A 65275-nucleotide genomic window follows, 5' to 3' on the forward strand; every position below is an offset into this window, starting at 1 on the left:
TGACCCACCTTTAATAGAAAAGCTCCATTTCTGACCCCCCTACTCACAAGAATGTGGTCTGCAGAACAGAGGTTTCTATTGTCTTTAGAATAATTCTTCTGTTAAATATGTTCCACCATTAAATCTGTAGAGTGTTCTTTTTAGGAGTAAATATTCTCATTTTTATTGCTAAAAATGTGAGGAATCTTTAGAAAAGACAGGAGAGAAAAGGGCTCAGCTCTCTGTGGTTTAAAGCAGAGGCAGGAGAGCTGCAGAGTCCTTCAGCCTGTTTCCCATCTCCTCTGCTCTTTACCTTGTGTTACATTCACTTTGATTTCACACAAACAAATATTGAAAACTACATCCACAATGCAGTGATGAGAGCAGGACAATGTTGTTTCCAAGGGCAACTCTGGGAAGTGTCCCCTCTGCCAGCCCAGAGGTGCAGCTGTGCTGGACAGAGCAGGACAGGAGCCCTCCCACAGGGAAGCCAAGGGCTGGGACAGGAGAGTGCCCACACCCAAGGGAAGGCTCAGCACTGCCCAGGATCCTGTGCTCACCTCTGAGACTGCCTGAAATATTCATCTCTGGGAGTAAAAGAGCTGGAATTTCAGTGCAGCCTCCTGACCTGAGAGAACAATGTCTCTGCTACAATGCCTGAGCAGGAAACACACCTCAGGACTAATTCCTTTCCTGTAGCCCCTGTCTTTTGTGAGCTTTGCAAAAAATTCTCCATTCAATATGGTGAAGTGGTGTGGAACTGTGAGCAGGTGTGACCCTGCAACAGCGAGACATGGAAAAGATCCTCCCTCAGCTGCCCTCCCAGGTTTGCTCCTTGCCCACAGCCCTTGTGCCCCAGCCCTGGCAGCAGCTCCCCGGGTCGGCTGAGAGCTGCCCCTGGCAGGCAGCAGAGTCCCTGCCCAGCACAGCGCCCTGGGCTGCAGGACCCTGCTCTGCCCCACAGCCCTGGGCACCCCTGGCTGCACCCCCGGCTTCACAGCTCTGCCAAAGTGCCCCAAAACAGCCCCTGTACCCCCATCCCATCAGCTGGGGCTGGGCCAGCTTAAGGAAATGCCTCCAGGAGCTGCCCCTGCACTGCCCTGCAGCCCCAGACTCACCATGTGCAGCCCTGCCAAGGTTCCTCCTGCAGGGAGCTCTCAGCCCTCCTGCCAGTGCTGAGCCCCTGGAAGCTCTGTCTGTGCCCTGCTGGTGTCCCTGAGCTGGCCTGGCAGTGCCCTCAGCCCTGCTGGGCTGTGCAGAGGAGCTGCTCACCAGCAGAGCTGTCTCTTTGAAGCTCTTCTTGCTTGCCAGCAACTCCCTGTGTGCCAGGAGCCCGGCCCAGCTCAGCAGCACAGCAACAGCCCCAGGCATTTCATGACCCTCAGGGGGCTTTGATGTTGTTTACATGAGACTCAGTCCCTGAGAGGAAGTTCAAACAACTTTTCAACAAGTCCAAATGAGTTTGAAATACTGAAGTTTCTTGTACTGTTAATGAGTCTCACTGAGGGACACAACTGAGAACGTGTTCCCAGGTTCCAGTTAGAGCAGAAAACTGCAGACAGTGATGACAAGGATGGACAAGCAAGGGAAAGGTGACTCTGATGCTGAAGAAACCTTCACTTGTTTCCTTAATCCAAGGGGCCAAGCCCTGACCCCCAGCCCCTGGGAAGGCAGATCCTGTCCCTGCCTCATTCCTCAGGGCTCTTCCTGGGGCACTGGGATGTGGGATGTGCAATGCCAAGGGTAGGACCATGGGGTGGCACCTGCCAGGCTGCTGAGCAGGGACAAGGAGGCCAGGAGGCCCCAGGACTGCAAGGGGCACTCCCCTCCTCCTGGCCTCAGGGGCGCAGACAGCAGCCCTGGCCAAAGGCCTGCAGAAGGTGGCTGTGTCAGGGCCTTTCAGCTTCTCCCCCTCCCTGTCTCCTCTCCAGCCCAGGCTGTCCTACGGTGTCCATGCCCTGCCCCTTTCCCTGCAGGCTGTCGTCATCCCCCCGACTGCCCCACCTGGCTGGCACCTTCCTGCACTGACATCTCTGCGTCCTCCCTGGCTCTTCCTGCACACACAAAGCCTTGGGCTCATCCAGACTCTTTCTTTGTGACATATTGCAGCACAACAATGACCTTGGAGGGAAATTTCTGACTTCTTGTCACCAGTCTAGGCCACCCCAGCTGCCCTTGGTGGCACTAGTTCTTTCTTAGGCTGTTTTCTGCCAGCAAGAAAAGCTCCACCAGCTCTGACACCCCCCTTCCAGACCTCTCAGGCTACTCCTCTACTGTCCTCCACTGACCCCTGAGTCCTCACCCTCTATATACGGGTCATGGGCTTGAGGCCCCAAATTCCTTCCTTGGAGATCTCTGGGACCCCTCCAAGGTTTTGGAAGGTGACAATGGAGTACTCTTATCCCAGGAAACACAGAGGGACACTTTTTTCCAAGGGTTGTCTTGGCAGAATGAGGCACAATCTCTTTAAACTTTCTGGCACAAGGGAGCTCTGAGCTCTGGGTACGGAGGGAGCTCCAAGTGCCAACCACTGGAGTGGGAGCTACAAATCATCAGGGCTGGTGTTCTTTGGAGGGTCAGACACTGGTGAGAGTGGGGGGTGTGTGCACATGGAAGGTCTTGAAGGGCACAGTGAACTGTCTCAAAACACTGTCAAAGCAGGAAAATCCCATAAGGCACCACAACACATAAGCACTGGTGGCAAACAGGAAGGCATTTAATTCCAAGGCCTAAAGGGAGGTGAAGCTTTGGAAGTAGCACCGAGGACAGAATTGCACTGTGCAGAGTGTGGGAAAGAGCAGACAGCCCCAAGAGGAAGCCAGGGCTGGTAAGGCAGGTCTGGGGAACCCATCCAGACAAAGATTCCCACCTGCAGACTGGAAGCACACCGGGCAAAACTCCCACCGTGGCAAACTGTGGGAAAGGAAGCAAGTCCTTGTGCACGTGCCAGCCCAAACTGTGGGAACAGCATCTACCCCCCTGAATACTCGGGGCTTGGGCTGTATAAAATGATAGCCCAGAAGCACAACTTGGGGACCCTCCACCGAGCAGAGCAGGGTGAAGAAGGACCGGTGGGAGCCTCAGGGATCTACATGGGGTGATACATTTACTTCATCTCTGTCTCTCTCTCACTGGCTTCCCACCACCCCTTCTTCTCTCTCTCTCTTTCTATTTCTTTCTCTCTCTCTCCCTCCTATTTACTGTTAAGTCAAACCTGGACTGCTGACTTTGGCACATGGTCTCCTTTGCAGCGGAATTGGGGCAGAGGCGTCTTCTGATAATGGGAACGTGACAGTATCCATGAGGTTTTACAGTGTGGGAATGGCCACTGGATTCCATGAGGTTCCACAGAGTCACAGGGTCCATTTGGCTTCGTAAGGCTCTGCAGTGTGATAATGGACCCTTGATTCCATGAGTTTGCAAAATGTCTCAGGACTCCTTTGGTTCTAGGAGGTCCCACATATCACAGTGTCCCCTTGGTTCCATGAGATTCCACAGTGTCCCAGGAATCCTTTGGTTCCATGAGGCCCTGCAGTGTCACAATGGCCTCTGAGTCCCCGAGGTTCCTCAGTGTCACAATGGTCTCTTGATTCTGTGAGGTCCTGAAATGTCTCAGGGCTCCCTTGGTTCCATGAGGCCCTTCATGGCACAATGAATCCTTGGTTCCATGAGGTTCCAGAGTGGTTCCATGAGGTTCCACAGGATTCCTTTGATTTCACAAGGCCCTGCAGTGTCACAATGGCCCCTTGATTCCATGAGATTCCCCAGTGTCCCAGGGTTCCTTTGGCTCCAGAAGGCCCTACAGTGTCACAATGGCCCCTTTACTCCAGGAGGTTCCACCATGTCCTTGCTGGAACACACAGGGCTGTAATGTTGTCAGCCCTGCAGAGCTGCCTCCAGCTCTGGGCTCCAGCCCAGGAAGGACATGGACCTGTTGGAGCGAGTGCAGAGGGGAGTAGCAAGGGGATCAGAGGGATGGAGCAGCTCTGCTGTGAGGAAAGGCTGAGAGAATTGGGATTGTTCAGGCTGGAGAAGAGAAGGCCATGGGGTGATCTAATTGTGATCTTCAGAAAGATGGAGAGAGACTATTTACAAGGTCCTGGAGTGACAGGACAGGGGCAATGGCTTCAGACTGACAGAGGGAAGGGTTAGATGGGATATTAGAAAGAAAGTCATTATGGGGAGGGTGGTGAGGCCCTGGCACAGGTTGCTCAGAGAAGTTCTGGCTGCCCCATCCCTGGAAGTGTTCAAGGCCAGGCTGGATGGGTCTCAGAACAACCTGATGTAGAGTCAGGGGGTTGGAACAAGTTGTTCTTTAAGGTCCCTTCCCACCCAAACCATTCCATGATTCTGCAACTGGTGGGGGATGTGGTGGTCAGAACCGTCTTGGGCACAGAGATCCCAAAATGGTGGAGTTTTCCTTTCTGAGTGAAGGAAGGAGGGGCAGCAGAACTGACACCTTGGACTGCTGGTGGCCCGACTTTGGCTCTGCAGAGGGATCTGGACAGGCTGGATCAATAAGGCCAAGTGTCAGCACCTGCACTTGGGTCCCAACAACCCCCTGGAACGCTCCAGGCTGGGGGCAGAGGGGCTGGAGAGCTGCTCAGCAGGAAGGGACTTGGGGGTGCTGCTTGACAGAGACTGGATATGAGGCAGAGTGTGCCCAGGGGGACAAGAAGGCCAAGGGCATCGTGGCCTTTGTGGAGAAGAGTGTGGCCAGCAGGAGCAGAGCACTGATTGCCCCTCTGTGCTGGGCACTGGGGAGGCCCCACCTGGAGTGCTGAGTCCAGTTGTGGTCCCTCAGTGCCAAAAGGCCCTTGAGGGGCTGGAGCGTATCCAGAGAAGGGAACGGAGCTGGGGAAGGCTCTGGAAAACATGTCTGCTGAGGGACGGCTGAGGGAACTGGGCTGGTTGAGTGTGGAGAAGGGGAGGCTGAAGAGGGACCTCATTGCTCTCTGCAATGACCTGAAAGGAGGTTTTAGTGGGGTGGGGGTTGGTCTCTTCTGCAAAGCCTTTAGTGACAGGAAGAGAGGAAATGGCCTTAAATTGCATCGGGTAGGATGTGATGTCACAGGAAGGATGAGATGTCACAGTCAGCTGTGATGTAACAGAGGAGGATGTGATGTAATAGAGGAGCATGTGATGTCATAGGAGACATGCGATGTCACAGAGGAGAATGCGATGTCACAGAGAAGGATGGGATGTCACAGAGGGGGATATGATGTCACAGAGAGGGGTGTGATGTCACAGAGGAGGATGTGATGTCACAGGGAGGATGTGCTGTCAAAGAGGTGGATGCAATCTCACAGAGGAGGATGTGATGTCATAGGAGACATGCGATGTAACAGAGGAGGATGCGAAGTCACAGAGGAGGATGTGATGACACAGGGGAGTTGTGATGTAACAGAGAAGGATGTGATTTCACAGAGAGAATTTGATGTCAAAGAGGAGGATGTGATGTCACAGAGGAGGATGTGATGTCACAGAGGAGGGTGTGATTTCACAGGGGAACTGTGATGTCACAGAGGAGGATGTGATGTCACAGAGCGGGATGTGATGTCACACAGGAGGATGTGATGTCACAGTGAGCTGTTATGTCACAGACGAGGATGTGATGTCACAGGAAGGATTTGATGTCACAGACGAGGATGTGATGTCATAGGAGACCTGCGATGTCACAGAGGAAAATGTGATGTCACAGGAAGGATGTGATGCCACAGGGGAGCTGTGATGTCACAGAGGAGGATGTGATGTCACAGAGGAGGATGTGCTGTCACAGAGAGCTGTGATGTCATTGAGGAGGATCTGATGTCACAGAGGAGGGTGTGATGTCATAGGAGACATGCAATGTCACAGAGGAGGATGTGCAGTCACAAGGGAGGATGTGATGTCACAGAGGAGGATGTGTTGTCACAGGGGAACTCTGATGTCACAGAGGAGGATGTGATGTCACAAGGAGAATGTGATGTCAAAGGGAGCTGTGATGTTATGGTTGACATTTGATGTCACAGAGGGGGATATGATGTCACAGAGGGGGATGTGATGTCACAGCGGAGGGTGTGATATAACAAAGGAGAATGTGATGTCACAGAGGAGGATGTGATTTCACATGGGATGACCTGATGTCACAAATGCCCCTTTGTCACAACAGTGATGCGATGTCACAGGTCAGGTGTGATGTCAGGTCATCCCCTGGGAAATCACATCCTCCTCTGTGACATCACATTCTCCTTTGTTATATCACACCCTCCGCTGTGACATCACATCACATCCCCCTCCTTGAAAGCATGGGCATAATCCCATTTGCCAGTCAGATCCACTCTGGGCTGCTTAAAGCAGCTGTAAAAGCATCTTACCTGGGGCCAAGTGCCCTTTCCACACTTGCTTTACCTGTGGAAAAAAGCAGGGAAAGCTGTTTTTTGTGTGGGCACCCTTCATGTCTCAGTGTTTGTGATCTTGGGAATCCTCAGGAACCTGGAACAATGCCAGATTATCTGTTGTCTTAAGATTTGCACCTGGAGATTTTTTTGATTTGTGTTTAAATCTTCCTTGAAAATACCACTGATAGAAAACAATGTAAAAAAAAGGAAAAAAAAAGAAAAAAAAAAGAGAAAAAGCCAATACGAGGAAAAAAAAGGAGGGAAAAAGAGAAAAAGGAGAAAAAGAGAAAAAAAGACAGAAAAAACAGGAAAAAATGAGACAAATAGAAAAAAAAGAAAGAAAAAAGTAAAAAGGGGAAAAAAGAAAAAAAGAAAAAAGGGGGAAAAAAGAAAGCAGAAAGAAGAAAAAAGAAAAAAGAGAGGGAAAAAAAAAAGACAGAAAAAGAAAAAAAAACCAAATCCTCACTCCGCTCACGTGCAAATGGCCGCTATGATCCGACAAGACTACAACTCCCGTGCTGCCCCGCGCGGCGCGCAGGCGCGTCGGCAGGCGTGCGGAGGCGTGGCCCCGCGCTGATTGGCTGCGGCGGTGTTCTCTAAAGGCGGCGCGCGCGCAGAGCGGGAATCGTTGATGGCGGCGGGGCCTGCCCTTGTCTGTGAGAGCTGGCGGGGGGTGCGGGAGAGCGGGGTCTGGGGATCCCCTCGGGGGCTGCGGGGAGCGCGGCTGTGGGTGGAAAGGCTGGAGGGCTCGGGAGGGTTTAGCGAGGGGTGTTCGCGGGTTCCCGAGGGTCAGAGCGCAGGGCATTGGAACCCTCTCGGGGGCTGCGGGGCCCGGGGGCCTCCCAAGAACCCGGATGTTCGATTCGATTCCGAGAAAGTCCCTCGGAAAAAAAAAATCAAAACCACCCAACGAAAAAAAGAACCCTAAAAAAAGGAAAAGTGAGAAAAAGGTGAAGGAAAAACTGCAAGGGCCAGGATGATTTTATTGCTTTGCTTCAGTTTTTCCTTGGTCTCCTCCTTCTCAGATTTTCTGCTCTCTTCCTTTACAGAAAGCTCTTTTGCTGTTCTGTGGTTTTGGGGTCCCTGGGGGGTCCCTGAGGAGGTTTTGGGGGTCGGGGTGCTCTGAATGAGTTTAGTGTCCTGAGGGGACTTAAGGGAGGGGTTGACAGTCCCTGAGGGAGTTTTGGAGTCTCCGAGGGAATTGGGAGATCCTGGGAGGCCTTTTGGGGGGGTCTTTGAAGCAGTTTTGGGGGTTTCTAATGTGATTTCGGGAGTCCCAGATGGTTTTGAGGGTCCCTGAAGGGGTTTTTGGGGTCCCTAAAAGGGTCTGGGGGCGTCCCAGGTGGGTTTTAGAGGTCACTGAGAGGGTTTAGGGGGTGCTGGGGAGGGATGAGGTCTCTGAGTGGATTTGTGGGGTCCTTGAAGAGGTTTGGATGGGTCCAGAGGTGGATTTCTGAGGGGATTTCGGGGGTTTTGAGGAGATTTTATGGGGTCTCTGTGTCGGCGGACTGACCCCAGGGAAAGGGGATCCCAATGCCTGTCCCGAACCCCAGAGACCCCCAAAACTCAGCACACAGAGACCCCACAGGGAGGGGGGCCCGAGGGTCCCCTAAAGCCCAGCAGTGGGGTTCAGGGGGTCTCTCAGTCTCCAGGGGAGGGGTCCTGTGGGTGCCTCCGAAAATCCAGGAGGAGAGATGTACCACATCTGGGTAAGGGGATCCCAGTGCCCCCAGTGTATCCCAGTGACCCTCAGTATGGCCCAGTAACCCCTTCAGTGACCACTCAGTGTGTCCTAGTGATCTCCAACTGCCCCCCAGTGTGGCCCAGTGATCCTCCAGTGAGCACCCAGTAACCCCCAGTGTTGCCCGTAACGAAAACACAAACCAACAGAGTGCCGGTTTATGGGTGCTTTATTTTAGGGCCCGGGAACCTGAGGACTAGCGTCCCAAGTCAGGATTCCGAAGACCCTCATTTTCAGTTCAGCTTTTATACCTTTACACAAACATGTCTACGTGCAGTTCTTACTTGTAAGCAGTTACACTTAGTTACAAGCACAAACTCATATTTCATACTGATAACAATTGGTAATCATCTACTTTTAATCATAAATCTGTTTAAGTTGTCCTACTCCATAGAAACCCCATAGAAACTGTTCAGCAGACCCTTACTGTATCTAAGGTAACAAATCGTTATATACATACTTGGCTAAATCTTTTGATTATTGTTCCTACCTCTTCAGTACATTCCATTCTCACGAACAAGGCTGCTAACCTACTACTTTGGAGTGCTGCTCTCTAGGCCTACTCTCCTACTAAGCCTTAGCCATTCTACTACTAAATTTGAATCATTCTGCAACATGTCCCCCCTTTTGAGCATTCTTCAGGCTTTTCCTGCAAGGATGCTCAAATATAGCAATCTTCAGGTTGCAGTTTCTTGATGAACAGGAGGTGATCCATCTTGCGGTGAGATTACTTCTTTTCTTGTTATGGCTTTCATGATGCGTCTCGTATGTTGACCTTCTTTTACAATCATTCCTAAAAGACACTTATAAACAATCATGGCTATGACAATAATTATTACAATCAATATTCCGTACTGGATAACAGAAGATATCCATCCTGACACATGAAGACCTAGGGAGCTGAATAATTCTCCTATCCAATTGTGTTCTGCTTCCTTTTGTAATTCATGAACATTTTCGTCAATTTGTTCTAATTGACTAATATCTTTCTCTACTTCCTGAGTGACATTTGGGATGTGCACACAACAATGCTCATCCTTTGCATGCAGGTATCCACAGACTCCGTGTTCCTTTAATAGGATTAAATCTAAAGCCATTCGATTCTGTACTGTCATCCTAGTGGTGGCTTGTAATTGTAAATTTAGATCTTTAAATCCTTTCTTAGTGACCGCTGCTAACCTTTCAGTTTGTCCCATTAATTTAAACAACATCTCTCTGTTTCGGTATGTTGAGATTGGTGCAAACAAAGATTCTAATACCCATCCAAATTTAACTCCTGCTGATGGTTCATGCCAATCTCCCAACCTCAAGTCATCAATGTCCTTACTAATTTCTCTTTTTCCCCGTGGTTGTATTTCTACTGATGTTAACTTATCCTGTTTCCAGAATGGACAGAGAGTAGGTATCCCTAGTGTGACAGGCACAACAGGACCATCTATTGGCATGTGGGTGGTCCACTGGCCATGCCCCATTACCCACACTAAATTTCCTGGACTCCTAACGGTGGTGGTACGACAATCAATGTTTCTCACAGATCCTTTAATAGTATGATTATATCCTCGACATTCACATCCTAACTGCAAGAGTGTTTTGACTGGTATCAAGCCTATTTCATCGTCTGGGGTATCGCATGTGTATATTCGAATACAATTCCAATTCTCCTTTGTACGTGTTTCTGTCCTCCAATTATGATTTCCTCTATTACCTGCAGAATAAGTTTGATTCTTTTTCCCTTTCCAGTGAATACACCACTGTACTTTTCCGATATAACTATAAGTCTCTAGTAGGCTGGGTCCCCAAATCGTTTGCCACTCCTCCATAGTTGTAGAGCTAGTAATATTTTGACATACTTCTTCTTGTTTTTCTCGTTTTATTTGAACTGGAACTTTAGAACAGGGATATGTTACCAAATCTGTAACTAAACAAGATCCCTTTAATTGGCCAATGTCTTCGCCTGTTACCCATGTCCCAACTACTACCCATCGGAAAAATCCGGGCATCTGTTCACATTGTTTTTTGGTCATTTTGTCTTTTAATAAACATGCATCTGTCATTTCATTCCATGTTTTGGTTACAAATCTGCAATTCCATGTAGTATTCTTAAACACTTTAGGAATTTCTGGCACTGGAATTATTCCCCATGGGATTGGGTCTCCTGCAGCATGAGGCATAGGGAGACATGCAGTGATTTTTGTGACATTCTGTACTTTCCCAAAATCACGAATTAGGCCTACAACTAGGTTTTCCTGTTCTACTTCTCTATCTGGAATCTGCAGGTTACTTACTTGCCGGGTTGTTCTTTCAGTCTTTATGTAGACGACAGTAATTCCAGTATCCCACCAGTCATCTCTATTTATCCAGCAAGTATATTGGCCCTCATCTTCTCCTCTTCGTATTTCTTTGATTTTCAAAACTATTGCATCTGCCCTCTTTTCAATCTGATGTCTCTTCCCGACTTTCAAGTTCTGTCCCTTAAACCACCACCCATATTCAGAATACTGTCCTTCTGAAATTTTGCAACTTAAAGTCAGATCGCTTCCTTCCTGGGCCGGGTAAACACTGTATTCTGGTCTAACTCTTACTCCTTGATGTGGTACAGCCACTGCTGTCCTTATCCCGTAATCTTTTCTTTTCCACATGAGACCACACAAAGAAATGTACCCTCTGTTTTTCCTACTCTGGGATCAGAAATATTCAGCCACCCTTTACCTTCCTTACTATTAGACCACCAGCTAACTCCTTGATTTTGTGATTCCCAAGATTGATTTGTCATATTCAATTTCCACCATTTTACTTTAACTGATTTTTGACAATCATCAAATTGGAAGGTACAATTGATTTTTAAGGGAGGACCATCCCACATGTCTGATTGTTTCCTAGTGGGCATAACTCGCACTTTGGTCACCGTTTTCTGAGTTGTGTTTATCGTGCGCAATTCTATATCTCCATAATCAAAACTTTCCCAAATCCAAACTACACACATATATGTCCCTTCCATAGCTTTAGACACCTTGGGTACCTGCAGAACGGTGTAACCCTTTTGTTGTGTAGCATCCCAAACTGTTGTCACTCTTTCTGTCATGATTTGATCTTGATCTCTCCATCTCCATCTGACGTTAACATCTCTTAATTCAGCTCCCTGGTCATCAGAAAATAAACAGGTTAAATTCACATCAGTGTGCTCTGGTACAAATAAATAAGGATCTGGGGTCTCAATTCTCACGGTGGTCTCTACTAAACTCATCAACCCCAGAAATACTACGATCCTCAATGGTTGGCTCGAAATACCATCCTTGTAGGTGAGAGAGGTTCTACCGACCACGAGACTGGAACCTTCTTGATTCGGGTGTAATGGATCCAATTGTCGATTCCCTCGACCTTCACCGCCGTGTAAGTGGTCATTATCACCTGGCGAGGACCGTCCCATGTTTCCTTTAACGGTTCCACCGACCAGTTTTTCACATAGACTTGGTCTCCTGGAGAAATGTCATGAACCGGATTCTCCAGGGGCAGAGGTCGATTCCACTGCAGCGCTCCTCTGAGGGCTGTGAGAGTTTTATTTAAGGATAACACACAGTTAAACACTGCTTGATCCCCCACCACATGAGGATCCCCTTGATAGGTAGCTGCATGATAGGGCTTGCCATACAATATTTCGTATGGACTTACTCCTATTCTTTCCCTGGGTTTAATCCTGATTCTCAGCAAGGCAAGAGGTAGCGCTTGGGGCCACGGGATTTTTGCTTCTTGACAAATTTTCTTTAATTGACCCTTCAATGTCTGATTCATCCTCTCTACTTGTCCACTAGATTGCGGTCTCCATGGTGTATGGAGATTCCATGTTATTCCTAATATAGCAGATATTTCTTGCACTATCCCTGCGGTAAAGTGTGGCCCTCGATCAGATGATAACCCTAGAGGTACCCCAAATCTCGGAATAATTTCTCTCAGAAGAGTCTTAACTACTTCCTTTGCTTGATTAGTCCTGCATGGAAAGGCTTCTGGCCATCCTGAAAAGGTACAAACATATACTAACAAATACTTATAGGATTGGGCCTTAGGCAACTCAGAAAAATCTATTTGCCAATAGTCTCCTGGTAACTGTCCTATCTGTAACTTTCCCATTTGTACCTGTCTTCTGACTGCTATGTTATTTTTGATACACCTGGGACACATTGCATTTACTCTTTTTGCTAGTGTTAACATCTGGTCTGAGAGAACTTCTTTTTCAAAAATTTTACCATTGCTTCTGCACCCCAGTGGCACTTATTATGTTCCGTTTCGAGTACTGCTTTCATTATTCTGACAGGTAAGATTACTTGTCCTGCAGGAGTAATGTACCACCCTTTAACATTTTTCCTTGCTTCTGTTATTTGAGCTAATTTCTCATCTTCTTGTGAATAATATGGTTTTTCTTTCATTTCTGCTATTGCTGGATTATTCCGAACGGGTAAAGGAGCCATCTGAGTCCATACCTCTCTGGCGGCTTGCTTAGCCGCTTGGTCAGCCTGTCGATTACCTTGAAATTCTCGATGTTTAATTGATGTCCCTTGAGAAGTAAGAAGTCCTCTCTCTTTCCAAAGTGCTCCGTGAACATGAACTACTCCAAAGGCATATTTGGAGTCAGTCCATATATTAACTCTCCTTCCTTGACTTAGTATTAAAGCTCTCACCAATGCCCAAATTTCGGCCTTTTGTGCAGACGTACCTGGGGGTAGTGCGTTTGCTTCTATCACTTGTTGTAGAGTGACCACTGCATACCCAGCATACCTGGTGCCATTCTCCACAAAGCTAGATCCGTCAGTATACAACTCCCAGTCAGGATCTGTCAGTGGTTCATCCTTCAGGTCTTTTCTACTCGCGTAGACCTGTTCAATGGTCTCTACACAGTCGTGCTCCAGGACACCTTCTTCCTTTGTAGACCTAAGGAATTCTGCTGGGTTGAGATGGTTAGTGATTTTCAGTTCAACATCATCTTGCTCTCTTAACAGAGCCTGATATTGTAACATACGGCTGGATGAGAGCCAATGCCCCCCTTTTTGTTCCAAAACTGCTATGACCATGTGGGGCACGTACACCACCATGTGTTTCCCCAGAGTCAATTTTCGTGCTTCTTGAATTAGAATAACCGTCACTGCCACGGCTCTGAGGCACCCCGGCCATCCCCCACTTACTGCGTCCAGCTGTTTGGAGAAATACCCCACCGGTCTCTTCCAGGATCCCAACCGCTGAGTGAGTACTCCTAAAGCCGTTCGTTGTCTCTCACAGACATAAAGCTGGAATTCTTTGGTTAGGTCTGGTAGTCCCAGGGCAGGTGCTTCCTGGAGGGCTCTTTTCAGTTCCTGGAATGCTTTCTCCTGCTTCGTCCCCCAGGTCAGCTTGGGCTCTTTTACTGCTTCATATAATGGTCTGGCAGTCAGCCCAAAGTTGGGAATCCACAGCCTGCACCATCCGACCATTCCTAGAAAAGATCTTAATTCTTGATTATTTCGGGGTACTGGGATAGCACATATTGCTTGTATACGATTTGCACCCAAACGCCGAACTCCTTGTGAAATTTCACATCCCAGATAAATAACTTTCTGCTTTACTAGTTGAACCTTTTCTTTTGAAACCCGGTAGCCTGCTTGCCCCAGCATGTTTAACAGTTCAATGGGTAGACAGAGTCCTTGTTCTGTAGCCCCCAAAAAGGTGCTATCTACATTTTGTGGTATTATATGTGAAAAAGGAGATTCTTTTACCTGAGCAGTCTTCCATTCTTCAAGTTCTTTTGCTAACTGATTACCAAATATCGTAGGTGAATATTTGAATCCTTGCGGTAACTGAGTCCAAGTAAGCTGTCGCTTCCGTCCAGTTTCTGGGTTTTCCCATTCAAAGGCAAAAATCTTCCAACTTTCTTGTGCCAGTGGTATGCAGAAGAAGGCATCTTTCAAGTCAATCACTGTAAACCACTGAAATCTCTCAGAAACAGATGTTAACAAAGTATAGGGATTTGCTACTACTGGGTGGATATCTTTTGTAATGAGGTTTACTGCTCTCAAGTCTTGTACTAACCTATACTTACCATTAGGCTTTCTTACTGGAAAAATGGGAGTATTAAACTCTGACTCACATTCTTTTAATATCCCTAAAACTAGAAACTGTGAGATCATTGGGGCTATTCCTTTCCTAGCTTCTAAACTAATTGGGTATTGTCGCACTCTAACGGGTTGTGCTCCTTCTTTTAATTCTATTCTAACTGGAGTAGCAGCTTTGGATTTTCCAGGGACCCCTGTTTCCCATACCCAAGGCACTACAGCCTGTTCTATTTCCTGCGGTATCTCTTCCTTTTCTACCTCTTTTACAACAAAAATTTTTGCTAAGTTCTCTTCCGGAATTTCTATCTTGACCCTTCCTTTTTCAAATATAATTTTAGCTTGCAAGGCTGAGAGCAGATCTCTTCCTAGTAAGCAGTCAGGACTGTTGGGCATGTACAAAAATTGATGATCTAATTCTTTTCCTCTAAATTTGATATCTAGGGGTTTTAGAAACGTCTTCTCCTCTATTTGTTCTGAAACTCCTACCACCCATGCAGTTGAATCACTTAATGGCCCCATCAATTTATTCATTGCCGAAAAACTAGCTCCAATATCTATTCTAAATTCTGTCAACTCTCCCTCTACTAATAATTCCTGGTAAATTCTTAACCTTTTATAATCTCCAGACACATTCCGATCCCACTCGGGATCTTCCTGCAGCACGAAATCATTTACTGTTCCCCGCGCTGCCCGGGGCAGAGTTCGAATTCTTTCTTTCGCTCTTTCTACCATCACCCTTAATACCATTTCTTTCTCTGTTGAATCCAGAATTGTATCTAACAATACCACAGCTTTTCCCCCCTCCGCTCCAACTGCTTCCCGCAAAGGGGCCATCAATCTAGGGGGTGAGGGCGAAACGTCTGTCTCCCTTCCCCCTCCCCGTCTCTTTTCTCTACTCCTTCCCCTTTCTCTTCGCCCCCTCCGAGTCCGTTCTGCTAGCGGAGTTCTATCAAAACCACATTCTCGCCCTCTCGTTACTTCCTTATCCGAGGACGATTCTAACGGGGGCATGGTGGGTGATCGTGCCCTCCCACGTGAAGAGAAACTATCTCCCGGGGGCGCACTTGGAGTTATGCTGGGGGAGACTAACAAAAACACATCTTCCTCTGGTTCTTGACATCCTATACATTTATCATCTAATTCTTTTAACACCAACATACCACATTCCTTTTGCCATTCAGTCTTACGTTCCAAATAATAAAACAAATCTAAATACGGTATTTCATTCCACCTCTCATTCTCTCGTAAATTTTGCATCAAGGGGGTTATAATTTCCGAAGTTAATGTACCATTCCTAGGCCACTGCATTCCTTCTGTTTCATATTGAGGCCATACATTATTACAATAATCAATCAATTGTCTCTTACTTAACTCTTGTCCAAAATTTCCTTCCTTCCAATGTTTTAACAAGCAACCAAGCGGAGAATCACTAGGGATATCATTTTCTGCACAAGATAGTGCCTTAAAGGTTTTAAAAGGCATCATAGTCACACACACTGTACAATCACACAATAAACAGTACAATACGAACAGCAAACAGTACAATACAAATAGTAAACAGTTCGATACGAACAGTATAAACCAATACCTTCCTACACCAACTTGTCAAGTCTCACTATGAGTGACAAGTGCTGGTTCAGCGCGGCTTTCGCCCCGTCTTACGACCAGCGCCTAGGCTTCCCAATAAAACCTTTGCCCAACCCAGCGGGTAAACTCACAGTCCCGTCTTACGGGCAGGCTCCCAACCAACAAACCTGAAAGAATAAAGCACCTCCGGGCTTACCTGGATGGTTGTCCGGCGGGCGCGGGGTCGGGCACGGGTCGATGTCTCCCCAGAAATCACCTGGTTGCCGGCATGGAGTGGATCAGCTCGTGAGCTGCCCCAGCTACCCCCGGAGTGCCACCTGGGTCGCCAGAAAACTGTTGCCCGTAACGAAAACACAAACCAACAGAGTGCCGGTTTATGGGTGCTTTATTTTAGGGCCCGGGAACCTGAGGACTAGCGTCCCAAGTCAGGATTCTGAAGACCCTCATTTTCAGTTCAGCTTTTATACCTTTACACAAACATGTCTACGTGCAGTTCTTACTTGTAAGCAGTTACACTTAGTTACAAGCACAAACTCATATTTCATACTGATAACAATTGGTAATCATCTACTTTTAATCATAAATCTGTTTAAGTTGTCCTACTCCATAGAAACCCCATAGAAACTGTTCAGCAGACCCTTACTGTATCTAAGGTAACAAATCGTTATATACATGCTTGGCTAAATCTTTTGATTATTGTTCCTACCTCTTCAGTACATTCCATTCTCACGAACAAGGCTGCTAACCTACTACTTTGGAGTGCTGCTCTCTAGGCCTACTCTCCTACTAAGCCTTAGCCATTCTACTACTAAATTTGAATCATTCTGCAACACCAGTATGGCCCAGTAACCTCCCAGTGTCCCCACGTGTGTCCTGGTAATCCCCTAGTAAGCCCCCAGTGCCCCCTGGTTCCCCCCAGTGTGTCCCAGTATCCTCCAGTAATCACCCAGTGCCCCTCAAAGCCCCCCAACTGTCCCCAGTGTGTCCCCAGATGCCCTTGGCCTTTCTGTGAGTGTGGGGGAGGGGACGTTTTTGTGGTCAGAGGGTCCAGGGGGGGCTCCTGGGGTGAGATGGAGGGTTGGGGACATCAGGGATGGGGTTTGGGGACAGTAGGGAGGGGTTTGTGGACAGTGGAATTGGGGGTGTCAAGGGGGGAATTGGAAACACCAAGAGGGTCCTGGGGACACGAGGGGGGTCTCAGGACTGACCTGCTTGTAGGGAAGCCCCTCCTCTCCCCCTCTAGGCCCCATTAATTCCCTCAAATGTCCCCCAACTCCCCTTTTTTTCCTTTAATCCCCTCCCCCCAGATACCTTTGACCCCCCAGTGCCCACAAGACTCTTTTAATTCCCCCAAATGCACCCAAGGCCCCCAAAACCCCCCAAATCCCCATCCAAACCCTCCAGATCCCCCCAAATCTCTCCCAACTCCTCCTAAAATCCCTCCCAATCCCCCTCAAAAAGGGATCACCCGGCACCCTGGGACAGGAACACAGTGGGCTGTACTGGGGGCACTGGGCTGTACTGGGAGGGCACTGGGGGGGGCTCAGGTGTCCCAGGACAACGTGGCCCAGCTCCAGGAGAGATCTGGGGAGCAGTGAGGAGGTACTGGTCTGTACTGGTCTGTCCTGGTTTGTACCCCCAATCCCCAAAGCCCCTCCCCAGCTCCCCCAGGACCCTCCCGCACCCCAAAGCCCCCCAGGCCCCCCCAGGTCCCTGACTTGGTCCTGCTACCCCTTGAGCATCTGCAGCTCCTGCAGAACCAGGCATTTCATCAGCAAATGTGCAGCTGCCACCAAGCTGGGGGTGTGTTGATGTGCTGGAAGGCAGGAGGGCTCTGGAGCACAAGTGGTGTGAGGAGAGGCTGAGGGAGCTGGGGGTGTTGGGGCTGGAGAAGAGGAGGCTCAGGGGAGACCTCCTGACTGTCTGCAAGTCCCTGCCAGAAGGGTGTAGCCAAGTGGGGGTGGGGCTCTTGTGCCAGGAAGCAGCAGTAGGACAAGAGGGCTGGGTCTTGAGCTGTGCCAGGGGAGGTTTAGGTTGGATATTGGGAAGGAATTTTTTCCCAAGAGAGTAATCAGGCCTTGGAATGGGCTGGGCAGGGAGGGGGTGGAGTCACCATCCCTGGAGGTGTTGAAGGTGAGAGTGGATGTGGCCTCAGTGCCATGGTCTGGGAAGCACGGCGGGGTTGGATCAAGGGTTGGACTTGATGATCTTGGAGGTCTTTTCCAACCCAGCTGATTCTGTGATTCTCTGATTCCCATTCCTATGGCAGCACATGCTTGAGGCTCCATCCCCAGGGTGATAGAGATGTCTGTCCATATCTATCTCCAAATGTAAATGTGTGGTGTTAGAAAAGCAGGCTAAGTTGTGGGCTGGTTGTAGAAGGAAAAAGAAGCCCAGAGGCCAGTGCAAGCAGGGAACCCTCAGCTTGCACCTCATGTCCCCTCCCTGCAGGTTCCTGTCCTTGAGCCCAGGCCCTGAGGTGAGGCTGAGAAGTGGCGCGGAGGTGAGCCCAGAGCTGTCCCTGAGGTGAGGCTGAGAATAAGTGCAAGGCAGAGGTGCTGCTGAGGAAGGAGAGCCCCGTGGTGGGGAAGAGACAAAGCTGTGAGTGCCCATCCCCAAGAAGGTGCTGTGTCCATCCCCTGTGTGCCAGGTGAGCTGGGGCTTTGCTGCAGAGCTGCGGGCGCTGATTTGAGCGGCTGCAAGTGCTGAGACGGTGGGCACCCAGGAACACAAACTGTGCCTGGCCACGGAGCCTGCAAGGAGGAGCAGAGACAGCCCTGGCAGTGTGGGGGGCCAGGTTGTCCCTGTGCCTTCCCCTGCAGGCCCTGTCTGTCCCTGCTGGGCCCCTGTCCATCCCCATCAGGTCCCTGCCCGTCCCCCCCAGGCTGAGCTCCCCCCAGGAAGTGCCGTGGAGCTGAAGCTGCTGCCATCCCCCCCTGCAGCCGCTGCCCCAGCCAAGGGAGCAGCAAAGGCAGGGCCAGGAGCAGGGGCAGCATCAGGGGAGCCCTGGGGGGGCCGGGAAGCTCTTGTGTGGGTCAGGAAAGAGGCGCTGGGCACGAGGCCGGGGCTGTGCTGAGCAGACCCAGCCCTCACATCCCCCCAGCCAACGCCAGCTGCCCGGAGGGCTTGGGAGGGACCCCCAGCCCATGTGCCCCACACTGAGCTGGCAGAGAGAGAGCCAAGGGACAGGGATGTGGGCAGGGCCACGAGTGAGGGACAAGCAGGGCCATTGCAGGGCCACGGTGAGGGCACAGCCTGTGGCAGCAGAGCTGCCCAGGGCCGGGGGCAGCCGGGGGTGTTGGTGCCAGCCCCACCCTGGTGGGGTGACACTGTCCCCTCCCTACAGGACACTCCCCCAGAAATCTTCGAGGGGGCCTTTTGTGTCTGTTGCTGGTTGCTGATTCCTGCTGGGGACCTGAGGGCCCCTCTGCAATCCCATGCATGGGGCACAATCTCCTCTCCAGAGCTTGACTCAGTGCAGACTTCGCAAGGAAATCTGTGCTGGCAGCCCGAGTATGTCCCGACCCCTCGTGCTTCCCCCAGGATATTTGGGTGGAGTTCCCCCTTCCCAGGCATGCGCTGGATGAGGGGGGAGGCGCTTGTTTTCCTGCTGTTGCTGTTGCTGCTCCACCCCTCTCCCTGCCCTACCTGCCACTGTTGGGTGAGCAGAACGGCCACGATGGAAAAAGGGCGAGAGAAGCGACCCAGGAGCCTGAAATGGGGGAAGTGGATGAGGGGAAACCTGGACAGTGGGGACCCCTGGGATCCCTGGGACAACTGAGTGGAGAACCTGGAGAGGGGGAATGTCTGGGAATGCGGCACCCTTAAGGCGAGAGTCAGAGGAGAAGGGACCCTTTGGACCCCCAACATTGCGAGCATCCATAAGTAGGACCCCCAGCATCTCAGACAGGGGAGACCCTCTGAACCCCAGAGGGGAGAGATCAAAGAGGAGGAACTTCCGGGAGAGATTTTTTTGGCTAATCTTCATATTCTGGAGTATTTTTAGCTGAATTTCAGCTTTTTGTACTTTGGGGCCTTAGGGTCTTCTTTCTATTTCTGAGGGTTTTTTGCCTGATGTTAGTGGTTTGGGTTTTTCTGGCCTGAATCTTGGTGTTTTGGTGGTTTTTATGGACACAGGATGCCCAGTGAGTTCTAGAGATGGACTTGGGCAGGAGGAACCCCCAAGCCAATGCACTCAGCCCTTGTTTTCCCCCCCGTCAGGATTTCTCCTTCCCAAAGCTTGGCCAGATGAAGGAGGCTGCAAGAAAGAGGAAGATGCCTTGGGCCCCCCAGGCAGGTGAGGAGGAAGTCAGTGGCTCTTTGGGCCGGTGTTGTGCTGGCTCTGTCAGCCGAGCATGGCCCCGGCTGCAGGACAACCCCGCTGCCGCCGCCGTCCTGCCGGGGCCGGAGTTGGGGGGATGTCCTTGGCCTTCCCTGTGGGCCGGAGGCAAATCCCCTCCCTGTCCTTCTTGCTTCCTGCCCCAGGCCCCGAGGTGAGGACGGAGAGCCCAGAGGACAAATCCCCCCTTGAGACCCTGGTGGGAGAGGCCGTTTTGAAGGGCTCCACGGTGCAGGAAGGCAGCGGGGAGGAAAAGGGCCAGAGATCCCCCCACAGGAGGAGCTCCAAAGCCAGCCCAGGGTGCTCTGAGGAGGAAAAAGCCAGCCTGTGCCAGGAAGGCGGCCGGAGCTTGAGGCAGAGCTCTGACCTGGTGGTCCCTGAGCAGCCTCCCAGCAGAGAGAAGCCCTTCAGGTGCTTGGAATGTGGGAAGAGCTTCAGGAAGAGCTCCCACCTCCTCACCCACCAGCACATCCACACTGGGGAACGGCCCTACACCTGTGGGGAATGTGGGAAGAGCTTCAGGATGAGCTCCAACCTCCTCAAACACCAGCACATCCACACTGGGGAATGGCCCTACACCTGTGGGGAATGTGGGAAGAGCTTCAGGATGAGCTCTAACCTGATCCGACACCAGATGATCCACACTGGGGAGCGGCCCTACACGTGTGGGGAATGTGGGAAGAGCTTCAGGGAGAACTTCATCCTGATCCGACACCAGCGCATCCACACTGGAGAACAACCCTACATGTGTCGGAAATGTGGGAAGAGCTTCAACTGCAGGTCCAGCCTCGTCACCCACCAGCGCATCCACACTGGGGAACAGCCCTACAAATGCTTGGAATGTGGGAAGAGCTTCAGGCATAACTCTCACCTGATCCGCCACCATCACATCCACACCGGGGAACAGCCCTACAAATGTTTGGAATGTGGGAAGAGGTTTCCAACCAGCTCACATCTCCTCAGGCATGAGCAGACACACACGGATGAGAGGCCCTTCCGCTGCACCGACTGCGGGAAGGGCTTTAAGGAGAACTCCAACCTCATCATCCACCGGTGCATCCACACCGGGGAGAGGCCCTACAAGTGTGGGGAGTGTGGGAAGAGCTTCACCCAGAGCGGTAACTTGACCTCACACCAACGGACCCACCAGTAAGGGCCCCCTACGAGTGCCCCGACTGCGGGAAGAACTTCGACCACTGCTTCCACCCTGAATACACCCCCTGATGGGGAGGCAACCCCTGGAGTCCAGTGACTGTCAGTCCATCCCTTTCAACCACAAAGGGCCAGTCCCCTTTCCCTGGGGGAGCTTCTTCCAACAGAACCCTTCTTGCAGGGTGTGTGGAGATTCCTGCCTTGGCTGGGGACCCCCCAAGGTCACTCCTGGAGGTTGAGAGCAGAGATCTTCCCACGAGCGTTGGTTTGGGGGAGTTCCATCCCTCTCTAATTAAGAATTATTGCTTTTGTGCCAGCTTTAGTAGAATTGCTTCAACAATTGTTTTACTGTAGAGCACTGTCCTATCTTATCCTGTACTCCTGGTAGTTTTAGTGTTTCTATTGTACAGGAAATAATTCTGATGAAGATCTTTTGTCTGATCATTTGTATCCCTAAATAATTCATTTCTACCAATAGATTTTATTTGCCATCATTAAAACCTGGGGGACAAAAGTGGTTCAGTCACACCTCTGTAATTCCTCCAAACTGAAACTGTTGGCATAATCCAAGGCTGGGATTGGATCCAGCAGCCCCCAGCACCCCAGAGGAAGTTGGGAGCTCAGGGGGGCCACCCCCTTTACGAACCTCCCTGTGCCCAAAGACCCCCATGGGACTGTCAGACCTGCCAGACCCACCCCCCCTTTTCCACCCTTCTCCCTGTTCCTCCCACTTTTCCATGGTCCCTCAATCCCCAGCCTGCCCAGGATCTGCCCCACTCTTCTGACCTCTCCCATCCTATTCCCATCAGCCCCCAAACTACAGTGCCCTGCCCCCTTCCACTTTTAGGGGTCCCACTCCCCTCCCACTCAGTTTGGGGTCCCACCACCCCTTTTCTCCACTCTGACCCCCCTTTTCCCACCAACCGCCCCCTTCCCACCCCCCACTCACCCAAGAGCTTCTCCCCCACAGCCAGGGGGGCTCCCAGCACCACCAGTGCCCAGCGAAGTCCCCAAAAAAAGGGATTTGGTGGGGACCCTGGGTGGGCTTTGAGTGTGTTTGGGTGTCCTTGAGGGGCTGTGGGGAGGTTTTGGAGGTTTCCCAGCACCTTTTGGTGTGCACTGGGTGCCCATTGAGGGGCAGGTGCCCTCTCAAAGCCCCTCCAGGGTGGGTTGACATTGGGGGAACACAGGGGGGTCCCAATTCCTCATCGATCGCAGGGCTGGTTCTGCCCCCCCAAACTTGGTTCCATCCCTTGGGATTCCCCCATTGCCCCCGAATAACCAAGACTGGGGAGAACTGAGCAGCTTTCCTGGGGTCACTGGGAGCAGCCGGGCAGAGGCAGAGTGACAGCAGGGGAGGGGGGGACACACGACCCCCCCCAAAATCCTCGTGGGGACGGGCGGGTCCAGGCTGGGCCCGAGGCCCTGGGGAGGGGCTGCGGCCGCCGGCGGCTCAGGAGCTCTGTGGGGAGAGAAAAGGGGGTGACACTGGGGTGGGGGATCCCCGGGGGGGCACAGACGCTCTGGGGGGACACACGACCCCTGGGACCCCCCTCACCTTCTGGCACAGGTAGAAGCCGAGCCCCAGCGCCAGGGAGACGAAGCCCAAGAGGAAGCCCCCGGCCCCTCCTTTGGAGCAATTCCTCAGGCTGATGGAGCCCAGCAGGGCCGGGGCCGCCGGCGGTGTCCGATCCCGGCAGGAAGCGGGGAGGGCCCCGGGGAGCGGCGGCGGCGGGCGGGGCCCTGGGGGAGCCGCCCCGGGACGGGCCCTGGTGGGGGTCGCCAGAGAGGGGGGGCGAGCTCGGAACAGAATCGACTCCGGAGAATATACCAAGGAAAACCAAAGGGCCGCGCCGGGGGAGTGTCTGCTGCCCGGAGCTAAAAGAGCTGCCCCGCGAGGGGGGCTCCCCAGAGCAGCCCTCCCATCCCCATCCCAGGGACAGAGGCTGCCCAGCCTGTAATTCTCCCAGTCCTCATTTTGCCCTTCTTGAATATGGGTTTGACATCAGCCCTGAGCGAGGAGTGGCGGCGGTGAAACAGTCGCCCGGGGTGTGGCGAGGGAGGCGGGAATGGAATAAAAGAGAGAGAATTGAGAGAGAAATCGCTTTGTCTTTCTCCCCCTCCCCTTACCCCAACTCCCTTTTGTATACAGATAAAACCAGAGATCAACATGTGCCTCCCTTCCCCCTTTTCCCCTCAGGGGAACAAAAAACAGAAAAAGAAAACCATAGAAAAGAGGGGGAGAAGCCAACTCTGGAAAACTATCTTGTCTAAGTTGTGCTGCCAAAGGAAATGCTGACTCCAGAGGTGCCCAAGCTTTGGCAGAGCCGGCAGGGGTGGGGGGGAGGCAGCAGGTCTGCTTGATTCCATGGAGTTCTGGGGAGTCACAGTGGCCCCATGGCTCCATGAGATTCCACAGTGTCCTCACAGTCCTTTGATCCCATGAGGCCTGGCAGTGTCACAGTGGCCCCTTGACTCAAGGAGATTGCCCTGAGTCACAATGGCCCATTAAATTCAGGAGGCTCTGCAGTTTCCCAGGGTTTCTTTGTTTCCATGAGACCCTGCAGTGGCACGATGGCCCCTTGGTTCCACGAGGTTCCAAAATGATTCAGCATTCAGCATTTCTGAGGCCCTTTATTGTCACAGGGCCCTTTTCATCCCATGAGCTTCCAAAATGTCTCAGGGTTCTTTCTGTTCCATGAGGCCCCAGATGCCACAGTGGCCCTGTGGTTCCAGGAGATTCCACAGTGTCCCTGTGTTCCTTTGAATCCAGAAGTCCTTAGAGTGACACAATGGCCCCTTGGTTCCAGGAAGTTCCAGAGCATCAGATGGCCCTTGTTTCCATGTGGTTCTCCAGTGTCACAATGGTCCCTGGATTTCCTGAGGCTCCACTGAGTCCCAGGTTCCCTTGGTCCCCGTATCCCAACAGATTCCTTTGATTCCAGGAGGTTGCAGAGTGTCTGCAGATCCCTCCAGCTCCAGAACACCTGGCAGTGTCAGAGTGGTCCCTGGAGTCCCTGGGGTTGCTCAGGGTCAGAATGGTGCCTTGACTGCACCAAGTTGCCCAGGGTCCTCCTCTCAGGGCCCCTGAGAGTGACTCTCAGCTGGGGCAGCTCTCAGGGCTGTGCACAGACAGTTCCCCTGACTCTTGGTGCCCGAGGCTGCTGCTGCCTGGCAGGGCTGGCACAGAGGTGACCTGCCAACCCCTTGCCAGCTCTGGGCCTTTTTGGCATCCTGAGACACAGCTGACTCCTGCCAGCATTGCCACCCCTCTGCTCCTTGTGTGCCACAGGCTGAGCAGATCCAGGTCACCTCCCATTCCTCTGCCAACCCCCTGGGCCTGCTCTGGGCCCTCCAGGTCCTTGCCCTGCTCCCAAGGGCTGTGGGGATGCTGAATGGTCAGGGCTTGGGGTTTAGAGCTCAGGGTGGGGATTAGGCAGAAGCTTAGGGGGGTTTGTTGTTCTGCTGGCAGTGTCTGGTTCATGATTAGGGGAAGAGCTTTTTGGGCTGGGTCAGGATTAAAGCTTGGCTTTTCACACTGACAATGCAGGTCTGGGCTGGGCACTGGAGTACAAAGAGTCTGGATTTCTGGGTTTGGGCTTTGCCTTCAAGGTCAGGTTGAGGCTGGGAGTAGAGCAGTGGATTCCTTCCAATGGGAGGGGCAGCACTTTTATATAGTGTTGGGGCTTGAGGGTACAAAGAGGGGAAAGGCATATCAGGAGTGTTTGCACAGGCAGTGCTGCAGCACCCTCAGCATTAACTGAACCTGGTTTTACCTCATCAAAATCTTTGATCTCTGTTGACCAAGCCCCTCTTCCCTCCCCCAAATATCCTATTCCCTATGTCCCAGTTCCTCCTGACCTCCCCAAGTCTTTCATCTGGATGGGCTCAGCTCTGTGATGACCCTCAGGACCCCTGAGAATCTGCCTGCCCTCCTTGGCCAGTCAGTTGCTGGGAACAGCCCTGGCAGCCCAGCCCCCGAGGGCACATGATGTCCTGCTGGGCTGGAGAGGACCCTCCTCAGCCTGGGCAGCAGGGCTGGAGGGGGGGATTCCCTGCCCCTCCCCAGCTGGGCCCTTCCTGCCCACCAGCTCCTGCTCCAAAGGGCTCCCACACACCCTGGGGTACTTGTCCCACTTGGGCACTTGAGCTGCCCCAGGGCATCTCTGGGCAGTGGCCAGCTCTGGGACTGCTCTGGCAAGTCATGGCCTGAAGCCACAAGTGTGGAATTTCAGAGACACTTGAAACCTCTGCAGAACAGAAGTCTTGGGAATTGCTGAGGGCTTCCTGGCCAGCATTGCCAGACCTTTTATTTTTTTTTTAATTTCAACAGTTTTTCTCCATTTGTTTTCATTGACAACACCTTCTATATATTATATTAAGCTGATTCTTTCATTGTCTACGTGAATAGTTTTGTGCAGCTACTTATCAGAGTAAATATCTCACCAGTGATTCAATTATGGAAACATGGCTCAGAGGAAGCTCCTGATTTTTGAGGCACCTTTCGTATCTCTAATTTTGCCTCTTTTGTTCTTCCTCTCCCTATTTTTGTCTTGAAAAAGCTCTCCAGGATGTGTGTGCCTGGGAGTGTTTTCACACTCTGAGCTGTGCCCTGTGCCATGGGACAGGGGACAAATGCATTTTCTAGAGAATTCTGTCAGTCTTGCTCACAGAAGCCCTCTGTGTGCAGAGGTGAGATGGTGCCCAGGCTGCTTTGCTGGTGTGGAATGAAAGGACCAGGCCAGAAAGGCAGAGGAGGGTGATGGAGGAGACAGGGCCATTTGCAGGGGATGTGTGTGAGGCTGGGGAGATGAATGTCCCTGGGCCAGGGAAGGCTGTTCCTGGAGTCACCCCCAGAAGTGTCAGGGCTCTGACAGGGCTCCAGAGCTGAGCTGGGCTCCTGCCCTGCTCACACCCCCAGGGCTGTGCAGAGACAGGAGTCCTTCCCTTGTACACACACCCCCAGTTCCTGGCAGCAGGGGCAGTGTCTGCCTGGCTCCTGCTGCCACTGCCAGGGGCTGGAGGCCCCTCAGCCCTGCAGAGCCCCCACCCTGCCCACTCACACACTTCAGCTCAACATTGGGGTTTTCCCCTCCCTGGCACTGCCCAGTCCAGCCCCTCCCTGGTCCCCCCATCTCCCTGCCCCTGCCCCAGCCCAGCAGAGCAGCACACTCAGGGCTGGCCCTGCAGCAGGACATGGAGGCCATGGAGCTCAGGGACAGGCCCTCTGGGGCTGCAATGCTCAGCACATCATCAGCTCAGGCAGCTCCTGCAGCCCCAGGGCCAACCCCACTCCCCAGCACAGCAGCAGAGAATTGGCCCCGGGCTCCTCAGGCCCCATTTGCCATCTCCAGGGGCACTGGCCACCACCAGCACCAGCTGGAGCAGCCTCAGCCCCTCAGCCCCCACAGTGGGACCCTGAGGGCAGCACACGGACTCCAGGGAGAAACCAGCAAGGCAAGGACCCTCTGGAGAGTCTGGTCCTTGGCCTTGTTCTTGAGAGCCCTGGAGAAGAAGAACTGAGGCTTCAGGCTGTGCCCGGAGCAAATGGAGCCCCTTGTGTGGTGGAAAGAGCGCAGTGGAGCCCAGCTCATGGCAGCAGTGCCATGGCCACAGGACTGACCCAGCCCAGCCCAGGGACCAAGGCCCAGAGCACTGAGGCCTCACCCGAGGCCCAGAAGGGGAGGGGGGCAGGAGAAAAAGAGCAGCTCTCAACAGGCCAAATGCTGCTGCTCCCTGGCACTGCTGCTGTGCTGGGACTCTGTTTCCCTGCCCCTCTGCACACAGGCACTGCCCTGCCAGACTCATCAGAGGTCTCAGAAGATTGAACTCACAAAACAAGTCACTGAAGGATCCTTGACTTTGTTTCAATGCATTCCTCATTTACACAGGCTCTGGGTCAAATTCAAGACGTAGACAGTGAACCAGACATGGGATGAATAATCAATATTCACTGGACACAACTTTATCCCAGGAGAAAAACCCCATGAAAACCCTAACCCAGCACCACAAAAACCTGAGCAGGCAGGAGTCCCATTCTGAATGCTATGGAAGAGAAAACAGGCAGTTTGTGCCTTCAGAAAAGCATCCAGTCATCATTTTCCTCAGGGCATCCCTGAAGCAAAAGATTTCCTAAGACAGATGCCAGAGCTTGGCAGCAGGCTGTCCTCAGCTTGGAAAATCTCTGCTAACTTACCTAACAATGGTACAAACCCCCACATTAATGTTGTCAAACAGCTGCAGCTGCAGGATTCATGTTCCAGCCTTACCTAATGCACAATTATCACACCTCTTTTTAAAATTAAAGGGGAGGAAAAAAAAAAAAAGCAGGGGTGGGGGGAGACTCCCCCCCCCCCAGTCATCCATCAAGTGTTCATCCTGGCCACTGCTCCCAAGAAATTTAATATATGCTAAAAAGATATAAAAAGACATAAAGAGCTTTCAGAAATAAAAGTGCTTCAGAAGCTAGATTTTAATATTGCCAAGTGGGTTTTTGCCAGATTATAAAGTTGACTGAAATGCCAGGATACTGCATTTTGGAAGCGGCAGCAGCTCGCATATTGCCTTGTATTAGTGGCTGAAGTGTGTTGCTGATTCCAAAGCTGGGCTATCATCATCTGTGGGGGAGAGTAGATAAATAAATAAATAAAAATTGGCATTCCCTACCAACCCTGCTGCCTTGAAGCACTCTTTTCAAGTGCGGCCTCCACAGAAAAAAAAGTGAAGACCACTTTATTTTGATTATAGTTCTTTCCCCAGGCAGGAATTTTTATTGACATCTTCATAGAAGAATGAAACCTTTGAGCAACAGCTCTAAAGCATGAAGGTTGCCTGCAGGAAATACTTAAATCATTTTACATCCAAATGGAGCCTGTTGTTTTTAGCTAAAATTTAACAAATCTTAAATCAATGACCTTTCTTTTACTGAAAGCCTGCACTTTGGAAAACTAACTTTCCCAAGAAACATATTTTGGTGAATAAATGCCAAACAAAGGGCTATTTAAATCTAAACATTTTCTCCATTTATAGCTTGTGAACATTTAGTTCCTAAATTCCCAACTGCTACCTAATGTACAGAACAGTTGTGCCTTGGTTGAATCACATATCATTGATTTCAGAGTGTCACAGGGATCTCACTGACAGGAATCAAGTAGAATCCAAAATCAATCAAATATGTTTGTGCACTACCATTCATCAAATTTGAACATCCCAGAATTAATTGTAAGCATGTGAAAGAACCTAGAAATAAATTTTGAAAAGGTACAAAAATAAAAATCAGTAAACTTTGAGAAGATAATAGTGCATCTGAGCATGTTTCATGCCTGCTGGGGTAAGTTAATGGTGAATCACACCTTCCCTTCCCAGCACAGGCTGAGATATATTCTTTTTGGAACATGAAAATACCCAGTGACTGAAGGCAGAGGACACACCAGTCAATGATCCAGCATTATTTGATGAACAGCCTGTTACACACCCAATATCAAACATGCTGCCAGGATATTACAAAATGCACAAGTATGTGACACTCTGAAAAACTGCACATTGTAAGTGAGCCACTGCACTTCAGGGAGAAAGAAAGGAGAGAATCACTGAATCTCTACCAAAAGCAGGAATAGATGTGGCCACTTATCCAAAGAGCTGTTCTTGTTGCTGAGGACTCCTCTCTGAACACATTCACCTGTAATTCTGCCAAGGTAATAAACCCTTCCACTCCTTACAGCACACTCAAAAGCACCCTGCTATTTAATGTCAATGGAAAAATGGCCCAAAGTGTCTAAAACATTTCCTTTTGCTCATGTAAAAGTGCTGGCATTTTACTTCCTTCCTGATAAGCCACTGCCAATGGACCTGATTATTCTTTTCTTATTCAAAGCATATCAGTAGATCCAAAGCACCCTCAATCTTATCAGGTATCTGAACAGCACAGCTACTGAAAACAGTTTGTCCTGCTCCTCTCTCCTTCTGCCAGGCTATCAGATGAACCCAATTAACTCTCTGTATTTACACACAATCAAACATAAGTTGTGTCTTCAACCCACTGTAGCCTGTTTCTGGCATGTTACAGGTTTGCTGCTTGACATTAGTTGTACCCAAAACAGCAGCAGTGAATTAGCTTAGAACAAAACTGTAGTCACTCCATAGCAGGTAACACAAAAGGGACACGGGATAGGAAAAAAAAAAAGAGAAATACTTTGTGAAGTAAGAATGATCACTCTCATCTCAGCAGTTCATAGGTATTTATCTGGTGCTACTTGAAAAAGAGCCTGGAAGCAGTAGGATTCAAATGCATTCAAAACAGACCTGACACAGGCCTCAAGAGTAGAAAAATAATTTTTTTGTTTATTTTATTCTCCTGTCCTGTAGGAACTGTCTCTGATTTGCAAGGGGTGAGAAAGTGAAAAAAAGGAAAATGGTTACAGTGTCTGAAAGTGTTTAAATGCCTTTACAGTTTTTGTCTGTAACAAGACTGATTTTCATGATCCAACCTTCATCTGGCACTAAAAGACCCCCACAAAAACAAACCAAAAAAACACTCTCCCCCAAACAAGCCTCTCAGCAACTCTCCTTTTCATTCAGTGTCTCGGATACAGAATTTTCAGTGCTGACTACTGAGGAATAACTCCTTCAGAAGGGCCACGGCTTTGAAGGTTTTGCTTCCTGCCCAGCCACAGGGAACAGGTACAGCATCTCCCTTCCTTCTTCTCAGGATGACAGGATATCCTCAGGATGAGGGCAGTGTTGGAAGAGTTAAACATTAACCTGGCTGTGCCCTGGGCACTCTCAGCTTGCTAAATGAAAAGTTCTGGAAGGCCAAGAGAAATCCTGAGTTGCAGCTCTTTGATTAAGTACAGCCTTCTTCAGAAGCTGAAGCTCCAGCCCCTGAGTGGAGGCTCCTTCCCACCACCCCCTCCCACTGACAGCCCATCCCTGAGTCCTTCTGATGGAGGAGCAAAGGGCAGGCACCTGCCCCCACCTGAGCCCATCCTGTGCTCCTGCCTGGGCTCCCGGCACAGAACCAGCCACCCTCTGGATCTGCAGGAGAACAAGGAGCCCAACTGAGCCGAGTGTGCAGCGCCAGGTAATTCAGCCCATGGTTGTTTCTCCCCCTGTGACCCCACGGCCTGGGGACTGAGGGGACAGGTGTCATTCAGACCAATGTCAGCCACTGACAGCGGCTGCTCCGCCCTGTAAACATCACCCAGCACCACCTGGGCCCGAGCAGGTCCTGGAGAAGAGCAATGGGGTGTCCCTGGATGTCACTCAGCAATGGGGTGTCCCTGGATGTCACTCAGCAATGGGGTGTCCCTGGATGTCACTCGGCTCCTGGGAATCTGATTCTCACCCCTTTAACGCTCAAGGGAACAGTTGGTTGAAGACGTGGCACTTCATGGCACTTCAAACCATCTCATCTGTCCCCCCACGTTAACGGCTGCGACGAGAACATTGCTGAGGAATTCTTCTGCTGACGGAAAAGTGCACATAATTCAGTAGAGGAAATCTTGCATTCACGGAGCATTAAACTACCACAGTGGGAGAAAAAAATATCCACTTTTTGCTGGAAGAATTTGACCATTCTCCAGAGATAATTTTACTAGCAATGCTGTGCACTTGCTTTTGGAAACACGCTCTGAATCTGTTTTAGACAACACACGAGTTTTAGCCTTTTTTTTCTTCACTAGATGCTTTTTTTTGTTTTTTTCCTTAAAAGTGAAAAATAATTGTGCAGAAGAAACCTCATAGACTTTCTGAAATTAATTCCTCTGAAAACTATTTTAGCATTAACACTTGCTAATTGAGTATATCACAGTACCCCTAAGCAATAAAATATCAGCTTAAACATTAAAGGACAGTGGCATTCATCCTCCACAAAGACAGGACCAAATCCTGCAGCCAATTTGACGATTAAAAAAAAATTAAAAGTAAATAAAGAATACATAGAAAATTGCTTGATCCTTTGTTACATTTCCAGTATATGGAGAACTATACAAACTGCCAGTAGCAGAGTGCTCAGAGTACATAAAGGAGTGTGATTTCACCATCTTGTTAAATATTGGTTTCACTAGATTTTTGTGTCTTGTATTTCTTTAAAAATATTCACATGTGAGATTGAAAAAAGTGTTTCTTTCAAAAACAGCTCTAGAAACCAACCCAGAAATAGGGGGAGAGTGGTGAAAGAGCAGCAATCACATGTACAAGAATGGTCTGAATAAATCAAGTCACCTCCTGCCCACCCATCCTGGCACCTGATGGGAAGGAACTCTGGAAATGCTTAGGAACAAGCTAGCACTACATTTTAGATATGACTTTTTCATCTCTACATCTACAGGACTTTAAACTGTTTCATGTCTAGCTGGCTTGGAGGGGGGAGCACACACACACACACACACACACAACTGGCTTATAATTTTTTAATTACCTTTACTTTTTTTTTAATTTTTATTTCCTTTTTGTTTGTTTGTTTGGGGTTTTATTTCTGAGGACATTCAAAACAAGAGACAGCAACTCCATCTTCTCATTCTGCCTTGCCAAAGCCCTCAGTCTCTGATCACACCCATTAGAGTCTCACTGGAGCCAACAGGACATTTTGCGACAGCTCGACCAGTTGTTTAAGGAAAGAGAGTGTGATGGAGCAAAGCTAAATCCACACACCTGGGATACTTCTGACACTCCTCAGCAGGGCTAATATTGATTTGTTTTCTTTGCCTAGGTAAGTGCTGCCAAAACACATTACCTGTGGTATGTAGTTCCAATCCAAATGATGAAAAGGAGATGTACAGGGTTTTTTTCCACTTACAGCAACATGAAAAGACACAGAGGAGGAAGACACATCCACACTAAGCTACAGAGTAATAACCTCAAAAACCTCAAATCACTTTATCTTAAAGTTTGGTTTCAGAACAAAACTCTTGAAGAGAATCTTACGCCCTCCCATATAAAGACAGCAGCTCAAAGCTGCAAAGAGTTTTACTCAGGGAAAGGGAATATAATCTTCAATATATGATAAAAGGATCTATTTGGACTATTCTCACATGCATAGGGGTAGCTAATTATATTTCAGCAGGTTATCATAGAAATAAATGTGCCCAATTCTGTACAAGGACACTCTAAATGGCTCGATTAGACTGAGAACAAGGAACTTCTATTTCATAAACCCTGATATACCAAATTACCACAGCACATGGCCATGCTTCTCCAATTTCAGATTTAAGGGTCTGTGTCAGTGTCACAAAGAGTAAGAATTTTTTGTTTTGTTTTGCCTCATAAATTATTTTGATCTAAATCCGTAAATTTCATCAAGATTTCATACAAATTCAGAATGGTGACCCACAGTAAAAATCAGATATTCAGTGGTACAGAAAAACAGCACATGCTTATCTTACACTGTGTGAAAGTACCTATATTGCTCTAATTTTCATTAGATATATTAATAGGTATTTCTTCTAGAAAATAGAGGAAGCTGAAGTGAAAAAATTAATTTTATTTCAATTTTAAAAGAATTAGGAAACGATGTTCTGATTAAAAAGCTACATTACTTAAAACAGGAAAATAACTGGAAATTAGACAAGAGTCCCTTTAGTGCAAACCTGCTCTATTAAGGAATAGCAAAGAGAAAAAACCCTTTTTGTTTGAAGGGAATAAGAATTAGTCGAAAAAACATTACAAATGTTCTGTAAACAAACCCAAGGAATTTAGAGCTTCTGTAACACAGCAAATCCATAAATTGTTTCAGAAGACACACATGTCAAAAGGCAGCGATCTACCATTCTAGAAAAGTTACACTCCAAAGTGCTACTGAAAAGGCAATACCAAGTCATTTAAAATATAATGAAGGAATACTATCTAAAATAGCAGTATACAATTCAGTCTCATATTTTTCTTTAATGTTTCACAGGATTTTTACTTCTCGACAAACAAACCATAACAAAATCAAAAAACCAAAATCCCCACAACTACAGGACTTTTGGAGAGGACTAAGGACCATTAAAATTGAATGTGTATTTTATATTTTTGCCTGGGGACATCATGATACACATTAAAAACCATATGTAGGAGTCACCCCTCCCTAAAATAATTATATTCTTTAGGTGTAAATGCAGCCAAGAACACACGTAGCTGAAAATACAGTTCTCCATTTGACAGCCCAAACTTACAGGAATATGAATAAATATTATTTTCATTTCCTTAGAATGAGAAAATCTTCAAAAAAATACACCACATACCTGTAACACACACACAGGCACAGATAGAAACGTACTGGAACACAAAACTCGCTGTGCACAGACAGAGGATTGCACAGAAAATGCAAATATAGAAAACAAACCCACACCCAGACGTGCTGCTCCAGATCTGACTGTGCACGTGTGACTGCCGACCTCGAGCCTGAGACGACCCACAAAGAACAGGTAAGGAGTTGAATGTCAAGCTGCAGCCACTGTTGGTGTCACCCCTGCACAAGGAAACACATAAGTGTGACTGGAGACAGAGAGGGGAAATATTTCCCTGTCAGTGCACGTCGAGAAATACAATTCGTTTCTCTCTCATGGGCTTTGGGACAATGACAATTGAATACAAGGCCAGTGGATGTAAAAGAGATAAAAACCGAACAAACTGGCCCGGCACGATCACAGATCTCCTCTCGAGAGCTCGGCAGCGTGAGGCTCCTGTGCACTCGGAACGGATCCACATTTTATTGTTTCTTCCCTCCAGGAATTTCCTGTCCGAGACGCCCGGCGTGTTTTGGGGCAGGCGGCGTGCGGCGCTGGGCTGGGGGCGGGGAGCGGTCCCTGCTCTTCCTGGCGGTGCAGGGAGAGCGGCTCCGGCGGGCAGAGTTCTCCCCAGTCCGTGTGCGCCCGGCGACAAACCCTCCGTGCGCCCCGCGGGGAACAGCAAAGTTCCCGGGGCCGACCCCGCGCACTCGGCACGGGCGGGGAACAAAGGTTGGCCGGGCCCTGATCGAGGGCTCAAAGCCCCGCCCCGAGCTCATGAATATGCAGCAGGGCGGGACATTTGCATCCCCCGGGAGAGCCCATTGGTGGGGCGGCGGCCAATCAGGCGCCGGGGGCAGAGGGTGGGGGCGGGGCAGCGGCCTGAGGCGGCGGTGGCGGCGGCAGCCGGGGCAGAGCCCGGGCCGTGCCCGCGCCGCCGGACGGGGCTGTGGGGGCTGCCCGCGCTCCCTCCCTCCCTGTCCCTCCCTGCTCGCCTTCCCGCCCGGCCCCAACCTCGGCGGGTCCCTGGGCAGGCTCCCGGGGAAGGATTGCCCGCCAAGGTGGAGGATCGAAGTTTGCGCCGCCGCCGCCGGTCGCGGAGTTTGGCCGGGGCGGCAGCCGGGCTCGGCTCCGGCGCGCTGTCCTGGCCGCCACTTCCCTCACCTTTGGAACTGCTCGGCGCCGGGGGAAACACAATAATAACGCCAAGCGCAGCCTGCCGAAGCCTCCGGGTAACTCAGCTTTTCATTGTCGTGCGAGTTGCTTTGGGGGGAAAGGGAAGGGGGCGGGCGGGCCAGAATTTGATTATGTATATCTAATATGATATATAAAACCATAAAAATTATATAATTAACTATTCAAAATTTTAAAGCCTTCTTTTCTACTTAGCTAAAAAAAAAAAAAAGACATTCCTTAACAAAACAAGCCCTCAAATCTATTCCTTAACATCATGGATGAAACTGGGAGCAAATACAGCTGCGTGTGTTCCTATACAGACTAGAGCTGCATCGTAACATATGTTATATATACACCCTGTGCGAATATTTGGATGTTTAGGTGGGTGTATTTAGATATAAGAAAGAGAAATAAAAGCTCCAGAACTGATCCATTCCCTCTGTAAGAGTGCAGGGATTAGAGTGGACTAACTCAGCCTCATTTAGAGCCAGCTCAGAGTTGTTCTTCTCTGTCATATGAAAGGTCCCTGATTAAACTTGTTCCAGCACAATGACCATGCTCAACTTTAGAGACACTGTTTGCACTGAAACGCACTCACAGAACTCCGTGTTGAAATTACCAGTAATTAATTAGGAATGCATTTTTTCTCTCAAAAGCTACTACCTTTACTTAAAATTACAACTAAGATACCATACTTAATTTCCAGGTTCAAAGTGTTTCTGCCCCTACCAGCAAAAGCAGATGCAGGCTTTTTCTGGCCAGAAAAAAAACCAAACAAACAACAAAACCCACAGTGGAAAGACAATTTCTTAGAATGCAGCTCAACTCTTATAAAATCTTTTGTGACTGGAGCCCTAACATGATGCAAATGGCAGTCTTTTAGATCAAAACAAATCAGTGCACACCCTCAAAATGCAGTAATGCCATTCACAAATGGAAGCACAAATGCCCTCTCCAGATCTGTTCCACAGCATTTTACCCAGTAAATACAGCAACAGAACCAAATTCCAAAATATACAGGTTCAATAGACATGTTTGTGTCTGTTAACAGCAGAGAGATTCCAGTGTTATGTATTTAACCTTATGTGAAGACTGGGCCTGCTTCCTACAACCGTGGTATAACTACAGTTAAGTTTAGGAATGTGAACCACCATAGCAAAACTACAGCTCAGACTACTGTATAAAAGCAGGTAGTAAAAGCTTCATTACCAGTAGCATTATGCTGTCTGTATTGTTAAATGGGGATTCGGTAATCAAGATGTAGATTGGCTTGTGAGCACTGGATTAAAAAGCTCTGAAATGCAGAGTAAAATTTAAGTACTCTGTAGAAACATCAGGGACAAAATAAAATCTGCTTTTTACAAATTTTAAAATGAGAGGTATTAAGACAGTGCTGTATTAGAACATCTTCTTTAAGTAACAGTTTGATAAACAGAGATTTTGGGATCAAATCAGAACTTCAATATGATGTCTTTATGTATAGTTATCTGTATGACTGTATGAACTCAAAATACAGGTCCTACAAACTGATTTACATGTGCACAGGAGCAAAACGTGAAAATGCAAATATATTGTTTGTTCTGAGTATCTCTCCAAGTGTCTATTTATAGATTTATACCCAAAATGTCTCTTTTTCAATAGTTTTTATTCCAAAATGCTTTCAAATCTTTGCATGTGTACGTGTTCTCTTATATAAAAATCACCCAAAATGAATCCCTATCCATGTGTCATTTGATGTGGTCACTTTTCTGTGTTAAGTTCCCTGGAATACACCCTCCTCAAAATATGACAGCTGATCCATTTGGAAACTCACCCAAGGACAGGTGAGCTTCGTTTCTACTTTCCCTCATTATCTCCTAAGATTTGATGTTCAGGGGCTGAAACATGAGGGTCTCTCCTTCTGTCCTGATCTGTCTCCTCTAAACTCTCCTTTTCCTGTTCCCGTGGCTTCCGCTACCTTGTTAGCTCGTCCCCCCCCCCCCTTTATACCCCCAAATAACATGTTTTTCCTCTCCCCCTGTGAACCATCACTACTTTTCTATCAACCCTCTTCCATCCAAGCCAGCAGCTCTTCCCTGCCAGTGCTGCTGCTTGGAGAACCAGAAATCCTGTGCTGTCCTTTGCCTGTTGACAAACAAAGCAGTGGCTTCTTCCCCCGGGGACTGAAAGTGTCACCTCCCCCAGACTGGGGCCTGGAATTCCAACCACATTCCTGACCTTGGGTTCCACAGTTACCCATCAGTTTGGGGGAGGGGAAAAGAAAAAAGGTGAAGAGATTACAGCAGCAAGTGAACTGGGGCTAAGTGTACCTTCATTTTCTCAAGCTGTTCTGGAGAAATAAATAAAAGTAGTACTATGGGAGTGAAAAAGCTCAAGCCAGGTATCAGTTTACTGAATTTTATCCAGGAATACAGAAGAAGAACATGCCTGCAAACACACATCTGCACTAATTTATCCAACTGTACAGTGCAAAATCTGACCCCAAGGAGTCTGTACAAAACAGTGGGAATGGAATCAGAGAGGGGGAGGAAAAAATTGTCAGCAGTGCCTGTGCCAGTCAAGGGGCATTACTGAGCAACACCTACATTTCCATGGCTCTCTGGGCAGGGAATTTTTCCTGTGTGCCAAACAGCACATCTTGAAGCTTTTTCCCATTGAAATACTGTAGACATTTCAGGGCATATGAACAGCCAGATTCTTAAAGCACAACCACCTCAAGGCAAGGGAAGAAGTGAGATTCAGTGGCACTTGGCAGAAGCTGCCCAGTGCATTGTGTCAAATGTGTATTTACCCAAAGGAGCAACAAGCTCAAGCCATCAGGGAAAGAGTGAGATGATGAAAGAGTGTTAGCTGCTGAGAATTTCTTTGGGAAGAAGTAGACTGTTAACTTGAGACAGAAATTTGCAATATACCGTGGAACCTTATTCAAAGTCCAGATGGAAAATACCTGATTGCTAAGAGTGTGAAATAAATCCTAAAGTGTCATCAACTATGTGATTTTCTCTTTATTCCCAATCACTAATTAAAGAAACATAACGCAGATGTGGTCTCACTCTGTGCTCCAGTGTGATTAACATTAGAACAATATTGTCACTGTCTACTGGTCTCTTGTGCTCCTCACTGGCAGGCGCTTGGTGCACCCCTGGATATCCTGCCAATGAGTGAAAAAACTAACGCTTCTAAAGTTCCAGATTTTCCACACCTGTTTGGACACAGTTGGACAAACTGGACCAAGTTATTCCTTGAAAGCCATCTGCTGGATTTAGCATTAATTACTCCTTGTTTTGATCGTAGAGGAAAAAAGCTCACACAACACAATCTCTGTGGACCCAACACAGAAAACATCCCCAGGGTCTTGTTAGAGCACAAACCTGCAAACAGGGATGACAGGTCAGAGAATCACAGAATCATCAACATTGGAAAAGACCTTCCAGATCTTCTAGTCCAACTGTCAACCCAGCACCACCAGAATCACCCCTAAACCCCATCCCAAAGTGCTACATCCAGATGCCACCTGAATGCTTCCAGAGACTGCACCACCTCCCTGGGCTACTTGTTCCAATGCCTGAACACTCTCTCAGTGGAAAAAGGGTTTTTGAATATTTAATATGAACCTTGCCCGATGCAATTTAAGGCCGTTTCCTCTCTTCCTGTCACTAAAGGCTTTGCAGAAGAGACCAACCCCCACCCCACTAAAACCTCCTTTCAGGTCATTGTAGAGAGCAATGAGGTCCCCCCTGAGCCTCCCCTTCTCCAGACTCAACCAGCCCAGTTCCCTCAGCCGTCCCTCAGCAGACATGTTTTCCAGAGCCTTCCCCAGCTCCGTTCCCTTCTCTGGACACGCTCCAGCCCCTCAAGGGCCTTTTGGCACTGAGGGGCCACAACTGGACACAGCACTCCAGGTGGGGCCTCCCCAGTGCCCAGTACAGAGGGGCAATCAGTTCTCTGCTCCTGCTGGTCACACTCTTCTCCACAAAGGCCACGATGCCCTTGGTCTTCTTGCCCCCCTGGCCACACTCTGGCTCATATCCAGTCTCTGTCAAGCAGCACCCACAAGTCCCTTCCTGCTGAGCAGCTCTCCAGCCCCTCTGCCCCCAGCCTGGAGCGTTCCAGGGGGTTGTTGGGACCCCAGGGCAGGCCCTGCCACTTGGCCTTATTGATCCAGCCTGTCCAGATCCCTCTGCAGAGCCTTCCTGCCCTCCAGCACATCCACACTCACACCCAGCTCAGTCAGTCTCCCAAACAGGACAAAGTCTGACCACCAGCAGTCCAGGGTGTCAGTTCTGCTGCCCCCTCCTTCCTTCACTCAGAATGAAAAACTCCATCATTTTGGGGTCTCTGTGCCCGTCGGCTCTGACCACCACATCCCCCACCAGTCACAGAATCATGGAATGGTTTGGGTGGGAAGGGACCTTAAAGAGCATCTCAGTCCAACCCCCTGCCATGGGCAGGGGCACCTTCCACTAGACTCAGAGCTCAGAGCCCCATGCAGCCTGGCCTTGAACCCTTCCAGGGATGGGGCAGCCAGAACTACTCTGAGCAACCTGTGCCAGGATCTCACTACCCTCACAGTTCAGAAATTCTTCCTAATATCCCATCTAACCCTTCCCTCTCTCCGTGTGAAGCCACTGCCCCTTGTCCTGTCACTCCAGGCCCTTGTAAATAGTCTCTCTCCATCTTTCTGGTTGGCTCCCTTCAGGCACTGGAAGACCAAAATTAGATCACCCCAAAGCCTTTTCTTCTCCAGCCTGAACAATCCCAATTCTCTCAGCCTTTCCTTACAGCAGAGCTGCTCCAGCCCTCTGATCCCCTTGGTGGTCCCCTCTGGACTCGCTCCAGCAGGTCCATGTCCTTCCTGTGCTGCAGCCCAGAGTTGGAGGCAGCTCTGCAGGGCTGACAACATTACAGCCCTGTGTGTTCCAACAAGGACACTGTGGAACCTCCTGGAGTAAAGGGGCCATTGTGACACTGCAGGGCCTTGTGAAATCAAAGGAATCCTGTGGAACCTCATGGAACCACTCTGGAACCTCATGGAACCAAGGATTCATTGTGCCATGAAGGGCCTCATGGAACCAAGGGAGCCCTGAGACATTTCGGGACCTCACACAATCAAGGGACCATTGTGACACTGAGGAACCTCGGGGACTCAAAGGCCACTGTGACACTGCAGAGCCTCATGGAACCAAAGGATTCCTGGGACACTGGGGAATCTCATGGAACCAAGGGGCCACTGGGATATGTGGGGCCTCCTAGAACCAAAGGAGTCCTGAGACATTTTGCAAACTCATGGAATCAAGGGTCCATTATCACACTGCAGAGCCTTTCGAAGCAAAATGGACCCTGTGACTCTGTGGAACCTCATGGAATCCAGTGGCCATTCCCACACTGTAAAACCTCAGGGATACTGTCAGGTTCCCATTATTAAAAGACACCTCTGCCTAAATTCAGCTGCAAAGGAGACCATGTGCCAAAGTCAGCAGTCCAGGTTTGATTTAACAGTAAATAGGAGGGAGAGACAGAGAAAGAAATAGAGAGAGAAGAAGGGTGGTGGGAAGACAGTGAGAGAGAGAGAGATGAAGTAAATGTATCACCCCATGTAGATCCCTGAGGCTCCCACCGGTCCTTCTTCCCCCCGCTCTGCTCAGTGGAGGGTCCCCAAGTTGTGCTTCTGGGCTATCACTTTTATACAGCCCAAGCCCTGGGTATTCAGGGGGGTAGATGCTGTTCCCACAGCTTGGGCTGGCACGTGCACAAGGACTTGCTTCCTTTCCCACAGTTTGCCACGGTGGGAGTTTTGCCCGGTGTGCTTCCAGTCTGCAGGTGGGAATCTTTGTCTGGATGGGTTCCCCAGACCTGCCTTACCAGCCCTGGCTTCCTCTTGGGGCTGTCTGCTCTTTCCCACACTCTGCACAGTGCAATTCTGTCCTGGGGGCTACTTGCAAAGCTTCACCTCCCTTTAGGCCTTGGAATTAAAGGCCTTCCTGTTTGCCACCAGTGCTTATGTGCTGTGGTGCCTTATGGGATTTTCCTGCTTTGACAGTGTTTTGAGACAGTTCATTGTGCCCTTCAAGTCCTTCCATGTGCACACACCCCCCACTCTCACCAGTGTCTGGCCCTCCAAAGAACACCAGCCCTGATGATTTGTAGCTCCCACTCCAGTGGTTGGCATTTGGAGCTCCCTCCATACCCAGAGCTCAGAGCTCCCTTGTGCCAGAAAGTTTAAAGAGATTGTGCCTCATTCTGCCAAGACAACCCTTGGAAAAAAGTGTCCCTCTGTGTTTCCTGGGATAAGAGCACTCTATTGTCATCTTCCAAAACCTTGGAGAGGTCCCAGAGATGTCCCAGGAAGGAATTTGGGGTCTCAAGTACATGATCCATATATAGAGGCTGAGGACTCAGGGGTCAGTGGAGGACAGTAGAGAAGTAGCCTGAGAGGTCTGGAAGGGGGGTGTCAGAGCTGGTGGAGCTTTTCTTGCTGGCAGAAAACAGCCTAAGAAAGAACTAGTGCCACCAAGGGCAGCTGGGGTGGCCTAGACTGGTGACAAGAAGTCAGAAATTTCCCTCCAAGGTCAGTGTTGTGGTGCAATATGTCACCCAGAAGGAGTCTGGATGAGCCCAAGGCTTTGTGTGTGCAGGAAGAGCCAGGGAGGACGCAGAGATGTCAGTGCAGGAAGGTGCCAGCCAGGTGGGGCAGCCGGGGGGATGACGACAGCCTGCAGGGAAAGGGGCAGGGCATGGACACCGTAGGACAGCCTGGGCTGGAGAGGAGACAGGGAGGGGGAGAAGCTGAAAGGCCCTGACACAGCCACCTTCTGCAGGCCTTTGGCCAGGGCTGCTGTGTGTGCCCCTGAGGCCAGGAGGAGGGGAGTGCCCCTTGCAGCCCTGGGGCCTCCTGGCCTCCTTGTCCCTGCTCAGCAGCCTGGCAGGTGCCACCCCATGGTCCTGCCCTTGGCATTGCACATCCCACATCCCAGTACCCCAGGAAGAGCCCTGAGGAATGAGGCAGGAACAGGATCTACCTTCCTAGGGGATGGGGGGCAGGGCTTGACCCGTTGGATTAAGGAAACAAGTGAAGGTTTCTTCAGCATCAGAGCCACCTTTCCCTTGCTTGTCCATCCTTGGCATCACTGTCTGCAGTTTTCTGCTCTAACTGGAACCTGGGGACACGTTCTCAGTTGTGTCCCTCAGTGAGACTCATTAGCACTACAAGAAACTTTAGTGTTTCACTTTGACTTCTTGAGAAGTTGTTTGAACTTCCTCTCAGAGACTGAGTCTCATGTAAACAACGCCAAACCCCCTCGAGGGTCATGAAATGCCTGGGGCTGTTGCTGTGCTGCTGAGCTGGGCCGGGCTCCTGGCACACAGGGAGCTCCTGGCAAGCAAGAAGAGCTTCAAAGAGACAGCTCTGCTGGTGAGCACCTCCTCTGCACAGCCCAGCAGGGCTGAGGGCACTGCCTGCAGTACCCAGGGCACAGCAGAGAAGGCAGAGAGAGGAGAGGCAGCCTGGGCTGGGAGGGGACTGAACTCTCACCACACGAGAAACCTTCCCAGGATTTGAAGGAAGAATTTTCTGGCTGGAGGAAAGTTCAACTTGCCTTCCTGGAGGCATCTCCTAAAGCTGACACATCCCACAGCTTCCAGGATCTTTCAGCAGGACTCTCCCAGTTGCTGCAGTGCAGGGGAAGTGGCCAGATGGCAGAGCAGGGCAGGAGCTGCAGGCAGCAAGGGCAGAGAGGAGAAGGGAGCAGGAGGTTCAAGGGATCCTGGGCTGGGAGGACAGGGCAGAGCTGCTCAGGGCAGGAACCTTGCCAGCCCTTTGCCAGGGTCAGGCTGTGGCTGCAGAGCAGTGCAGGGGAGTTGCTGCAAGTGCCTCTGCCAGCTGCCAAATGGCAGCAGTGGCAGGAGCTGTCAGGATGGCTCTGCTGGATTTGCTGGGGTGCAGCAGGAGAAGCTGCTGCAGAGCAGGACTTGCTGCTGCCCCCTCAGAGGCCCAGGGCCAGAAGGTTCCCTGTGGCAGGGCTGGCTGTGGGGTGGGAAGGTGGGGGTGCAGCCAGGGGTGCCCAGGGCTGTGGTGCAGAGCAGGGTCCTGCCCCCAGGGCTCTGTGTGCTGGGGCAGGGACTCTGCTGCCTGCCAGGCTCAGCTCTCAGCCCGGCCAAGGAGCTGCCACGGGGCTGGGGGAGAAGGGCTGTGGGTGGAAGGAGTGACCCCTCAGGGCAGGGCAGAGACGGGCAAGGCAGGGATGGGAAGGGCCCTTCAGCTGCAGGGTCAGGGCTCCTCACAGCTTCAGCTCCACCTCCTCCATTTCCAGGGACCCTTCTCAGGAAGCACATCCCCCCAGAACACCTCCCCCTTCCCAGCCACCGCAGGGGGTCTGGGATCTGCTCTGCAGCCCCTGCCCAGGCAGAGCTGCCCCTGGGCACTGGGCTGGGGATGGCTCTGGCAGCACTGGCAGGGAGCTGAGCTGGGCACAGGGAGGGGCTGCTGGCAGGAACAGCTGCTCACCCAGAGATAGGCAGGCAGGGAGAGGCAGCTGCTGCCACAAGGGATGGGCAGGGGGATGTGGGCCCCTCCCTGCTGTCCCTGTGGCACAGACCCCTTCCCTGAGCAGCTCCTGCCTGGGCTCCTTTCCCAGCCGAAGCAGAGCCTGTGCCCTCAGGCCCACGGGGGCTGGGCTGTGCATTGCCCTGCAGCAGCCAGAGCCCAGGCAAGGACAAGGCCCTGATTTCCAGCTGTCTCTCTGTGTCCCTCCTCCCTTGGCAGCAGCACTGTGGCATTTCACTGCCATCCCCTGCTGCCTGGGCTCTCCTTGTTCTCACCAGTGGGTTTTCTGAGCCACTGTGGGGTTTGGGGAGAGCAGATTCCTGTGCAGACACAAACCCTTTGGGTGATGCTGTGGGGATGTGTCTGTGGGAGCCAAGTGCCCAAGTGCCCTCCAGGCACCTTCAGGGGATTCAGCTGTTTGCCTGGGTGTCCTGCAGGGCTGCAGGTGCCCTCCAGAAGGGCACAGCTCTGCCATAGGATCTCTGTGCTGCACAGGATCCCCATGGAGAAAACTCCTCAGTGCTAAATCCATGCAAATGCCCTGGGCAGCTGTACTTGGGAGCTGCAATGATCCCTCTGTGTGGCAGTCTGGGAGGAGAAAGATGAGATCCTAATCAGGCATCCTGAGGAAAGGCAAGGATTCTGTCAATCTGCTCTTTGGACCAGGATTCCTCTGCTCCCAGAATTTCCTTGTTTCTTTTTGCAGGGAAATCCTAAGGGTGATCTCCCTTCAGCTCCAAGATGCCAGACAGGGGCAGCAGTGAAAAGCAGAGATGGCCAGCTCTTGTCTCTGCACCAAGAGACCATTCCTTTGCCTCTCAGGATTCACAAGATTGCGCTTGGAGCACATTAGAAATGTCAGAGATTTCAAGCATCCAAACTCTCTCCTGGCAAGAGGAACTGGAACAAAATCAAGTCCCCCAAATCCCTTCTCTGTGTTCTGCCCTTGGGCAAACTGTGACCAGCAGTTCTGGAAACACTTTGATACATCACAAGTGCATGTAATTGGAGGTCACCCTGTGCTCCAAGTTGCCTCTCACTGCACAGCAAGAAGGATTCCTCGGGAGCCCATTCCAGGCTCCCTGCTCTCAGTGCCCCCTTCAGCCAGCAAAACCCAGAGCTCAGGGAGAGGGATGCAGAGAGATCTTCCTGAAAAGAGGCCCTGAATGTTGAATTGCTATGAGACATGCAAGAAATTTTGCTGATTGAGTCTGGCCTAATTCAGTTCTGCCTTTTTCTCCTAAACAGAAAGCAATAACCTGAGGCAGCAAATGTTCAACAGCAGCTCCATGGCCCAGTTCCTCCTCCTGGCATTGGCAGACAGGCAGGAGCTGCAGCTCCTACACTTCTGGCTCTTCCTGGCCATCTCCCTGGCTGCCCTCCTGGCCAACGGCCTCATCCTCAGCGCCGTAGCCTGCGACCACCACCTGCACACCCCCATGGGCTTCTTCCTGCTCAACCTCTCCCTCACAGACCTGGGCTGCATCTGCACCACTGTCCCCAAAGCCATGCACAATTCCCTCCAGAACACCACAACCATCTCCTACATGGGATGTGTTGCACAGGCCTTTTTCTTTCTGTTCTTCATCTCAGCAGAGTATTTCCTCCTCACCATCATGTGCTACGACCGCTACGTTGCCATCTGCAAACCCCTGCACTACGGGACCCTCCTGGGCAGCAGAGCTTGTGCCCACATGGCAGCAGCTGCCTGGGCCACTGGCTTTCTCTATTCTCTGCTGCACACAGCCAATACATTTTCACTGCCCCTGTGCCAGGGTAATGCCCTGGGCCAGTTCTTCTGTGAAATCCCACACATCCTCAAGCTCTCCTGCTCACACTCAGGCTACCTCAGGGAGCTTATGGTTCTTATGTTTAGTGCCTGTTTAGGGTTTGGTTGTTTCATTTTCGTTGTTTTCTCCTATGTACAGATCTTCAGGGTTGTGCTGAGGATCCCCTCTGAGCAGGGACGGCACAAAGCCTTTTCCACGTGCCTCCCTCACCTTGCTGTGGTCTCCATGTTCCTCAGCACTTCCATATTTGCCTACCTCAAGCCCCCCTCCATCTCCTCCCCATCCCTTGACCTGGTGGTGTCAGTTCTGTACTCGGTGGTTCCTCCAGCACTGAACCCCCTCATCTACAGCCTCAGGAACCAGGAGCTCAAGGATGCCCTGAGGAAACTGGTAACTGGATGTTTTCTGCAAACATGGACCACCTGCTTCCTGTGCAATGACTTCCAGGGTACATCATGACAGGACAAGTCTGCTTTTGCTTTATTATCTTTTTTTTCCTTTTATCCACTTTCTATGATTGTTTCAATAAACATAATTATTTCTCCCCTTAAGTATCCACCCATCGTGTGTGACCCATAGACTTGGTATAAATGGGAAACCATTTCCTTTAAGAAAAATTAATGAACCTTCAGCCACTTCTTCATCTAAGATTCATCCTCAGCACAGCAGGAGTGAATGGGAGGGAAAAGCACCTTTCTGGCTGTACCAGCTTGGGGTTGGTTCCTTTGTCTCTAGGGAATAGCAGGTGCAGGGCTAGTGCTGGCACAAAGGGGCTGCAGAGCTCTCAGGATACTCTATGTAGGGACCACAGGGTGCCATGGACCTCCTTTTCCTTCTGCCCACCCATCTCTGGGCTGACTCCTCTCTGCCCATAGGAGCTGCTGTGCCCTTCAGAGGGGCTGGGGCTGGGGGGGTTGTGCCCAGAGCTCTGCAACCCCCTGGGCTGGGCACTGCTGTGGGGCCAGACCAGACTGGACTGGGATGGAGACCTTGCAGGGGAGTGGGGAGGGCTTGGAGGGAGTTGTGCTGAGCTGGAACATTCCTGGAAGAGAAAAATATCAGTGTGTATTTCCCAGTGTGTGACTGTGTTGTGTGAGGGCTCATATCAGGGGGGTTGTGGTGCAGAGCCAGGGCTCCTCGATGGGAGGTGAGACAGGCAGGTGAAGGACAGAGGAGGCCAGACTGTGCCCTTGGTGTTACAGTCAGACTGGGAAGGTGTGTGGTGGTGCATCCCCCCGCCCATCCTCAGGCCTGATCCCAGGAGCTCCTGATAAGCCCTGACTGAAGGGCTGAGCAGTGAAATGTCCCTTGACCATCCCAGTGGAGCCACGAGGCACTGCCTGGTATGAACCAGGAGCTCTTGCATGGCAGAGGTGGGGACAATCAGAATCATCAGTTGCCCAACCAAGGATGTGCAATTACCATTTGTAGCCTTGGTAAAACATTCCCCTGAATCATAGCCCAGTGGAGCAGCACCATTGGAAATTGTAGCCCCAGCGGACCAGTACAACTGTTACTGAACTTTGGGAACATAGTCCAGTAGTTTCTGAATTGGGTTATGTCCAGAACAAAAACTTAGTGGTGGCCAAAGTCAACCATCTTGCAACCCTATAAAGAGCAGTCCTGAGTGAGGCCCTTTGAGCTCTTCTGGGCCACAGTGGCTGTTCCAGCACCTTCCTCTTTGTGGGACAACTCTTGAAGCCTCCAGGAGCTTGGAAACCCTCAAATTTGGGATATTCAGCAGACTGTTGCTGACGATGAGGACTGGGATGATACCCAACAACAGACACAGACACTCCTCGAGATGCCACCCTTGTCTGTTGGGAAACACAAAGGGATTTGACAGGAGTATTTCACTGACAACAAGGGAAATTTGTGATAGGTACCTTTACACACACAGATGTTCACAACTCTACCTCTGTGTATGTGTGTTCATTGACTATGGTGTGAATGTTGTTATAGTGAATCAATAATTGTCACTGTTATGATTGCAGCAAATCCTATTGAATCCCTTTATAAGGATTGAATTGGTCAATGATTAAGTACTACAAATCCCTTTTGCCTCCTTATCTTTTACACCTTTACACCTTGAGCCTTTTGCATCTTTGATCTCTGTGTAAATTATTCTAAATTGACTCTAATCTGATTTTCCTATGTTTGCTTCATCTATGTAGTAAGAGATAGAGTGGATCTTGTCACCCAACTCTACTTGGTCACACTTTCACACATTTATATTAAAACCTGATTTTTGCCAATTCCTTTGACAATGATTCTTTCAACCACCCAAACCACTCATTCAGGAGTGCACTGCACTCAAGGGACGTGGTGCAGTGCCCATCACTGTAGGTTTCAAGGAACACTTGGAGATGGTGCTGGATGATCTCCTGCAGGCTCCCTGTCCCACAACAGGTTCTGCAGATGACCCCTTGTATGTGATTGTGCAAATCTCTCCTGGTCAGGTGAGCTCGGCTGTCCTGGCTCTGTCCCAACACACCCCTCTCCCCCCACAGCTTCTTGTCCACACCCAGAAACTCACTGGGAGGAAGAAGAGTGGGAAGCAGAGCAGACCTCGATGGTGTGCAATCCCTGCTCCACAGTAACCACAAGGGCTGCTACAATGGAAGAGAACCCCCTCCCAGCCAGGCCCAGCACACCTGAACCAAGGGCCCCAAAAGGACAAAACAGAGTACAGGAGGTCTAAGGGGTGATGAGCAGGGACACACTGGCTTCCCTCACTCCTTTGGTGAGGATCCTGTTCAAACCCTGCAGGACACTGCTGGCTGCCTTTGCCACCAGGTCCCACTGGCCTGCATGGATCACTGCTGGGTCATGGTTTGCTTCCTGCCCACCAGCAGGACCATTTCCACAGTTCCTCTCCCCAGTCAGGCAGTCCCTGCCCCTGCAGGGTGTCCCTCTGTCCCAGGTGCACTCCCTGGCCTTTGTCCTTCTCTCTCATGAAGTTCCTGACAGGATGGTCCTGGTGCCAGCCAGGGTTCTGCTGAACGGCTTCCCTGAGGTCCAGCAATGGTCCTCCCAGTTCAGTGCCATCCACAAACAGGGCAGAGCTGCCTGCTCTGGGGAATGGTACAGGTGTTAAAGTGCCCAGGTCCCAGGAGAGTCACTTGTCCTGCCCCACAGTGCCCCAGTATGTCCCAGTGCCCTGCAGGGAGGGTGAGAGCCCTTCCCTCTGCTCTCTCAGCCTCATCATCCCGCTGGGGCTTTGCCCCTCTCTTTGTCTGCCCACCCAGGCTGTGGTGGCCTCACTTGGCCATAAGAGCAGTGAGGGAAACCAGGCCAGAAGTTGAGCTGAAGTGGAGGTAAAACACATCCACTGCCCTCCCCTGGGCACCAATGGAGTTACTTCATCATGAAGGCGACCAGGCTGGTGGGGCCTGATTTATCCTTGGACAGTCCATGTTCCTGCTCTTCTCTTTCAGGTGCCAGACACGTCACCCACTGGAGCCATTCAGTGTCTCACTCTTCACCAAAGGGATCTTGTGCAGCCTGTACTTCCCTGGGCTGCACTTTTGACCCCTGTCACAGATGGTGAACATTAGTTTGTCTTCACTCCCAGGAGACCTCTACCAATTCCACAACCTTTTCAAAGGGACATTCCAAAGAAGTATTGCTTTTCCCCTGGAGCTTCAGTGCCACTGTTCTGCCTGTTAGATGGTGTACTGAGTTTCCCTAATCCCTCATATCCTTACACCTGTCTTGGCACACGGACCATCTCTACGCTCATCTTCTCACACAGACCCTTCTTCTTGAGACAAAGGCCCTTCCCAGTTTTCTCCTCTCCTCCCTCTTTCTCCATTCACATCCCTCTCACCTGTGCGTGTGCTAAGGGAAGTAAAAGCTTGTTTGTCTTCAGGAGTCTGATTGCCTCCTTAGCAAGCTCCTGAATTGTGTTTCTGTCAATCCTTTTGTATCGACCTGTGAAAAACCTTTCTGATAACGTCCCTGATAGAGAGGTGCCATCATTAGGGAGAGCTTGTACTGAGCATGTGCTTACAGGCGTTTTGATTACTAGGGAAGTTGTTCATGCTTTACATTTATTTTATAAGAAATAGGAAAACTTTTTCTGGGCCTGTGTGCAAGCAGAGCTCTAAGAGGAGCAGGTGGGAGATGGTGCCATGGGGCTGGAACATCCATCTGCAGAGCTCACAGGTAAAGTCTAAGGCAAGAAGGGTGATCTCAGTCCAAGATGGGCCATGTTAGAACAGGTGAGGTTGGGGGCTGAGGAGCAAGGTTGATCACACAGGGTCAGTGTGGATCTCCTGAGGAGACACTCAGCATCAAGATCACTTGCAGAACACCTCTATCACCTCTTCTCTGAACTTAAAAATATCCATCATTGAATAAAAAAGTACAGACTTTGAAGACTTGTTTTGAAATTGCCTTGAAGACAATTAAAGGAAGACAAAGAGATCCTGAGGGATTTCTGCATTTTAATGAGCCCCACGATGTGTTTGCAGCCCAGCCCATGATGCTGAGGTACTGAGAGAAGATTGAAGCAGCTGCTGAAGAAGTCAGAAGCCAAACTGCAAGTGCCTTGAAGCATTGCTGGGCCCCACTGAGGGCAGGCACTGCCAAAGCCTCCCCAGGGCCTCCTTGGAGCAGCTCCTTGGAGGCCAGGAGTGCAGGCAGACAAAGGCTCTGGGCAGGCCCCTGCAATGCTGAGCAAAGCCTGCCTTGGTTTTGTGGAGCACAAAGGCCAAGGCCTGAGCCCCAGGCCCTGGCCCAGCAGATCCTGTCCCTCCCGGCTGGCTCAGGGCTGTTTGGGGGGCACTGGGATGGGAGGGGGAGGAACAACAAAGGCCCCAAACTGGGCAACCCCTGCCAGGCTGCTGAGGGAGGGGCGAGGCAGAACCCAAGTGTCGGGGTTGACAGAGAATCTGTCAGCAACCTGGCAATTAGTGATGAGGAATTTAAACAACTTTTAGGAAATATTTACTGTAATGGTGGACAGAACAAACATAATGCAGCCCAGACCAAAGGTCACCAATCAAAATGTGTATAATGTCACCAATAGCATGTCACAGCATGCACAGTGTCTTCAGTGTCACCATTAAGAGTGTGTGCAGTGTCTTATGCTTGAGACTTTTGACCAATTGTGTTGTGACACGATAGTGTAAAAAGAGTATAAGAGAAACACTTGAGAGTAATAAACAGCTTCCTGACCACCTTGCACCTGGACTATGTCTGACTCTGATATCTGTGTCGCATTGGCCGTTCCGACATTATCAGTGACATATGGAGGCGCCGACGTGATTACAGCGTTGAAGAAGGATTTATCTCCAACTCCGAGAAATAGTTTGGAGGGATTCCTCTCCGAGAGAGAGGGGCTGCCGTGACTTCCCTCCTAGAGGGGGAAAGAGCAGAGGATTTTCTCTCCTAGACAGAGATTGGACCTGTGGGGCGAGGCACAGGGGGAACGGAGCCCGGTGAAGCTTGAGAGCGGGTGAGTTCCCGCCAAATGGTCCGGACCTGAACTTTTCGAACCCTCATTAGGTAAGCTAACGGGGGTGCCACCGGGGACTATATTTTAACGACGGGTCAGCATATAACGAAGGAGGAAAGTGTAGTTCTATCTACGTGGAAATCCCTCCTTAATTGAAAGAATGTCAAGGTTGCTGAATTTAGTTTACGACGTGTGCTGTTATAGTACTGAAAATAAGGCTTTGAAGCTACTACGTTAAGTTGCATTTCGTGTGTTTGCCTGATACTTGCTCCGTGAGACTCTGAAAGATTTAGAAGCGTACGGGAGGCAACAATTTATGCAATAATTCATATAAGAACTAAAACTCTGAAACACAGTTGCCCAGAAAGATAAGCAGGTTGCCGATGTAACAAATTGTCCTTGAACTACACCTCCAAGCAAAAAAATGCAGAAAAATTTAATAATTCACTCCCGGAGACAGAAAAGAAGTAAGGACCCCCCCTCTCCATTGCCACCGCTGCAGAAAAAGCAGTTTTTCCACCAGATAACTCCACTGAGAAAACAACTAAGAAAAGAAATTCAAGTCAAGATATTTAAGCGAATGGAGAGGGACAGAGATAAATTAGAACAGTGGGGGCTGGGCAGAAAACAAGACAACAAGGCCCATCCCTGTATAAGCCTTTGAACTTCTTCGCAGCCTGAGTTACTTATTTTTTGTTCATGTACTAATTGGCTGTTTCAGTCTCACAATGTGTGTAAGATAAAACACAGAAAAATATGCAACAAATCAAGTTTGGTGTCATGGAAGCCTGAAGACGACGATCCCTACCGGGGGGGGGGGGGGGGAAGAAAAGGGGGGCAAAAAACTGCCTTCTGATATTTCTGTTAATTCTTGTGTTAACTGTAGTGTCTGTTGAATGTTTTTGTGAGCTCACAATATTATTGTTACTGTGTGTGTGTATGTGAAGAAACAAAGTTCTTTGCCAGGACAAAAAGGGAAAAAGAAAAGTAAAAAGCCCTCCCTTGAAAAGATTCAGCCTTGCCAGGGAAAAAAACAGTGTGTATTTCTCATGATAGAGACGGTCTGTTGCTTGGTAACTAAGCAGGAGTGAAACTCTCCTACTTTGTAAAAATTGCAACTTTGTAACCTTCTGATTGGAGAAAGAAATTGTCTTACAATTTCATAACATAGTCTTACTAACTGTTTTCTGAAGTTGTTCATTAAAATAACCAAAATTGTTTTAAAATACATACATAAATGTAATGGAGAAATAGACTTTTTAAAGTAACTGCTGAGAACTGCCTGTGATAAGAAAATTCCAAAGCGTGTGGGGGGAACGATTCTCAGGCAGAGCTGCTGGGCACAGCTGCTCTACCTTCCCTCTCCCCCCCCTGCTCAAACAGCTCTGTAAACATTATTTTGTTGCTTCTGTATTTTACAGATAGGTTTTTTGAGATTGTTGAGGAAGCTTTAAGGTAGACTTATTTGGTGGAACACCTAGCTCAAAAATATCTTATTTGACAGGGGTAGTTTTTGCCAGAGAAAAAAGAGAAAAATAAATAAACTGTTTCTAGCTGGAAGTTTCCACCTGTGTGGAAAGAGAGATGAAATCTAAAGACATAATACAGGAAACTGCCTAACAACAGACAGCGTTTCAAGTTTAAACTGCATCTGTCCTAGTCTCTGTGCTAAGCAGCAGAGGTGTGTTCCTGTTATCAGGTGACAAACCAGAACTGTTGTTGCTTTGCAGGTGTGCATTCTGGATCCCCTGGTATACTCTTATGAGCAAAACCCTAGTTTAAAGCAGCCTGAGTGAGTTTTACTGTGGCTTTATGTAAATTGCTAAAGTTGAAAGCTACTTTACAAGTGTTAACTTCTTAAATACATTGATGTAAGTTAAACTGTTACATCTATTTTGTTTAAATAAGATGTTTAAAGTTTTCATGCATAACCCAGAAGAATATATAAATATCAGGAAAAATTCAGAATTGGCTGCTTATAAATCCTAGCTGATCATATAGTTTCAGAGGCTGGGTGAGACTGCTTAAGTTGTAAAAGGATGTGACTGTTCTCCAGTTTCATTTTTTACATTCGGAGAGGCAGGAATCTGCCCTATGAATTTGTGAATCCTGTTCAAATCCCAAGCTATGTGTGGCTTGATAAAAGAAAAGGAAAAGATACAAAACTATATTTAATCCAATTATGCAACTAAAACACTTATCAAAATCAGTAATCCCATCCTCTGAAAGATTTCCATATGCTGGGATTTTGAACAGTCAATTGTTTCTTCATAATGAAAGCTGCTATTTGCTTTTATTGAAGTTACAGTGACCTTCCTGAAATTCAGTGTGTTTTACTTTACAATAGGAGAGAATTTTTCTGCAGTACAACATGATAAAATGCTGCTCAAAATGATAAAAGCAAAGTAAAAGGAAATACAGAAGTTGGAGACCTAAAAAGATGAGTTAAAATTAAATGTGATTGTTCTAACCAATGTCATTTGAGAAGCAGGATTGAAGAATGTTCAAGGAAAAATTCCAAGAACCAAGCCATGGAACCTATCTCCAACGGAGAGAATTACACTGCAAAGAATCATCACTAGGCCTTCAGCTTCAAAGAAAAACTGCAAAATTACCCACAATACCCACTTAAAACTAACTGAACTATTAATAACAAATTTGTGAGTTCTGTATTAAAGGTGAAGAACAACTAAAAGAAGCAGATGAACAAGAGCCGAGAGTTAATTACATCCCAGACATCGGAGACAACTTGGACTGACTTCTCACAGAAGACACTGAATTTCAAGCTGTATTAGCAGACTGTAATAGTGATTTATCTATTCATTTTTCTAGGTACTGACTATAGACAGAAATCATGTGTTGCTGCCAATCACACATTACTCACGTAACTCAGACATTGGTTTAACTTCTCCACAATTTAGGAAGTTTTGAAAAACTGTAAGGACAAGTAATGTTGTAATGTTCTGGTTTTCCAAAGCTAAAACAATTCTTACAGGTTGGAGTGTATGTCATGCTGCAAACATCCAGCATAAATCTCTAAAAGTTACAACATTATACTCAGTGTGAGGGGACATGAACCTCTTTAACAGAATTATTTGCAATGTGCTGCATGAATTCTAATACCTGTTTTATTTTCCTTTAGTGACTACTGCTGTGAAGCTTCTCTTAGTATACCTAATGTAAACATTCAGAAATTCTTTTTCAGTATTAACACTGTTGAGTAGATGATCCCATGATAACGTATTGCACAGGTTAATTTAATCCATATTTGATACAATATTCCTTCAGTTCAATCAAGATGCAAATTATGAGTAACTAAATTCAAGAAGTAAAATACCATTTGTATTAATTTACAGCTCCTACAGCATGTTGCTAAAGGATGAACAAAAATGTAGAATTAGATGATGTGCTAATAGAATAACATAACCCTGAATTTTGCCCATCAAATGAACATTTTAAAATATAAAAAGGGGGGAAAGAGACTATGCAGGCACATAAACAGATGCTAAATCAGAATAGATCTCATTTAAATTTGTTAGGCCTTATATTCCTTGTATGTATTCCTTTGCAAGCCAGGTACAGTTGTTAGATGTGACTGCCAAAGATGACAAACTGAGAAGTACACAGCCAATAACTACTTAAAAAGTAAACTGTGTAATTAAAATGTAAAAGTATAATAGAAATTCCAGCTATGTGTGAGTGAAGAGTGACTGAGGTGGCCACCAATGAATGACTGAAGAGAGATTGTGTGAGAGAGAGAGACTGTGTAGATATATATGTGTGACAATATCTGTGTGTGCAAACTTAACAATGCTTTTGCATTGGAGTGTTGAGATTTAGGAGTAATGTATTACACGGATCTCTCGGACTGTAGTGAATCCTTGTTTTGAATAGTGGATGAGCTCTCTGGATTCTTTCTTGGTGAGATGTTGCTGTGTTTCTTTTTAGCTTTGGATCGGGGGTTGCCAATGCTGATGCCTTGCTTGATCAGCCTGTTGCAAAGGGCCCTGCAACAGACTGTCAAAGCCATCTTTGCGGCATAAAATAAAAAAAAAAAAAGAGGGGGAATTGTCGGGGTTGACAGAGAATCTGTCAGCAGCCTGGCAATTAGTGATGAGGAATTTAAACAACTTTTAGGAAATATTTACTGTAATGGTGGACAGAACAAACATAATGCAGCCCAGACCAAAGGTCACCAATCAAAATGTGTATAGTGTCACCAATAGCATGTCACAGCATGCACAGTGTCTTCAGTGTCACCAATAAGAGTGTGTGCAGTGTCTTATGCTTGAGACTTTTGACCAATTGTGTTGTGACACGATAGTGTAAAAAGAGTATAAGAGAAACACTTAAGAGTAATAAACAGCTTCCTGATCACCTTGCACCTGGACTATGTCTGACTCTGATATCTGTGTCGCATTGGCCGTTCCGACATTATCAGCGACACCCAAGTGCAGAACCTGCAAGGCAAGTTGGTTGTGGTGGCCTGAGTGGCAGAGGCAGCTGCCAGAGGCAAGGGGCCAAAGGCCTGGGTGCCTTTGGGCCTTGCAGCCCTGCCGGAGCCCTTGGCCATCTCTCCTGCAGGCTGTCCTGCCCTGGCCCTGCTGCTGCTCTGGCCTTGCAGGCTGCACACACCCCTCCTGCTTTCCCACCCTCTCCCAGCAGCATTTCTAGATCCTCCCTGATGTCTCTGCACCAGCTCTGGCTGTTCCCTGGAACATAAAGCCATGGGCTGATCCTGGCTCCCTCTGGGTGACCTCTTGCACCACAAGGGTCCCCATTGAGTGACATTTCTTTATCTTCACCTTCAGTCTGAACTTTCAATGACACTCTTTGTGGAGATTTCATTCTATTTCCAATATGGAGAAAAGCTCCATCCTGTCAGATCTCCTCTAGACCCTCTCCAGTTCTTCCTCCTTCCTCCAGAATGGGGAACCTCACAGACAGACAGACCAGTCCAGATGTGGGGACACCAGGGTTGAGTCCAGGGGGGTGACAACTCCCTTGTCTGGGTGCCCACACTCCCCCTAAGGCAGCCCCATGTGCAGTTGGCCTTAAATGAAGGGGCCATTCTGATTCTTTGCAATGTCATGGAATCAAGTGGCCCTGTGACACTGCAGGGCCTCATGGAACCAAAGCAATGCAGGGACACTGTGGAATCTCATGGAACCAAGGGACCACTGTGACATGCAGGGTCTCTTTGGAACAAAAGGACCCCTGAGACATCTCAGAACCTCATGGAACCAAGGGGCCACTGTGCCTCCCCAGAACTCCATGGAATCAAGCAGAGCCGCTGCCTCCCCCCCTGCACCGCACGGACCGGAGTCGCCGGCTCTGCCCCGCTTGGACACCTCTGGAGTCAGCGTGTTCTTGGGCAGCACAACTGATCTCAGAACAGAGAGTTTCCCACATTTTGCTTTTCCCCCTCTTTCATGTGGCTTTGTTTTTTGTTCTTTGTTGAGGGGGAAAAGGGGAAGGGAGGCAGGTGTTGATCCCTGTTTTTATCTGTTTACAAAAGCAAATTTGGGTATAGTGGGAGAGAGGAGGCAATTTCTCTCTCTGCTGATGTGTTGAACTGTTCATTGGCATTGCTGGTTTTGCTGCTATATTCTTGTCAGTAAAACTCTTAATTTTTTACTTATACCTCCTTGCATTTTGTCTCCCTGTGGTGGGGAATAAAAGGGGAGTGAATTAGTTTCATTGGAGTTCCCACCCCAATATGTGTCTTTAAACCAGGACAGGTTGCTCAAGGGCTCCCTGAAATTTGGCATCATCCACAAAGGACTTGAAAATACATTTTGTCCCATTGTGCAGAGAGATAATAAAGATTTTCTACAGTGGCGTTCAAGGGCTGGTCACTGAGGGATTTCACCAGGAAGTTGTTGCCAAGAGGACTTTGTACCATGGATTTTATTTGACACTCTTCATTCAGCCAACTTCCCACTCACCACATCTTCCACTTCTTCAGTCCAGCTCTCACCAGTCTGGCCATAAGGAGACCACAGGAGACCATGTCAGGGGCCTTGATAAAGTCTGGGCACACAACATCCTCTTCTATTCCCTCCCACAGGGGGTCTGCAATCCCTGCCTTGCCATTCCAGTGCCTGAGAATGGCTGCAGGAGAACTTGCCCTATCCCCTTCCCTGCTGAGCCTGAGCAGTCTGGAACTCTGCCAACTCTCCTTGCTGCCCTCTTCGCAGACTGGTTCCATGTCTGCCTTTGCCAAGGCCCCAGGAATGGCTCTGGCCTTTCCAAGGGTTTGGGAGAGGTCTCCCAGTGACACTGCCCAGCCTTCTCAATATCCCTGACACCAAACCCTTTTCCATAGCCCACACTTCCAGAGGAGTGCCCAGGACACAACACAGGTTGTCCTGGTGGTTCTGAAGAATGAGAAGGGATTTCTTCCTCCAGGCCAACCCCTCCAACTGGATTTGAGTGCAGTTGAAAGGTTCCCTCAGCATTTTCCCCAGTGCCTCCCTGCCCTGAAGGTTTGTGGCCATCAGGCTGGAGCTGAGGGGGTTGGGCAGGTGCCTGAGGAGGGGGTAGAACAAGGGTTGTGTCCAACTGTGCCAGGAGGGCTGTGCTGGGCAAGGAGGAGGAGGCTGCAGAAAACAGTGGCACTGGGGAGGGGAGAGGAGCAGCTGGAGAGACCTTGTGCCTGCCCACGCTGGGCAGGAGCTGCCCCAGGATGGCAGCTCTGAAGCACTCCCAGGATGTCCCTGGGAACAGGAGGGGAAGAGTGGATCTGAAAATGGAACGTGGAAAGCAGAGAGCAGGAGTGTCCTGGTGACACTGCAGGAGAGTTGCAGCCCTGGAGCAAGGTGACAGAAGAAGTGACCCAGTCCATGCAGTGGCCTCAGAAGATCCCACAGCATCCTGGAGATGCTGGAAGGGAGCCCAGCTCTGCTTCACAAGTTCCCAGGGCCTGTCCCTGCCTGTGCTCCAAGGGCTTCCAGCCCCCAGGACTGTGCTCAGAGAGCACTCAGGCCTTACAGCGAGAAAGGGGCTCAGGAGGATGGTGTGGAAGTGGCAAGAGAGCAGCTCTGGACAGACCAAGCACTGCTGCTCCCTGGCACTGCTGCTGGGCTGGGATTATTGTCCCCTTCCTGTTTGCAAATACACCCTGTCCTGTACTGTGCTGTCCTTTAGGAACATCTGAGAAGAAGGGTCTTGGACAAAGAAGGCACTGCAGGGTCCTTTATTTTGTTTAAATCTCAGAGAGCACAATTCATTATTTATACATCTCTGAGTAAAAATCAAAAGGTGGACACTAATTTAGAAAGCAGATTCATAACAATAATTTATTGCACAGAAAATTATTGCAAGAACCTGATGACCTCCACGAAAAACCTGATCAGGAAGGCTGGGTCATGAAGAAGTCCCATTCTGAATGCTACATAGCAGAAAACAGGCACTTTGTTGCTCCTGAAAAGCATCCAGTCTTCATTTTTCTCAGAGCATCCTTGAGCTCCTGGTTCCTGAGGCTGTAGATGAGGGGGTTCAGTGCTGGAGAAACCACCGAGTACAAAACTGATAGTGCCAGATCCAGGGATGGGGAGGAGATGGAGGGAGGCTTCAGGTAGGCAAACGTGCCAGTGCTGACAAAGAGGGAGACACGGCCAGGTGAGGGAGGCACGTGGAAAAGGCTTTGTGCCGTCCCTGCTCAGAGGGATCCTCAGCACAGCCCTGAAGATCTGCACATAGGAGAAAACAATGAAAACGAAACAACCACAACACTAAACAGGCAGTAACCAGTAAAAGACCAATTTCCCTGAGGTAGATTTGGAGCATGAGAGCTTGAGAATCTGAGGAACCTCACAGAAGAACTGGCCCAGGGCATTGCCCTGGCACAGGGAGGGAAAAATGTATTGGCTGTGTCAACAGAGCATTGAGAAAGCCAGTGGCCCGGCAGCTGCTGCCATGTGGTCACAAGCTCTGCTGCCCAGGAGGGTCCGTAGTGCAGGGGTTTGCAGATGGCAAACGTAGCGGTCGTAGCACATGATGGTGAGAAGGGAAACCTTACTGTAATGAGAACAAAAGGAAAAGAGCTGTGCAGCACATCCCGTGTAGGAGATGGTTGTGGTGTCCCAGAGGGAATTGTGCATGGCTTTGGGGACAGTGTTGCAGATGCAGCCCAGGTCTGTGAGGGAGAGGTTGAGCAGGAAGAAGCCCATGGGGTGTGCAGGTGGTGGTCGCAGGCTACGGCGCTGAGGATGAGCTGTTGGCCAGGAGGGCAGCCAGGAGATGGCCAGGAAGAGCCAGAAGTGCGGAGCTGCCAGCTCCCTCCTGTCTGTGAATGCCAGAAGGAACTGAGTGAGGGAGCTGCTGTTGGACTCTGCTGCTTCTTAGCACAGATGTGTTCAAAAAAGGAAAGGACAGGGAACAGTTAAGACAGACCTGGATGAGAAAGCCACTCCATTTCTAAAAGAAATCAATGTGTCAAATGTCACCAATGCACTGCCAAGGAGGTCACTTTTGCTCTGCTGCAGTGGGGACAAGGAATTTTTGGTAACCTCTCACACACACAAGGAATGTCAGATGTAACAGACCTTGAATACAAAAGTTCCATCTCTACACCCATGACTCAGAAGAGCTGGGGCTGCAGAGCAGAAGCTTAATCTGAGTTTCAAATAACTGTACCTGTGTTTTCTATTTTTACCATCACACCTGGGGAAGGTTCTTTTCCACTGCAGGAATCCTCATTTCTATGGCCCAGCACACAGTGCCCAGCAGAGCTGCAGGGAAGGACCCCCAGAGCTGCCTGAACACCCCCTCCCCCAGGCCTTGGGGGCACTCGCCCCTACTCCCTGCCCAGGGCTCTGCTGCCTGGAGCTGTCCCTGCCAGCAGCTGCTTCCCTGGGCTCAGAGCCGGGCCCTGGCAGTGCTGCCAGAGCCCATCCCAGCCCTGGGGGTTCAGCTCTGCCCTGCAGAGCCCTCCCAGCACCACAGGGCACTGCCCAGGGGCATCTCTGGCTGGGCAGGCTCTGATGGCAATGTCAGAGCAACCCTGAGGAGGTTGGAAAAGTGACACTGATGTGTCTATAAGACAGTTTTGATGTCTGATACTCTCAGGTTCAATCCCCTCTAATCTAACAGAGTTCAAGTGTCTCCTCCTGTGCTCAGAGATTAATTTCTCTGTCACAGTCAGCACCCAGACAACCCAGAGTATAACACTGAAAGAACTGGTTCATTCTCTTGAAGGTACCCCCTGTCTGTCTGTACCTCTTGCAAATACCTTCTGGGAAATTTCCTGCTTTAGATCTGGAGCTGTGACCAGCCCTCATCCCTGCAGCCCACTTTGGAGATCAGAAGGACTCTGCCCTGCTCTGCCCTCCAGGAGTTGTTCCTTCCCCACAGCCCTTCTGCCCCAGCCCCGTGGCAGCTCCTTGGCCGGGCTGAGAGCTGAGCCTGGCAGGCAGCAGAGTCCCTGCCCCAGCACACAGAGCCCTGGGGGCAGGACCCTGCTCTGCACCACAGCCCTGGGCACCCCTGGCTGCACCCCCACCGTCCCACCCCACAGCCAGCCCTGCCACAGGGAACCTTCTGGCCCTGGGCCTCTGAGGGGGCAGCAGCAAGTCCTGCTCTGCACCAGCTTCTCCTGCTGCACCCCAGCAAATCCAGCAGAGCCATCCTGACAGCTCCTGCCACTGCTGCCATTTGGCAGCTGGCAGAGGCACTTGCAGCAACTCACCTGCACTGCTCTGCAGCCACAGCCTGACCCTGGCAAAGGGCTGGCAAGGTTCCTGCCCTGAGCAGCTCTGCCCTGTCCTCCCAGCCCAGGATCCCTTCAAACCTCCTGCTCCCTTCTCCTCTCTGCCCTTGCTGCCTGCAGCTCCTGCCCTGCTCTGCCATATGGCCACTTCCCCTGCACTGCAGCAACTGGGAGAGTCCTGCTGAAAGATCCTGGAAGCTGTGGGATGTGGTAGCTTGAGGAGATGCCTCCAGGAAGGCAAGTTGAACTTTCCTACAGCCAGAGAATTCTTCCTTCAAATCCTGGGAAGGTTTCTCTTGTAGTGAGAGCTCAGTCACCTCCCAGCCCAGGCTGCCTCTCGTCTCTGTCCTTTCTCTCCTGTGCCCTGGGTGCTGCAGGCAGTGCCCTCAGCCCTGCTGGGCTGTGCAGAGGAGCTGCTCACCAGCAGAGCTGTCTCTTTGAAGCTCTTCTTGCTTGCCAGGAGCTCCCTGTGTACCAGGAGCCCGGCCCAGCTCATCAGCACAGCAACAGCCCCAGGCAGCCCTTGCTCTGCCCCTCTGGGCTCCCTCCAGCTGTCCCTGGGGCTCCAGGGGAACCTGCTGGCACACAGTTGAAGGAAATAATGATGTTCCTTCTCTCAGCTGGGCACAGACACTTCTTTCAGCAGGGTCATTTCTCCAAACAGACACAGAGTTAAGTTCGAGTCCCCTTTTCATGTCCCATCATTAGAGAGAAAACCCAGACAGTGGCCAGGAGGGATCTCCTTCACCTGCACTGAGGGAAGGGACTCAGCTGAGTCAACAGAGGTGTCTCCTTGTGGCTCTGCAGACCTGGGGCCAGAAGGACACTCAGCTCCCTCCACAACCCCCATGGGCTGGGATTCCTCCTACCCCACTTCAGTGGGCCCAAAACAGGCACCTGCAGGTGACTCCTTGACCCAGCTCCCATGGGAATGAAGGAAGACCAAAGCCAGGAGTGACCTGCTGGGACACAAAGCCATGGTTCCTTCTGAGGGGCCAGAGGTGACTGAGATTCCTGCTGGGAACTGCAGGCTCCAATGGAGCAGTTCCTAGGGACAGGGCAGCAGCTGTGGGATCTCCTTGGAGGCTGCTGGGACATTGCTTTGGCCAACTTCAGTGGCAGAAGGGGCCCACATGTAGGACAGGGGAACCTGTCACTGTTCCTTCTGTCCAGGGCAGCCCCTAGAGGTGTTCAGGTGACCAAATGGAGTCAGGTGGCACAGGGAGAGAGGTCTCTCTGCTGTTCTTTATCAGAGGTATTTTCTACATGTTCTCAGAGTACAATAGCAGTTGTCTCCTGGACATCCCTTCACTGCTGAACCTAATTGAGGGCAGCTGAGCCTGGATTGAACAGCCAAAGAGGGGCCTGTAGTGCCAGGGGAGGTGCCAGGGCTGTGCAGCACAAGTGCAGCAGCTGCCCTGGACAGCACAGGGCCTGTGCAGGAAGCCCGTCCCCATTCCCAGCAGTTGTGGGACAGGCACCACCCAGGGCTTCTCAGACACATTGGGGGCCTTTGGGGCAGGGAGTGAATCCCAGCCCTGCAGGGACACAAAGGCTGTCCCTTCTCTGCCCAGCCAAGGCCGGGCCAGGCACGAGTCCAAATCCCATCAGCCCAGGCTGTCCACACTTGTTTCCTCCCTCTGCTGGCTCTGCTCTCCCCCAGCATTTCAGCAGCATGTGCTGATCTCCTCAGGGATCAGGCCTGGGATTTTCCCCCTGGGTCCTGAGTGCCCAGCCACGTCCACCCCAAGGCCATTGTCAGCAAAGCCTCTGCACAGCCCAGCTCTCGGGGCTTTCAGAGCAGCTTTCCCCACTGCCAAGTCTGTTCTCACCCCGGTGCCCCCGCTGAGGGGCTGCAGCCAGACAGGCCCCAATGCCCTGCGTGTGGGGCACAGGCAGGAGGAGCTGCAGCCCCGAGTCTCTCTTCATTCCACTTGCAGGCAATAACAGCCCAGGCCTGCTGAGACAGTTCCCAGGTTTTGGTGCTGTGATGGATTGGGAGAGAAGGCCAAGGAGACACAGGAGAGAAAGAGCAGGAGAGAGGTGTCCTCAGTGGGAAGGAGCTTCTTGGACCTGTGGAGCTGCTCTAGGGGATGAAGAAATTGGGCGAACTTTTGTGGGTGAGGATCAGAGGAGAGAGTGGTTTGGGTGACGTTGTGGAGTGAGACAAAAAGCCCATTGAAGTTGGCTTTGATAACCCTGGAATTCACTGGAAAGGCAGCAGGACAGGATACAAAGAGTCCCAGAGGTTTGTGCAGGGTCTTGATGAAGACAGCCCTTGGGACACAGGCCTTTAGAGCACAGCTGGCAGGTTGGTGAACAAGAGGAAGGTTCATCTGCATCTGCTTCTCTCCAAGAGGAATCAAGAGTTTGCCATAGCAACTGACTGTAGTGATGATTATGTAATGGGAATGTATGATGGTTGCCATGGTAACCAACATAGCAATGGGACTGTATGATGATTACCGTGGTAACTGGCCGTAGCAACAGGAATGTATGGTGGTTGCCATGGTAACCGACTGTACCAGTGAGAAGTATGATGGTTGCCATAGTAACCGCCCCGTGAAATGGGAATGTCTGATGGTTGCCATGGTAACTCACCGTAGCAATGAGAATATGTGCTGGTTGCCATGGTAACTGACCATAGGAACGGGATTGTATGATGGTTGCCATGGTAACCGACTGTAGTAATGGGAATGTATGGTGGTTGCTATGGTGACTGACTGTAGCTGTGGAAAGTATGATGGCTGCAATGGAAGCCGACCATAGCAATGGAAATGTGCGATGGTTGCCATGGTAACTGACCGTATAAATGGAAATTTATACTGTTTGCCATGGTAACTGACCATAGGAACACGACTGTATGATGGTTGCCATGGTAACTGATTATAGCAATGGGAATTCATGATAGTTGCCATGGTAACCGACTGTACCATCGGGAATGTATGATGGTTGCCATAGTAAGTGACCGTAGCAGTGGGAAGTATGACGGTTTCCATGGTAACCGACTGTTACATTGTAAATATCTGGTGGTTACCATGGCAACCGACAATAGCAACAGGAATGTATGATGGTTGCCATGGTAACCGAGCATAGCAATGGGAATGTGTGATGGTTACCATGGTAACTGACAGTAGCAGTGGGAAGTATGGTAGTTTCCATGGTAACTGACTGTAGCAACACGACTGTATTATGGTTACCATGGTAACCGACCCTAGCAATGGGAGTGTGTGATAGTTGCCATGGTAACTGACAGTAGCAACAGGAATGTATGCTGGTTGCCATGGTAACTGACTGTGGTAGTAGGAATGTATGCTGGTTGCCATGGTAACTGAGCACAGCAATTGGAATGTATAACGGTTGCCATGGTAACTGACTGTAGTATTGGGAATGTATGATGGTTGCCATGGTAACCGACTGTAGCAGTGGGAAGTATGATGGTTGCAATGGATACCGACCGTAGCAATGGAAATGTGCGATGTTTGCCATGGTAACTGACTGTAGCAATGGGAGTGTATGATGGTTGCCATGGTAACTGATCATACCAGTGGGAAGTATGCTGTTTGCCATGGTAACTGACCATAGGAACATGACTGTATGATGGTTACCATGGTAATTGATTATAGTAATGGGAATTCATGATGGTATCCATGATAACCGACTGTACCATCGGGAATGTATGATGTTTGCAATGGTAAGTGACCATAGCAGTGGGAAGTATGGTAGCTTCCATGGTAACCGACTGTTGCAACGTGACTGTCTGATGGTTACCATGGTAACCGACCATAGCAACAGGAATGTGTGATGGTTGCCATGGTAACTGACCATAGCAAGAGCAATATATGATGGTTGCCATGGTAACTAACCGTAGCAATGGGACTGTATGATGGTTGCCATGGTAACTGACTGTAGTAGTGGGAAGTCTTATGTTTGCCATGGTAACTGACCGTAGCGATGGGAATGTATGAGGGTTGCCATGGTAACTGACAGTAGCAACATGACTGTATGATGGTTGCCATGGTAACTGACCATAGCAATGGGAGTGTGTGATGGTTACCATGGTAACTGACTGTAGCAACAGGACTGTATGAGGTTTCCATGGTAACTGACCGTGGCAAGGGGGCTCAGTGGCATTGCCCACGTCTCCCACTACTGCAAATTGGCTTCTCCTTCAGCAGCCTCGGCCACTCGTCGTGGGGGGCCCCACACAGCAGCTTCCCACCTCCATGAGGTTCTGCAGCAGCCCAGGGTTCCTTTGGCCCCACAAGGTCCTGCAGTGTCCCCATGGCCCCTTGATTCCGGGAGGCTCCACAGTGTCCCAGGGTCTCCCTGCTTCCATGAGTTTCCTCAGTGTCCCAGGTTTCCTTTGATTCCATGAGACTCAGATGTGAAGCCGTGGCCCCTTGATTCCACGAGGTTTTGCAGTGTCACGGTGGCTCCTTTCCGCCGTCAGGTTCTGCACAGTCTCAGGGTTCCTCTGCTTTCAGGAGTTCTCACAGTGGCCCTTGATTCCAGGATGATCCCAAACGTCCCAGGCTTCCTTTGGTTCTAGGAAGCCCTGAATGTCCAAATGACCCCTTGATGCCATGAGTTTTCACAGTGTCCCCATTTTCCCTTGGTTCCATGAGGACCTGCACTGTCACAACGGTCCCTTGATTCCATGAGGTTCCAGTCTCCCAGGGCTTCTTCATCTCCATGAGACTCCACAGGGTCACAATGGTCCCTTGATTCTGTCAGATTCCACAGTGTCCCAGGATTCCTTTGCTTCCCTGGGCCCTGCAGAGTCAGAATGGACTCTTGATTCCATGAGGTTCCACGGTGTCAAAAATGGCCCTTGATTCTGGGAGATTCCACAGCATCCCAAGATTCCTTTGGATCCACAAGGTCCAGCAGTGTCACAATGACCCCTTTGATTCCATGAGGTCTTCAGTGTCACAATGGCCCTTTGTTTCTAAGAGGTTCCACAGTGTCCAAAGATTTCTTTGGTTCCATGAAGCCCTGTAGTGTCACAAGGGGTTGTTGATTCCATGACATTCTGCAGGGTCACAAAGTCCACTTGATTCCACGAGTTTCCTCAGTGTCCCAGGCTTCCCTTGGTTCCATGAGGACCTGCAGGGTCACAAGCACCCTTGA

General features: G+C 50.0%; 2 protein-coding genes and 1 long non-coding RNA gene across 3 annotated transcripts; all 3 read left to right on the forward strand.

Annotated features, from left to right (window-relative positions):
* Positions 1-6896: 6896 nt before the first annotated feature.
* On the forward strand, positions 6897-21930 carry LOC116781332 (zinc finger protein 239-like). The gene is made up of 4 exons (XM_032677025.1): positions 6897-7015; positions 18216-18414; positions 19986-20061; positions 20250-21930. Exons 3-4 carry the CDS (start codon positions 20013-20015, stop codon positions 21254-21256), a joined length of 1056 nt encoding a protein of 351 aa, XP_032532916.1. The 5' UTR covers positions 6897-7015; positions 18216-18414; positions 19986-20012; the 3' UTR covers positions 21257-21930.
* Positions 21931-34625: 12695 nt separating this feature from the next.
* Positions 34626-35398, forward strand: LOC116781356. The gene is made up of 2 exons (XR_004354854.1): positions 34626-34693; positions 35344-35398. It is a non-coding gene; the product is annotated as an uncharacterized LOC116781356 (long non-coding RNA).
* A 9052-nt stretch (positions 35399-44450) lies between these two features.
* On the forward strand, positions 44451-50903 carry LOC116781338 (olfactory receptor 14J1-like). The gene is made up of 2 exons (XM_032677030.1): positions 44451-45359; positions 50799-50903. Exons 1-2 carry the CDS (start codon positions 44451-44453, stop codon positions 50817-50819), a joined length of 930 nt encoding a protein of 309 aa, XP_032532921.1. The 3' UTR covers positions 50820-50903.
* Positions 50904-65275: the final 14372 nt, after the last annotated feature.

Source organism: Chiroxiphia lanceolata, assembly GCF_009829145.1.
Source record: "Chiroxiphia lanceolata isolate bChiLan1 chromosome W unlocalized genomic scaffold, bChiLan1.pri scaffold_40_arrow_ctg1, whole genome shotgun sequence".
Classification (NCBI taxonomy): Eukaryota; Metazoa; Chordata; class Aves; order Passeriformes; family Pipridae; genus Chiroxiphia; species Chiroxiphia lanceolata.

Coding starts and splice junctions, on each gene's coding strand:
- LOC116781332 (XM_032677025.1), top strand. CDS start 20,013: ATGAAGGAGGCTGCAAGAAAGAGGAAGATGCCTTGGGCCCCCCAGGCA. Junction 20,062..20,249: donor GCCTTGGGCCCCCCAGGCAG/GTGAGGAGGAAG, acceptor TTCCTGCCCCAG/GCCCCGAGGTGAGGACGGAG.
- LOC116781338 (XM_032677030.1), top strand. CDS start 44,451: ATGTTCAACAGCAGCTCCATGGCCCAGTTCCTCCTCCTGGCATTGGCA. Junction 45,360..50,798: donor AGGATGCCCTGAGGAAACTG/GTAACTGGATGT, acceptor TTGCCCAGAAAG/ATAAGCAGGTTGCCGATGTA.